The sequence below is a fragment of the Peromyscus maniculatus genome, chromosome 22 (assembly GCF_049852395.1).
Source record: "Peromyscus maniculatus bairdii isolate BWxNUB_F1_BW_parent chromosome 22, HU_Pman_BW_mat_3.1, whole genome shotgun sequence".
Taxonomy (NCBI): domain Eukaryota; kingdom Metazoa; phylum Chordata; class Mammalia; order Rodentia; family Cricetidae; genus Peromyscus; species Peromyscus maniculatus.
This window is the reverse complement of record NC_134873.1, coordinates 12,105,243-12,177,331: the sequence shown is the minus strand read 5'-3', so window position 1 is coordinate 12,177,331 and position 72,089 is coordinate 12,105,243. Positions and strand designations below refer to the sequence as shown.

Sequence of the window (72,089 nt, the reverse complement as noted above, 5' to 3'; positions counted from 1 at the left end):
TTTTAAAAGTCTAATAATGACTACACTTCCCCTTCCCTTTTCTCCCTCCAACCCTTGCCATGTACCAACAATAAGTTCTGGAATTGATGGCATGCTTGACTTATTATTGAAACATATGTTTTATAACTGCATAAATGCATTTTTGTTGTTTTGGTGGGTATAATTTTAGGTTTGATTGCTATGTACTGGATAATCAATTAGAGGGCTCAGATACCACTTCTCTTTCTTTAGTTGCCTATATTTTGCCTAGGAGTGGTAGCCCGATGAAATCTCCTTTCCTGTCTGTTGGTATTGTCATTGCTCTTGTTTTGGCAACCATATTGTTGAGGCATTATAGGTGTAGGTTCTGTTATTTCTAAGAGACATGGTCTCAGCTAAGACAACCTCATAGTCTGGTTCTTAGAAACTTTTCACTCCTTTGAAGATGTTCAGTGAGCAGCAGGTGCATGAGTTGTGTATTAGATGTATTAAGTGGGCCTGAGATCCTGATCATTATGAAAGTTGTGGTTTTCTGGAATTGTTTGCACTAAAGAGTTTACTTAAATAAATGTATGGACTATACTTCTCTGTGAGTATAAAAATGAGTTGTATGCCAAGGGCCATGTCTGGGTCCATGGCCCTGCCACAACCATGGTTTGTGTTTCCTTGACTTCTGTTACCAGTCAAGGCCATGGGGATAGGGCTGCAAAGACTTGTCCCCACCCCTCACTGGATGCTACACTAGGGAGAGCTGGCTCTTCCCCTCTTCCCAGTTACAGGCAGCAAAACTGTCCCTGGGGTCAGGAGAACAGGAGAGCTGCTCCTGTCCCTCGCCAGCTGCAGCACTTGGGAGAGTAGGTCCTGCATTATGCCTGGGCAGCATAGTTGAGCTAATCCTGTTTGAATGGGTGCAAGTGAGCCAGCCCTGAGGGTGTGAGAATGGGAGAGTTGGCCTCACCCTTCATCTGCCATGCGGTAGCCTGGGTAGAGAAATGAAACCCCATTGCCCCTTGCCATGTGATGCAAGTGGAAATACTGACCCAGTAGTCAGGAGAGCAAGCCGTTCCCCTCACCAGCAGCATCACTCAGAATACCTCACCTGGGCAACATAGTAGAGCTGAGCTTGTTAGCATGGGCATGCCTGCTTCAAGGGTATGAGAGTGGGAAAAATAGGCCCTCATCTGCCAGATGGTGATGTGGGCGAGGGAAAGATGTGACCTGTGAGAGCTGGCCCCGGGGTCATGGGAAAGCTTGACTTGTGCTGTATCAGCTGCAAGACTGATCACCTGTGAGAGCAGGCGCCACAACTCCCCAGGGCAACACAGTAGAGTTGGCTGTGGTGGTGTGCATGCAAGTGAGCTGGTCCCTGAGGGCATGAAAGCAGACCTGTCCCTGCCCCTTGCTGCCTGCTGCACTGGATGAGTAGCCAGGGCAATGCTGGAGAGCTCACCCTGGAAAGGATGAGGGAGAGGTGGTGGGCTGACCAATCCAGCCAGCTACCACCCAGGCCCAGGCCCAGGGCTATGGATGAATTGGCCAACTGCAACACCCACCCATCTATGAACCATTCAACATATGAAGGGACCAGTCCCACAGCTCCAAAGCTGTAGGATCACCATGCAACAGGGCAATAGGATAGCCGAGAAGAGTCCTAGTGAGGGCCCAGCACCAGTAGTGTAGGAAAAGCAAGAGGCATCAAGTCAGACCAATGCCTCATTGCAATAAACACTTGCAAGCAAAGATGTATGGACTAAAGGGTACACGACGTGACTCACTGGGCCACACTGCAGCTTCCACAATGAGATTTTTTCTTTTCTTTTAAATTGTATTTTATTTTATCTCGGGGGGTGGGGGGGAGGTTGCAAGGGCAGAGGGTGGATATGAAGGGATGGGGAGATCAATGTAATCAGGATGCATGATGAGAAATCCACAGTCAATAAAAATTTAAATTAAAAAAAATGAGTTCTGTGACTCAGGAATGATGTTGACTTAGTAAAAAGGCAGATGTAGGTTCCCCAAATTCCATGACATATTCTGGTTGGTTGATCAGGTTACAGCCATAATTTCTTACAGTAGCTGATTACCCATAAGATATGGATGCCACTACTGCACCTTTACTGATATCTTGCCATGATGATCACTGTTTTGGTTCACAGGGTTCTTAGTCATTTTCCTATTGCTGTGAAGAGACTTGGTGATTGCCACAGACCACCCAGAGGGAGACCACCACTGCGGGAGAACCAGGGAGAAGGCTCGAGGAGAAGTCAGGAATCGGCGAGGAAAATGACAGACAGACACACAATATGTTGATGTGCTGCTGCAGATTTACTTCTGCAAAATCAGTGCTTATATTCTTTTACAATCAAGGAACTTGGCAGGGGGTTACATCAGACTTTTAACTTTTACAATTACTCAGAATCAGCAAGAAACAATAACAAAGTACATCAGTATCTATTTCTGTGTAGTTCAAGAGACAATAACAAAGTACATCAGTATCTATTTCTGTGTATCACTTCCGCAGCTTGGAGTTCATTGTGGTTGTTGCTTAAGGGCATGATCTCAGAATTTTGTGAAATCTGTCTCGCGCCAAAGACCACATGTGTGGGAACCAGATTTTTACCAGCCAAGGTTTAACTCACCCTCTATATACTTTTGTATAATTTCATCTATTTCTTCCTCACTCCTATATATCCACTTATCCTTCCAGTTGTCATATACCCTTCTATACCAATACCTTAGGGCTGGCTTCATATTTTCTATGATCTGCTGTCTTTCATCCTTACTATAAAGGCACCAAGGCTTTCTAGTCCTGGCTAGCCTTTCCATAAAAGGCAAATCACTCCAAAGTTGTTTCTTTCCTTCATGATTCACTCATCTATTCCCAACTTCATCATAGCTTCCTGTATATGGGAGCGGCTCTAGGTAATTTCCACTCTCAGGGGTCCACCTAGGGGCTGTCCACCAACGCCCCCCAACACAGATAAGACATACAGAGAAAAAGCATGATTAGTGCCAACAAGGATCGTCACCAAGGCCATCTTGTCCTCCAGGGCCTCCTGGAATCCTCAGGCTGCATGACGACTGCTGATTGTGGGGGAACGGCTTGAGGCCTCGCTCCAGGAAGCTCTAACCTCAACCCTTCAGCTGCCGGGCCCCAACGCAGCGGCATGCTTTGCTACAGCTACACAGGTGTAACAGCTGTGGGCGTAGCAGGTGATCAAAGCAGTTTATGAAAGAAAACATGTAATGGCACTTTCAGAAGTTGAGAGTCCATGACTATCAAGGCAGGAAACATAACAGTAGGCAAACAAGCATAGTCCTGGGCAGTAACTAAGAGCTTCCATCATGATAGGAAAGTTCAACGCAAAATAGGACTAATTTAAAACAGTAAGTGCATGGAAATGCTGGAAACTTGCATTGCCAAGGCAGGAAAACTCTAGCTCCATGGAAACCTCAAAGTCATCCCAGTGCCACACCCTCTCCAACCAGGCCATATCATCTTATCCTTCTCAGCAGTTTCACCAACTGGTAAGTCAGACCCAAAGATAAATGTCATTTATCATCTCTCCTCTGCAATTCCTACCTCCATGTCTTCAGATGTGAAAATATAACCTAGAGTAATCAGAAAAGCCACATCTTACCTTCCTAATAAAGGCATAATGAAATGTAAAACTCCTGTGTAGGAATGGGACAATAATAAAAATGCTCAGAATTTGTGCTTCTTTCAAGCTGTTTATTTCTAAAATATTCTGGACTAACTTCCACAAAGTATTTCTGATATAAGATTTAACTACATAAAAAAGTTACAAAAATTTTATATCATTTAAAATGAAACAAAGCCATTTCATAATTTTACAATAATAATTTCTTTTGTTTGAATTTGGTTTTTGTTAAAGCTCCAAGTTGGTTGTCAGAGCTTCTTTTCTATAGCTGTGACCAATCAAATGTTAATGTGATTTTAAAAGGAAATATTACATTGGCCTTGCAGTTACAGAGGGTTAGTGTCCACAATGGCATAGCAAAGGCATGGTGGCAGGAACAGCTGTGAGCTCACATCTTAATCCATAGTCAGGAGGCAGGGAGAAAACCCTGGGAGTTTCAGTTTCTTTTGAAACTTCAAAACTTTCCTAGAGTAAAAGATATTCTGCAACACACCATACCTCCTAATCATGCTCAAAGAGTTCCATGAATTGAGAACAAAGTATCAAAATTTATGAGCCTACAGGGGCCATTCTCACTCGGACCACTACTACACTTGTATTCAAAGCCTAGGGGTGTGTGTGTGTGTGTATACATACATACATACATATATATATATGTATATATATATATATATATATATCCTCATATTATTACATACACTGCAAGTGGCTTTCCTCCTATATATGCTAAAATACTGAGTTAAAATTGGTTTTAAAGGGTCTCACAATCTGTTTCTTTCCACATTTAAAACACTGTATTTGTTAGCGTCTCCATTCCTTTGAACATTTTATTTTACTCATTTCTCTCTCTCTCTCTCTCCATTTGGAAATGTGCATACAATTGTCAAAACACAGCTTTCACATGGTTACACATGTACAGTTTCACTCCAGGGTGAATTCTTTATGAATGAATGTTGCAGCAAATGGAACTGATGAAAGCTTTTGTAAGGTGATTACATGCACAAGGCTTCTCCCCAGTGTAAGTTGCTCCATGTATGCTACAGAAACTGGAAGCATTAAAGGCTTCTCATAATGGTAACATTAAGAATGTTCCTCCCCACTGTGAGGTCTTTTGTGCTTGATAAAATGAGAGCAAAGAAACAGTTTCCCATGTTTTATAAGTGGTTTTTCTCCAGTGTGAATATTTTCATGACTCCTATGGCACGTGGAATTTGTGAAGGCTTTGCCCCAATGTATTATATACTTTCTAGTGTGACAGCTTTCATGATTCTTATGACAAGTGCAGCTGAAGGTTTTTCCACAATGCTTGCATGCATAAGGCTTCTCTCCAGTATGAATTCTTTCATGAATGTAAGATCATCAAGAGTTTCCCCACACATAAAGGCTTTCTCTCCAGTCTTCTTTCAGAAGCATTACACCAACTGAAATTGACAAAGGTATTTCCACAATGCTTACATGCTTAAGGCTTCTCTCTAGTATGACCCCTTTCATGAATATTACGATAACTGGAGCGGGTAAAGAATTTTCCACAATGCTTGCATGCATAAGGCTTCTCTCCAGTGTGAATTATTTTGTGAGTATTAAGTGAACTCAAAAGGGTAAAGGTCTTACCACAATGCTTACATGCATATGGCTTCTCTCCAGTGTGAGATCTTTCATGAATTTTACACGTAGTGGAAGTGACAAAGGTTTTCCCACAATGCTTACATGTATGAAGCTTCTCTCCACTGTGAATTCTTTCATGAATGTTACGGTAAGTAGACCTGGTGAAGGTTTTCCCACATTGTTTGCAGGCATGAGGCTTTTCTCTAGTGTGAGATCTTTCATGAATGTTACGATTATAAGAACTAGGGAAGGCTTTTCCACAATGCTTACACATATAAGGCATCTCTCCAGTGTGAGTTCTTTCATGAGTGTTACGGTAAGTGGACCTGGTGAAGGTTTTCCCACAATGCTTGCATGCATAAAGCTTCTTTCTAGTGTGAGTTCTTTCATGAACGTTACGGCAAGTGGAATTAGTGAAAGTTTTCCCACATTGCTTACAGGCATAAGGCTTCTCTCCAGTGTGAGATCTTTCGTGAATGTTACAATAATAAGAACTAGGGAAGGCTTTTCCACAATGCTTACATGTATAAGGCTTCTCTCCAGTGTGAGTTCTTTCATGAGTGTTACGGTGAGTGGACCTGGTGAAGGTTTTCCCACAAAACTTACATGCATAAAGCTTCTTTCTAGTGTGAGTTCTTTCATGAGTAACACAGAGCTTTGAACTGGTGAAAGCCTTTCTACAATGCTTACATGTAAAATGAGGCTTCTTTAAATTGTGACTTCTTTCATGAGTCTTACGCCACCTTGAACTGGTAAAGGTTTTTCCACAAAGCTCACATGCATACGGTTTTTCTCCTGTGTGAATTCTCTCATGGCTGGTAAGATGATGAGAGAGAAGGAACATTTTCCCACATGTTTTACAAACAAAGGATTTCTCCCCAGTGTGGATTCTTTCATGACAGTTACGAGAACTAGATCCAAAGAAGGTTTTTCCACAATACTTACATGCATAAGGCTTCTCTCCAGTGTGACCCTTTTCATGAACATTTCGCCAACTAGAACTGGTGAAGGCTTTTCCACAATGCTTACATATATAAGCCTTCCCAGCAGTGTGAACTCTTTCATGAGCATTACGAGAACTCAAAATGGCAAAGGGTTTATCACAATATTTACATGCGTAAGGTTTTTCTCCAGTGTGAATTCTTTCGTGAATTTTAAAATAAGTGGGACTGGTGAAGCTTTTTCCACAATGCTTACAGGTATAAAGCTTCTCTCCGGTGTGAATACTTTCATGAATGTTACGACCATAGGAGCGGGTAAAGCCTTTTCCACAATACTTACATGCATAAAGCTTCTCTCCTCTGTGACTTACTTTATGTTTCTCAAAACATGAAGCATATTTAAATGTTTTCCCACAGAGCTTACAAATGTAATTTTTGTCTCCAATATGACTTTTTTGGTGGTTGATGAGGTCACTGGAGTCAATGAAAGCTTCTTTGCAATGCTTACACGCAAATGGTTTCACTCCTGTATGGATCCCTTTATCTTTCTGGCCATATTTGTATCTCTTTAAGACTCCCACATGGAACTTATCTTTGGTCTGAGTTCTCTCCTGAGGCTTATCAGAAGTGAGACTCCTACAGGCTTCATTACATTGTTGATTTTTATGGGATTTCTCTGTAGAAGTTTCAAGTACCTGAAGTGACTCAGAATGAATGATATCTTTCCAATGTTTCTCATGTCTGAAAGCCTTTGCCACAGCTTCCATATATTCAGGCTGTTTCACTCTAGTTTGGTTTCTTGGACACACATGTGAGGATGAATGAACAATGATGTTTCTTACATTTGCTTGGCTTTCACAAATTCTTATTGCAGAAGGCATGTCTTTATTTTCTGAAATTGGTTCCTGGATTTCATCACACTGACTATCACACTCATATCCACAGTCTTTCTCAACCACCTGAGTTCTGCAAACAAAAGAGAGAAGACCATTACTGTAAACGAGGGAAATATTGAAGGCCAGATCCTCTGATTCACTACAACTATACTATTCCACAGACAAGAACAAAATGCCTCCAATGTTAAAGACAGTATATAGACCGCATGTAAAGACCCTCTACGGGGTAAATAAGTATAGTGTTGACTTGACTTCTGTAAGAATTACAAAGGAAGCTGGGGGGAGGGAGCACACCTTTAATCCCAGCACTTAGGAGGCAGAGGCAGGTGGATCTCTGTGAGTTCGAGGCCAGCCTGGTCTACAAAGCCAGTTCCAGGACAAACTCCAAAAGCTACAGAGAGAAACTCTGTCTTAAAAAAAAAAAAAAAAAAAAAAAAAAGAATTACAAAGGAACTAAAGGCTCAGAGGTTAAGAACAATACTTGCTCTTCCAGCTCACTGCAGTTTGTTCACCAGCTGACATGTAGAGGGCCGACAAATTCTTGATACTCTTGATCTGAAGGATCTGTTGTCATTTTCTGACCTCCACAGATCTTTTTTTGTATAGGTCATATACACAAGCACACATACATACACATAAAATAATCAATGGACATAAAAGGAGGGAACATTCAGGCAAAGGTCCTGGCATTGTGAAGCAATCATAATAATGACTTAGAGTTGTTTAACACTATGGCATTTTGGCATTCTATATACTCTACCTGTGTTGGTTAGTTTGTTATTAAACTAGACCCAAGCCAGGGTCATCTAAGAATAGGGAACCTCAATTGAGAAAATGGCTTCATTAGATGGGCCTATAATCAAGTCTATGGGAGCATTTGTTCATTCTTGATTAATGAGAGAGGGCTTACACCATGTTGTGTGGTGTGTCCCTAGGAAGGAAGACTTGAGCTATGTAGGAAAGATACCTTAATAATCCGCGAGGAGCAAGCTAGTGAGCAGCATTTCTCCATGGTCTCCAATTCAGTTCTGGCTTACAGATTCCTACCTACTTTAAATTCCTGTCCTGTTTTCCCTTGCTGCTGTAATGTGGAAGTGCAAACCAAAATAAGCCCCATTAACCCCAAAGATGACATTAGTCATTGTGTTTATTACAAGAACAAAAAGCACTCTAAAATACAAGTTGAGTCCCAGGTTCACGGGGTATTTTTCTGACAGAGCTGAGCTCACCACTGTACAAAGGACTATGAGAATGTCTGGAACACTGGGCTGGAAAAAAATCAATGAATGTTGTTCAGAGGTTAATGAGCATTTGCAGGAGCTTAGAGGATAGGGATGCTAAGAACAATGTAAAAGATGGAAGTCTGGCTATTATAGATTCAGAGATGATAGAGGGCACATCAAATACTCTAATGGGGCAGTTTTTATGTTTTAAATTAAGAATCTGTGCTTCCCTATCACCTGGGCTTGAAGAATGACTGGGTATTAACAAGAAAACAGCATCATTTAAGAAAAACCTTCGGGGATTTCAGTCAGCACCCAGACTTGGAGTGCACAGGGTGCCAAGCTGCACATGAAGACGGTTGCAGCACACAGACATGTAGTCCAGATCTCAAGCTGGCTGAGGTTATAACAGTTTATGAGAAATTTCCAGGCAGTACTGGTTTTTGCATCCTGGGACCTGCTGGATTGAAAGGGTTTTGGAAAGAAACTGAGGTCTAACACTAACAAAGGCCAGGAGAGGCCATTACTGAAGGTACTGATTTGTACAAAGTGGAAGCACCAGGATAGAAGAGCTTTGGGAGAAGCTGATGTATGGCACCATGTCATAGGGTTGGAGTCCCTGAAGAGAGGCCAGGAGGCCATTGGTGAAGGTTCAATGTGGGGAGCTCCTGGTGTATTAGAAAGGCCAGTAGCATGGGAAGATCGCCAAGGACTGAGCAGCTGTGCAACGAAGTCAGTCTGACACCACAGGACAAGTGCATGGCAGAACCACAAGGGTGGATCATGCAAAACACTCAGGACATCAGGAGGTTGTGAACCAATTCCAAATATGGGATATGGATCTGGGGGATGACTGACACTGTAGAATTTTGGTTTTGCATTGATCTGACTAGAAGTAAGCCCCGGTTCTTCTTACTTTGAAAACAGAAGCACACACTTACTAATAATTTTTCAGGAGCTCACAGTAGAGACCTTTTGAGATTTTAAAGAGATCCAGGTATTTTAAAGTGACTAGCCAGTTAAACTGTTAGAGTCTTTTTAATGCTGGGAGACTTCAAATGTCATATTCTACTTTATACTGTGATATCAAGAGTATTTAGGGACAAACATTCCATGAAAGAATAGAGATTTTTGGTCATGTATTTGCGTGTCACATGATCAATTGTGCTGGTTCGCATTTCACAACTTGACACAAGACACAAAGCACTTCTGAGAAGAGGGAACTTCAACTGGAAAACAGCTCTATCAGACTGACTTTTAGGCAAGTATGTGGGGATACTTTCTTAATGAACTATTGATAAGGAGTGGCCCAGCCCACTGTGGGTGGTGTCCCCCTAGAGATGTGGGCCAGGGCTGAATCAGGCAGGTAGCTGAGAAAGGGATGAGGAGCACACCAGTAAACAGCATTTCTCCATCACCTCTGCTTCAGTTCCTGCCTCTAGGTTCCTGCCAGGCTTAAGTTCCTGCTCTGGCTTCCCTTTATGATGGGACTGTGACAAGGAAGAGTAAATAAAATGAGCTCCACCCCAGAGTTGGTTTTGGTCACAGCAAAAGAAAGCAAACAAAACACAGCACGTACGTTCCAAGTCTCAAAAGAATATATAGAAAGGTAGTAAACACTTTTGGATATGAAGGGAAGTTTTTGCTTCATAAACCACTGGAAAAGCTCTTTCAGAACTTGATATGGCATCACATGTCGGTGATATTTATAGATTGCACAGATGAGATACTCAAATATTAAATGATACAATTCAATGCTCCATTATAGGAATCTGTGTGAAATCAATTTGCATTTAGATATATTTGGATCATTATGTAGGATCTCAGTTGTCCTACCACTCCCAATTGTTTGATGAAAATTGTTTTCTATTGAACATAAATTACCCCAGATTTCTGCAGAGGTCTTTGTAGTCCTCTTCAATATTTTCTTCTAGTGTTTTCTCTAGAAATAAACCCAAAGAATTCATTATGACATATTCAAGATTTTTAAAAAATTATCCCTATCTAGCTCTTATGAGAAGGGCATGCACACTAAAGTCACTACATGTTCCACTCAGGAATTCAAATCACACCACTACACACAAAAGCAGGAAATAGTTGTTCTCTGACTGAATATGCAACAGGAGCATGCTTGTTTTTACCTATGAAGGTCAGGTTCAAAAATGTTTCCTTCATCACATCTTTGTAGAGCTTCTTTTGACTGGAATCCAACAAAGCCCACTCGCCTGAGGTGAACTTCACAGCCACATCCTCAAAGGTCACTGGCTCCTAAAACAGTGCACATAATGGATTGGTTACTTTTAACACCCAGGCAGAAGGAAACTTAATCATCTAAGGTGGATGTTTCTGAAGATACCTCGATGTGATTATGTAGATAAAGGTTAATCCAAGAATATTGTGGTAAGCTCCTTTGAGTTCTTATTAGAAGAAAGGAAGATGCAGTCAGTTACTACTCCACTGCTGTGAAGAGATACCAGGATAAAGCAACTATTAGAAAAGAAAACATTAAATCGGGCTTGCCTACACTTTTAGAGGATTGGTCAATGAGAATCATGGCAGGAAGCACACATGCATAAAGCTGGAACAGTAAATGAATGTTTTATTCCTGATCCAAAGGCACCAGGCAAAAAGATGTACATGGTATCTGCCATGGCCATTTAAAACCTCAAATACCACCCCCATTGAAGCACCTCCTACCATAAGTCCACAACTCCTAATATTTTTCAAACAGTTAACTGTGGACCAAGCTTTCAAACATACGATCCTTGGGGGTCAGTCACATTCAAAATAATGCACACACCTACCTGAGAGGCAGCATTTTATAAACTATGGAGGCATTACATCAGTGGAAGGAGGGAGCTGAGACACAGACAACTATACGTCACTCAATTCCCGATTGTGTGGGATCTGACCAGCCACTTCAAAGTGTTACATTTTATGGACTGTACCCTTCAATTGTGAAATAAAATAAATTCTTTCTGCTTTATGTCACTTTTCTCAGTGACATTTATGACAGGCAGATGAAAAGCCTAATATAAGAAATAGAGAAGAAAAAGTGGGGACATTGGTATAAGTAGATCTGACCAGGGTCTCTGTTCCATTTAGAATTTGTTTTGGGAGGAATTGGCAAGAGATTTTTCTTTAGAAAGGACCAAAGCTAGAGCACACTGAAAGCTGAGCTTAAAGAATCATTCTGATGAGGCTTCAAAGACAAAAATGCTGAAAGAAATGCTCACAGAGGAGGTGTGAAACAGGAACCATCAGTGGGAACAAGGACTTTGTAAGGAACTAGAGTTAAGGCTATTCCTGTGCTATTAGAGTAGAGACTATAACTTCATTTTGCCTTACATCAGAGAACTTGAAATGAATGTGAATGCAGAGATTATAGAATACTGTGGTAGAGGAAATGAATGTGAGCAAACCAAAATTTTAAACAGGGGAGCAGTAGGAATCGATAACAAGTTTAGTACTATGCATTGGGACAATAGTGAAGCAGGTATCATTGGGAAAATGAAAAAACTGGGACTCTGTTTGACTTGGGCTTTGCACACAGTCCTCTCTGAACAATGCACCTAGCAACCACTGAGTATCCCTCTTTGAACATTTGAACAAACTTTTTTTTTTTTTTTTGGTTTTTCGAGACAGGGTTTCTCTGTGTAACTTTGCCCCTTTCCTGGACCTTGCTTTGGAGACCAGGCTAGCCTCGAACTCACAGAGATCCACCTGCCTCTGCCTCCCAAGTGCTGGGATTAAAGGTGTGTGCCACCACTGCCCGGCTGAACAAACATCTTTAGTGGGCTGGATCTATAGCTGCTTTAAAAATATGCCTTAGTAACTCCTTATTGCATTCAAACAGCTTTTGGAAAACTTATGGACCACATGGCAAATAAGCTGACCTGCAATGGAGTAGCTCTAGGTGCATGTGCAATAAGGCAAACTGTTCTCAAAAGAATGTTAAAGAACAAGCTTTCTTTTTTTCTTTATTGAAATTTTTGACTCTAAATAATTGGACCTGCACATTTTAAAAATCAGATCACTATGGGAAGTGGCATGTGTGGTTAGTAAGGCTGACCAAGTGTAATCCTGTCGGTCAAAACACCCAACCTTCTGTGCATGCTGTGTCTCTTAGCAACCAAGTCCCCTTTCCTTCAAAGCCCCCCAAGATAAATTACACCCTTCCTTACCCTTATTTACAGGGCCTGCTGACACCTTTCATTGCATATTTCTCTCCTGAAGTATGCCATCATTTTGACAAGTTATCTTTCTCTAAACAGGTATACCCTGTCCAGACTCAAACAACCAATTAAGTACTGGGCAAACCGGCAGAGGGAAGTAAACACATTTTTCTCTCTCATAACTAAAAATTGTCCTCAATATTTTCTACCCCACTTTCATTGTGACAGTTATGGCTGCAATGAATAACCAAACTAATCAGATCCTGTCAGCTATCATCAACCCAAGGCCTCCATGCCCTACCATACAGCTCGGCTGAGAAGGGACCCTCACCTCCTTGCTGTTTACCAGAACTGGATAAGAAATCAATAGAAAAGACAAGGGAAGGGGACTAATAGGTGATTCTGCCAATTCACAAACAATGTAGGATTCCTTGATTTCAATTTAGGACAATTTCTCTGCCCTAAATCTACAGTCACTTGTAATTTATGGGAGGGGCTTTCTTTTGTCTTTGTCTCATTTGCTTTCTTTTTCCCCCTGTGTTATTCAGAACAACATCATTTGGAAACTACTGATTTCTTACTGACAAATACTACACCAGTTACACAAATAATAACTGTTAACTATGGACATTGGTGTTTTCTAGAAGGTCAATGGACAAAGACACAAGGGAAAGAAGAGTGCTCTTACTGAAAAGGAGCTCAACTTCACAAAATATTCTACAATACTGGTATCACATTCTAAAATCCCCAGAACACTTTATATCATGTCAGTAAAAACACTAGGTAGAAAGCGATTGAGCCCTCAAGAAGGCCACCCCTAGCTAAGAAGGTAGTGACAACTGATGACTTTGGTGGTACCAAAAGTCATTTATCTTCAGGAATATGGCCACTAATATGTTGTCCATGCACCTCTGGACGGCCACACAATTTTGGACAGCACCAACTGAATGAAGTAGCTTATAAAAAACAAAAATAAAATGAAAACAAAACAAACCATAAAAAACACATGAAATTAAGAGTCACGTGTGCAGAGGGTATAAGGGATAGGCACTAATAAAATACCTCACTTACATGCACAAAATTCCCAATAACAAACATTTATTTGAAAGGGCTGTTAGTCTTTTAATAACAAAACAATGTAAGAGATGTCTGTAGGGCTAGGGCACAGGCAAGCAGGTAAAAAGCTTGCCATGCAAGTCTGAAGACCTCAAACCCTACGGAGGATGTGTGGGAAAGTACTTACTGTTAGTGGAAGTTTAAACTGCTGCAGTTAACAAGGAAATCAATGTGGGCTTGCATCAGAAGTAAAAACATCTCTTCAAATACAATGACAAGAGGCCCTATACTACCACAGATACATACACAGTCATGTTCATTGCTCCTCCGGTACAAACAGGTAGAAAAAGAATCATCAGGGAGATCTATCAGCTGAAGTCTGGAAAATGGAATTGTGGCACATAAACACACTGGAATTTGACACTGAAATGAAATTTTCAAGAAAATGGATGTAACTATAAGTGTATAAATATACTGAGCCACACGTCCTAAGTACACAAAGTCAAATGCTGTCTTTACATATGTATTCTCTCTTTGACTTCTTACCCATCTGTTCCAAAACTGGACTAAGTGTCCATAAAGACCATGGAGAAGAAAGGCTCCATGAGATCTGTGGGTAGGTGGAATGTTACAAGTATAGCAGAAAACATTATGTATGTGTCTTAGGGTTCCAACTGCTGTGAAGAGACACCATCATCACGGAAACTCTTTCCTAACTCAAACTCCCAAAGTTCAAATTCCTCCAAACAAAAGCATGATCAGGTCTATCACAATACTACAATTCCTAGTACCAACTTCCTTTTTTAAAAAAATTATTTATTATGTATAGTGTTCTGCCTGCATGTATGCCAGCCAGATCACACTATAGATGGTTGTGAGCCACCATGTGGTTGTTGAGAATTGAACTCAGGACCTCTGGAAGAGCAGCCAGTGCTCTTAGCCTCTGAGCCATCTCTCCAGGCCCCCAACTTCTGTCTTAATTAGGGTTTCTATTATTGTGAAGAGACACCATTGCCACAGCAACTCTTAAAAGGAAACATTTAATTTTGGCTAGCTTACGGTTTCAGATGGAATATAGAAGAGATCAAGTTTCAAGACTAGATACATATATATGCACTTCTAACAAGCCACCATGGTGAGAATCAGCAACAATCTGTCAACATACAGCTCTTGCAACTGGTGTCTTGTGATGAAACACATCTGAAAATCATCAGGACTTTGGGTGAATTGAAAACCTATTGTGCTTAAAATCACCTGTTTGTCCACAGCACACACTGATGATTGTCTGTGTGTATAATGACCCAGTTTCTACACTTTATGCAAAATTGAAACTTTCCCACCCTTGTGACAGGAAAGTTCTGTGAATATCAACACACATATTGAGAACCAGGTCTTGAAGAGCCACAGAAGTCACAGGGCTAATGGGTTCCACTCCCTTGTCTGGGATTATTTTTAAGTTCTCAGTAGTGTACACCAAAAACAAAACAAAACAAAAACCATAAAATAGTATATGATTGTGTACTGTCTTCAGCTCAATGTCCAGTTGATTTATATTTATAAATTCTTACAGAAACATATCAATACTGTCATTACCCCTCCAACAGGGTTTTGAATTTGTCCCAAATAGACCTCAAACATGTGCATTTTCTAATGCATCCTAATAGAATAATAATAAAGGCACATCAGCATATCATCCAGCCTTCACCAGTTCTTAGTGAAATGTAAAGGTGTAGTAATGCTAACTTCATTATATGCAGAACTCAGGTGCATGAAAGAAACTATGCATAGATACTGAAAAAGTAGTATGCATACACAGTGGAATATTGTTACATGGTTATTTTTTTTTAAAGATTTATTTATTTATCATAGTACAGTGTTCTGTCTGCATATACACCAGCACACCAGAAGAGGGCACCAGATCTCATTACAGATAGTTGTGAGCCACCATGTGGTTGCTAGGAATTGAACTCAGGACCTCTGGAAGAGCAGCCAGTGTTCTTAACCTCTGAGCTATCTCTCCAGGCCTTGTTACATGGTTATTAAGACTGAAATAATTACATTTGAGGGCAATTAGAGGGGTTTTGGAAATACCATGAGTAAGTCAACCTGACACAGGAAGAAAAATGCTTATGTTGTCTCATGTATGCAGATCCTAGCTACCACATTTTAATGTGTGTACTCAACAATGTGTGCAGGGAAAGACCAGAAAGATGGTGGCTATTAGAGGGACGAAGAGTGGATATTAGAACATATTATATATAAACATAGGTAGAGAAGGTAACTGGGTAAAAAGGTATAAAGCACAGAGGGCAGTTGTAAGATTTGAAAGATAGGGTGTGTGTGTGTGCAGTAATGAAATCACTATGTCTTTAAAATGCATACAGAAACCTAGTTTGAACCCTTAGTTAAAATTTAGATGTTTCAGTAGATATATTCTCCATGGATAAATACTGCTGCTCCAAGTGCCATTGATTACTAATGAGAATGGAGTGTCAAATTTGGGATACCCTCCTAGCATTTTTTGGCCAGGGAGGAAACAAGGTCTCTCTCAAAGTGCAGGCTATTGCCAACACTCATGGTTGCCCATCACAATTACACGATAATAAGCTATCACTGAAGACAACATATACTTTGAACACAGTACATTGAGAAATCAAGCTGCAGCTAAGCTAGAATTTTTCTCCCTAACAACTAACCTCAAAGTAGAAGAATTTGCTATGCTATCTGCTAGGAAAGAAGTCCTCGGTTACTACCAGGTATAAATCCAGTGAGCTACTATAACAAAAGGCAAAATTATATATTCTGAAATAGTAGAATGAATGTTATAAAAATAAGTCATCTCTTTCTCATTGGTTTTGTGACCTCCTCCACAGAGAAAACACATGCCAGGTTATTAAACTACTCATTTTTACTTTGTGTGACTGTGCATATTAATTATCTAGGATATAAGATAGGTTTACAGAAAATTCAATCACAGAAAGTACAAATCAAGAGACATCAATTACAAACTCTTAATGATTTTCAAAAATTGCTGGGAAATATTAACTGGCTACAGTCCACAACTGGATTACCAACTAAGAACTAAGTAATTTTTATAAAACCTTACAATGTGATAAGGAATTAAACAGTCTAGAAAAATTATCAGCTGAGGCGGAGAGAAAATTGGCTCTGGTAGAAAAGAAATTACAGGATGCATATGTGGAACACTTGGATCCAAAGCCTGATTGTATCCCAGTCATTCTATCATCTACTCATGCTCCTACAGGAAACTGTTTGTTTGTTTTGGGGGGAAGGTTTTGGGTTTTTTTTAGGGGGAGGTTTCAAGACAGGGTTTCTCTGTGTAACAACCCTGGCTGTCCTGGAACTCACTCTGTAGCCCAGGCTGGCCTCCAACTCACAGAGATCTGCCTGCCTCTGCCTACCGAGTGCTGGGATTAAGGGCATGTACCACCATGCCCAGCAAATTCCCACAGGAATTCTTATGCAGAAAGAAGATAATATCATAGGATAGATATTTTTACCACACAGAGTAAAAAATTAAAGAGTGATGTAGAAAAGGTTTCTGAATTGATTCTGAAAGGAAAAATAAGACTTTGTCAATTAGCAGGACTAGACCCAGCAGAAACTGTGACACCTTTTACTAATACTGAAATTGCTTCATTATGGGGAGAAAATGAACACTGGCAAAGAGCTTGTGTAATTTTTTGGGAGAAATTAGTAACAAATATCCAAAAAGCAAGAGACCAGTTTATAAAAAAACTGATTGGATTCTCCCTCATATCATAAAAAGGACATCAATTTCTGGAGCCCCTGCATAAATAAGGAAACGTAGGTTATAAGTGTGAAAAAAGTAAGTAAAATGGCTCAAAGCCCATATAATTCAGTTCAAAAATCAGAATTATATGTTATTCTCGTGGTATTATTAGATTTGCCAGAACCTCTTAATGTAATTATTGACTCTCAATAGGCAGAAAAAGTTGTTTTACATAGTGAAACCACTATACTTATTCCAGATGACACAGAATTAACTTTGTTATTTATTCAATTACAAGTAATCAGAAATAGAAATCATCCATTATATATAGCACATACCAGATCCCATATGGGTCTACCAGGCCCTCTAGCACATGGTAATGATGAAATTGATCAATTACTAATAGGAAAGGTGCTACAAGCCTCAGAATTTCATAAGAAGCACCACGTTAATATAAAAAAAAAAAAAAGCCAAGAAAATTATAAGGAAATGTCCTACTTGTTCCTTGTATAACTAAACTCCATTATCTGCAGGAAGTAACCCAAAGGGTACTCAAAGAAATGAAATTTAGTAAATAGATGTGTTCCATTTTGCATAATTTGGAAAATTAAAGTATGTGCACCATACCATAGATACATATTCAGGTTCTCAATGGGTAGTTCAGAAAAGGCTGATTCTGTAATTACACATTTATTAGAAGTTATGGCCATTATGTGGACACCTGTATAAATTAAGACTGACAATGCTCCAGCATATGTCTCTAGTAAAATGAAAGTTTTTGCATATATAACATAAACCATATTACAGGTATACCACACAATCCAATACAACAAGTAGTTATAAAAAGATCTAATCATACTTGAAAAGATATACCTAATAAACAGAAAAAGGTAATAAAGGCCCCCAGAGATAGATGACATGGTGATTTACTAACTTTAAACTTTTTAAATGCTAATGAAAAGGAATGACAGCCGTGGAGAGACATTGCCTAGTAGAAAAAATTGCTGAATTAAATCCCCCTGTATATTTTTAAGATCTGTTGACCTCAGAGTGGAAACCAGAATGAGTGTTACATTGGGGAAGAGATTTTGCTTTTGTCTCCACAGAAGAACAAAGGCTGTGGATACCATCAAGAGTCATAAAGATTATATTCAAACAGGAGAGACTTCTTGAACCATGTGTCTTAATTCCATGATAGAATTTAAACTATAGATTGCCATGTGGCCCATGCCATCTTAGACATCAGCTTCTGAGTTTTCTTCTTAAATAAGGACATTTTTGTTGTTTGATATTAAACACAGTTAAGAGGTTTAATGTTATAAGGAAATTCAAAGGGATACTACAGTTGAAGCTTGTTTTCTAAATCTCTAAGAGCTGGAGTGATTTGGATCTAAGATAAAATATTTGAGCAGGTAGTAGTAGCCCACCCCTTTAATCCCAGCAGAGACAGGTGGATCTCTGTAAGTTGTTTTCTAAATTCTAGTTACAATGAACAAGGTGGTGGTGGTGCATGCCTTTAATCCCACCACCCAGGGACAAAATTCAGATACAGCTCCTAATTGGCATGTTTTCATACTAGAAAAATCACATGCCATATTTACAAATTATTATTAAAAAAAAAAAACTCTACTGGGTTACTAGAAAAACAGGCAAAATTCAAAATAACTGTCCTTTGTGATCTAAAAATAAATACACTTAAACCTTGAATTTATATATGTAAGGATAAAGAGAAATATAGGTATGTTTATTGACACATACAAAGGTATATTTAGTTTCAAAATTTCAAAAACAATTTTTGAATTTAAAGATAACACATTTTCTGTTGCCAAAAAGGCATTTAACAAAAATATAACCTGCCAAAGAAAGGAACTCCTCAAAATTAGGGTTGGGCAGGGTTTTGTTTTTGTCTGTCCAGGAGAATAAAAGCATCCTACTAAGGAATCCGGAGACCACTGGACGAGTGAGACATCTGAAAAATAAAGACAGATCATCGAGAGAAAATTTCCAAAGAAAAAGAGTAAATTGGCAAAGTGATACCCCCACCTCCAGCTCTCTTCTATGGCCAGGTTCTGCGCAAACACAGGACACCTTTGAGGTCTCCAAGAAGATGATGGGGCCCTGCAGTGATAAATCCACCTGGACTGTGGTAATGACACTAAGCCCAGAAACATCACACAAATATCAGCTTCAGACGACAAACTGTGCAAGGCATTCAGATCACTGAATGAAATGAAACTGACAGGAACATTTTACAGAACTCTGAACTTAGAACTACTTAATCCCAAAGCTGCCAAATACAACCAAGCTGGACTTGTGGAAAAGCTTGGCAAAAACAGCTTCGTTGCTGTGAACAGTTTTTCTGTGTTAGAGTTAAATGTTGCAGAAATATTTGACCATACTGTGAACCCCAAGATCGCATTGTTTACTGGAGGAAACTGCTTTTCGCTGTGCTGTGGATCAGCCCTTGCACATACCTTTAATTCAAGAGCTTTCTGTTGCAATATTGTAAACAAGATTAAATAAAATCAATCAGATCGAGAGGTAGAGCAAGTAACCAGTTGCTGAAAATAACCACAGAGTATAGTAGGAGGGGAAGCCGGGAAGTTGGAGAAAGACAGGAATAAGAAGTAGAAGGGAGGGACATTGGGATGGAGGAGTTTTATTTTCAGACAGAGGAAGGTCATCCGGCTGCTTTCTCTGCATCTCTGAGCTAGCAAGTTTTTACACCAGTATTGGCTCCCAAGTCTTTATTGCATGCATGGAAAAGCATACACATACACACACACACACACAGCTAAATATCTTTGAAAAAAAAAGTCTACATAAATGTCACTCAGAAAATGCCTTTTCACATAAGTGTAATTACCAAGAGATAATAATAGCAGCAAAAAAGCAAAACAAAACAGGAAGTTGTATGTGGCAGCTCATACTGGCAAGGATGTGGAATAAGGGAAACACTCATCCACTGCTGGAGGGGTGAAAACTTGCTGTGGATATTGCTCTATATAAATAAAACACTGATGGCCAGTGACCAGGCAGGAAGTAGGTTGCTAGGCAGGAAGTAGGTGGGACAAGGAGAGAGGAGAATTCTGGGAAGCGGAAGGCTGAGGGGGGAGACATTGTAGCCATCGCCAGGAGAAGCAACATGTAAAGACGCCGGTAAGCCACCAGCCACATGGCAAGGTATAGATTTATAAAAATGGGTTAATTTAAGATAAAAGAACAGTTAGCAAGAAGCCTGCCATGGCCATACAGTTTATAAGTGATATAAGTGCCTGAGTGATTATTTTATAAGTGGATTGTGGAACTGTGGGGCTTGGAGAACCTGGAGAGAAGCCCTCCAGCAACAAGCCACTATAGAAATCAATGTGGCATTTCCATAGAAAGCTGGGACTTGATCTACCTCAAGATCCAACTATACTACTCTTGGGTATAAACCCAAAGGACACTCAATCCTACTACAAGGACCCTTGCTCAACCTATTCATTGTTGCTCTATTCATAATAGCCAGAAACTGGAAACAGCCTAGATGTCTTTCAACAGAAAAATAAAGAAAAAAAATGTGGTATAGTTACACAATGAGATATTACTCATCTATTAAAAAAAAAAAAAGACATCATGAAATTTGCAGGCAAATGGACGGAACTAGGGAGAAAAATCATCCTGAGTGAGATAAGAACCAGAAAGTTCTTATGGTATGAATTAATTTATATGTGGTAATTGGCAGATAAGTAAATGATAACGAAGCTAAAAGTCATAGAGCCAGAAAGGTTAGGTAATGGGGGGGGGGAAGATCGTAGGGGGACCTTAGAATAGGGGAAATAGAATAGATTTTACAGGTGGACTGGGAACGGAACAAGAGGATCAGGTGAGGAAGATGAGCATGGTGAGGACTAAAGAGGAATATTCAGGAAGAGAGAGCAGGAAAAGAGGGGCACTTGTGGGATGATACGGAAACCCAGTTCAGTGGAAACTTCCTAAAACATCTCCTAATAATGAGGGACAAGGGGTCTCAACTGGCCATCTCTTGTCACCAAAGGAGGCTTCCATTAGGGGAACTAGGTTGCATTCAATTGACAACCCCCCTAAACAACACAGGCTATTGCTAAGACAATGGGTTGCTATCCCCAATCTGACAGTGGAGCCCCATTGCTGAGAACAATACCCATACAACTCACTGAACATGGAAAAGTGGAGCTGGTGCCTACATGGAGCCTGAACCCCTACATTCTAGTGTCCTAGGCACGGGAGGCACTCTGCAGGCTACCAAAAGAGAAACGTAAACACCCACTCACAAACCCCTTGACCTACAATCTGTCCTGACTACAAAATATGCTAGGGCAATGGTGGCACAAAGCTTGTGGGAGTGAGCAACCAATGTCTGATTAGACTTACGGCCCACTTCACAAGACAGAACCCACACCAGACACTGCTCGGGTAATCAATAACCAGTGACCAGACAGCCCAGAAGCCTAGGGTAAAAAGCAAATACTACTGGTCAAAAGAAAAGTATCCATAAAATGACTGCTAATGATCTGCTAAACTCATAGATCAGTGACTTACTCAGTCATCACCAGAGAAGCTTCCTCTTACAGGAGATGGGAAGAGATGCAGAGACCCACAGCAAGATATTACCTGGAAAGTCTAATTGGGAGATCGCCATCAAATCCCTCCCCTCAGTGCTCAGAGAACCTCAAGGGAGAGGAGGTGGAAAGAGTGTAAGACCCAGAGGGGATGGAAGACACCAGGAGAACAAGACCCTCTGAATCAACTGAGCAAGTTTTATATGAATTCAGAGACGGAAGCAACAAGCATAGGGCCCTGCATGGATCTGGACCAGGTCCTCTGGTTATATATTACAGCTTTTGATTTAGTACTTTCCTGGGACTCCTGAGTGTGTGAACTAGTGGGTCTCTGATTGTTGTGCCTGCTCTTGGGGCTCTTTTTCTTTTGTGAGACTGCCTTGTACCGCCTTGATGTAATGTTTTTTGCTTTATCTTATCATGTTTTATTTTGTCATGTTTGGTTGCTATCTCATTGAAACCTGCTCTTTTCCTTTTTTTTTTTAATTTTATTTTACTTTATTTTACAATACAATTCAGTTCTACATATCAGCCACGGATTCCCTTGTTCTCCCCCCTCCCGCCCCCTCCCCTTACCCCCAGGCCAGCCCCCATTCCCACCTCCTCCAGGGCAAAGCCTCCCCCAAGGACTGAGATCAACCTGGTAGACTCAGTCCAGGCAGGTCCAGTCCCCTCCTCCCAGGCTGAGCCAAACGTCCCTGCATAAGTCCCAGGTTTCAAACAGCCAGCTCATGCAATGAGCACAGGACCCGGTCCCACTGCCTGGATGCCTCCCAAACAGATCAAGCCAATCGACTGTCTTACCCATTCAGAGGGTCTGATCCATTTGGGGGCCCCTCAGCCATTGGTTAATAGTTCATGTGTTTCCATTCATTTGGCTATTTGTCCCTGTGCTTTATCCAACCTTAGTTTCAACAATTCTCGCTCATATAAACCCTCCTCTTTCTCGATAACTGGACTCCCAGAGCTCCACCCGGGGCCTAGCCATGGATCTCTGCATCCAGTTCCCTTGGTCATTGGACGGGAAACCTGCTCTTTTCTAATGAGAGGCAGAAAGGGAGTGGAGAAGGGGGAAGGAACTGGAAAGACGGGGGGGGGGGGGGGGGGGGGGGGAACAGGATATAATAATCAGGATATGTTGTATATGAATTTTTTAAAAAATGAGGCTAGAGGATGGCCCAGTGGTTAAGAGCACTGGCTGCTCTTCCAGAGGTCCTGAGTTCAATTCCCAGTAACCACATGGTGACTCACAACCATCTATAGTAGGATCTGATGCCCTCTTGCATAAAGTAATACATGCAGATAAAGCACTCCTACATTTTTAAAAAAGAAATCTTTTTTTTTTTTTTTAAAGATTTATTTATTTATTATGTATACAGCATGTATGACTGCAGGCCAGAAGAGGGCACCAGATCTCATTATAGATGGTTGTGAGCCACCATGTGGTTGCTGGGAATTGAACTCAGGACCTCTGGAAGAGCAGTCAGTGCTCTTAACCTCTGAGCCATCTCTCCAGCCCAAAGAAATCTTTTTTTAAAAAGAATAATAAAAAAAAATAACTACAAACAAAATGTTAAGCAAATTGAAATTTCTCTTTCTTCGGACTGGTAATTTTGGCCAACTGCAGTTAGAACAAGAAAAAATTCTCACAAATTATCATTTTGTAAAAGTAAGCAAAACAAGGGGGCTAGAGAGATGGCTCAGTAGTTAAGAGCATTCGTTGCTCTTGCAGAGGACCTGGGTTCAGTTCCCAGAACCCACAAAGTGGTTCACAGCCAACTGCAACTCCAGTTCCACGGGATCCAAAGGCACCACCAAGCAAGCACATGATACACAGAAACAAATGGAGGCAAAACACACACGAAATAAAATGAGTAAATCTAAAACAAACAAACAACAACAACAACAACAAAAAACACTAAAGCAAACACAAACCAACAAGAAAACAAAATGCAAAAACCATACTGGATGAGGTGTTAAGGGGTAGAGACACAGCTCTGTGGGAAACTTCTCGAACAACAGGAGACATGGGGGAACGATTCTGAGACAGACCACCAGATGAGGGAGGGGACAGAAATTAAATCCGAGGTGATAATGGAAAACAAAACTAAACTAAACTAAATCAGCGCCAGCAGAAGTGCAAGAGGAAAAGAGAAACTGCACGGAACACCCAAATCCCTTCACAGCCGTCTGGACTGACCATCTCCAACCCGCCAGCGAGGTTAGGTCTGTGTTCATGGTAAGGACTAACTCTAGGGGGCTGGGGATTGCGGGGAAGCCACTTTACTAGGACATAAGTGTGGCGGACTCCGGACTCAAGGCTGCCTGTGGGGTGCACGCTTTAAGTGCACGTGGGCATAGGCATTGCTCTGCGAGACTCCGCCTTCCACTGTACTGCATAGCAACGGGAAACTTCAGGAGCTGGCGCCGCGTAACTCCAAAGGAGCTAGCGTCCCAAACCCTCTCCAAGAGCCCAAGGCACACTCACCATTCCTGGCTTCTGATGTGTTTGGGTTTCCACCCAATGATGCCTGCAGTCAGCAGAACACAAAGTCTCCCAAAGCAGGTCCTCACAAGGATCCAGCCATACTAAGCAAAGCGTGAAAAAGACTTCCCCCACCCTTCCCCAGCTCGCTGCGACTATCCGTGCTCCCGATTGGACAGTTCATTCCTTTTAGTACTATGGTCCCTGATTGGCGAACTGTACTCACTCAGCGCTAAGTATCAAAACATTTTAGGAAAGTTCAGGTGCAACCCCTGACTGCCCACACTCTAGAAGGCGAACTTCTGTGAAAGCCATTCAGGGCTACATGGTGAGACCCTGACCCAAAACGAAACAAAGATGCCCGGCATGGTGGCAGGCATTTTTAATCGTGACCAGTAAGTAGAAGCTAGCCTGGTCCAGAGAACTAGCTCCAGGACAGATAATAGTACCCAAAGAAACCCTGTCTCGAAAACCAAAACAAACAAGGAAGCAAAATAAACAACAACAAAATTTTTTTTTAAAGAAGTCTAACATATCCATACTCTCTGTTCCGTTTTGGCATTTCACTGCATTGTAAGAAAACATGCTCTGGGATTTGGAATGCGCTCACTCACTTCCTCACATACACAGATAATGCACTAATATCTATACATTCCAATATCTTGCCTCAAAGGAGAAAACGGAACTTCAGGATAGAAGCAGACCCTAAGCAGGTTCAAGCACAGAAACCACATGTAGGGTTTGATAGGAAACCTCAAAGATTAGGGATGAGGCAAAAGCCTGACTTTCTCACACTTCGTGTTTCAGTATATCCATTTTCTGCCAATATAATGAAAACACACCAACAAGGGCATGCAATTACTCGATGGATAAAATAGACGTACATGGCAGGAGTACTCAACTAAGGATTCAGAGTTATAAAAAGAAATCCTTGAACTTCAGAATAGGTTTTCTTTGCCCAAGGTCATGAATAAAGCCTCCATTCACTAGAGGAAACACTCCCAAGCATCAGGATGACACAGATTACTAACAAAAAGCCCTGCAATGGTCATTCTCTAGTGATGATGCAGACACTCGGAATGATTTATCCTTGGGACCTGATCATGCCAGCTATTGCTTCCATGGCCATGAAATAATTCTTTTAACATTAAGATATCCTCCAGAATTACAATGTCACTGACACCCACATTAGATTTACCTATTTTATTTCACCATTGTGGGAGTTTTTCCTACATGTGCAGCAGTGCGCTTTCTGTGTGCTTGGTACCCTGGAATATCAGAAGATGCTATTTTATTCCCTGGAACTGAAGTCCCAGACTATTCTGAGCCACCATGTGGGGGCTGTGAATCAACTGTGGTCCTCTGGAAGAGAAGTGTGTGCTCCTAACAGCAGAGTCATCTCTCCATCCCCTATTTGCATTAAGATTTAAAAAATAAGTAAACAGTAAAATTCACAAGTGTTTTCTCCAGGGGTCTACCAAATTGTGTCTCTAAAACATGACCATCACAGATGTTCTTCATATGAGAGGGAGGACTGTTGTGACTAATCTTAGTCATGCTTTGAGTGACTGTCCTCCTAGGTAAGCAACCTCCATTTGGGGGATTTCCAAAGGTGATCACAGCTGGGCTGATTAACCATTTAAACCCCACCTGGAGAGTGGAGGAAAGCACAAGCTTCTCACCTGCGGATCCAGCTGAAAGGAGTGTGGGGAAGGGACAGCTTATGCCGAGGCAGGGAAGAATGAAGGGAACGGGGAGACTCTCTGCAGCTACAGGGAAGCCCTCATCCCTGCGGGGTAAGGCTTTCCAGGACCAATGTCAGTTCTGGAATTAATTACACCAATGTGTGTGGCATGTGTGCTTAGGATGTAAATTCCTCTTGGCAGGTTGTTCCTCTGGTAAGCACTAAGTGACCCTCTTCAGACTAGTTTTGTCTTGAAGTTTGTCTTCTGATATTATACTAGATATGTCCTTGTGTTAGTAAGGGTTTCTATGGCTGTGATAAAACACCAGGACCACAGTCAACTTGGAGAATAAAGATTATCTTCACTTCCAATCCCACATCACAGTCAAAGGAAGTTAGGGTAGGAAGCAAAGGCACGAAACCGGGCACAGAAAATGAAACAGAAGACATGGAAAATATTAATTAGTGGCTTGTTCCTCATAGGTAGCTCAGCCTACTACCATATACCATGGAGGACCATCTGCCCTGGGGTGGCAGTGTCCCTAATGAACTGGGCCTACTTACATCAATCATTAATTAAAAAAAAAAAATGACCACAGGTTAGAGTAGTACATGACTTTAACTCCATATTGGAGTTGGGAGTTCTGCATCTAAACAGTTTCAAGACTGCTGGCTGAGATGGATCAGTTGCACAAAATACCTGAGTCAGAACTTGATCATAATTCTAAATTTTCTTAGGGTCCTCATAAGATTACCAGAGCCACAAATCAACAGGAAGTAGCCTATAAAACTACACCTAAATTCTCAAAATATTGTTTATGACTGTTTGTTTTCATTCAAGCTTGGTTGATTATAAGTTGTTAATGGTCACAGTCAATCTCTTTCTAAGAAGAAAAAGGGATATGATATAGAAATGATGGGGGAAAGGGTAGATTATTCTGATGAATTATTGAATCTACTTTAATCCAAAAAACAGCTGATAATCTCAAAATATTTTACATTGGTATGGATTTTAGTTTAATGATACAAATTTAAAGTCAATTTTGTTATACTGTATGTATATTTCTACTTTTGTTTAAGGTATTATGTTTATGCATCTCATTTTAAAATGTATAATTAAAAATACAGACTAATACATAGTCACCTATAATAGTCACATTTATAATCTGATTACTTATACTTTCTAGGTATGCAAAAATATATTTCAAATAGATAGGTAATCTTCAAATACTTCAAAGACCGATAGAATAAGCATTTAGAATGTTTTGTTAACCTAAGGGTTTTCATGATAATAAGACACATCTGCTCCTGGCAGCATCAATTTACTTCAGAGATGATGCACATTGAAGAAACTCCTTATGGAGTTTTCTTTCAGTGTGGAAAGGCTAGACATTTAGGAAAGAAACTGCTCTTGCCTGGACTGCTTGACAGTATCCTGTATAAACTGGATATGCAGGATCCACAGAAAAGTGACCACTAAACTTTGCCAAAACCAGGTGGGATGGTCAGAAACAACTGCCAGACATTTTACAGGACATGAAGAAAAGTGACTGATGAACTTTGCCAATATAGGCAGGACAGTCCTTCAAATCTTCTGCTTCAGAAAAAGTCTGCAAGTACTCTAGGTCTATAGGCTAAAGATGGATGCCACAATGTTACAGAAGAACTTTAGATGACTGGCCAGGTAGCTAGATGTCTCTGTCATTTCTAGAGTTTTGGAAGTTGCTTCCAATGCACTTCCTGTTTACTCAGGTAATATTATATCCTTCTGGGGTCTTTGGTGGAGTTGAAGACTAGATAGTTATAATTATAGTTTTCCTTAAAAGATAAAAAATAAATTAGATATGAAACTTTAGACTCACTGATATAGATAATTGAATGTTTTCTCTAATTTTGTCAAATACAAATAGACTAAATATTGTAACTGTAATTCTTGCTTGATAACTGTTTTGTTATATGTAATTTTTACTATGTTAAAGTTAAAACCTTCCTTTTCGATTAGACAGAAAGGGGGAAATCCTGTGAGATGTCCTTCTGTATGCTGTGAATATGTGTTGCTCTCATTGGTTGATAATAAAGATGTTTGGCTAATGGTGAGGCATGATAAAGTTAAGTGGTACAATCAAACTGAGGCTAGAAATAAAGAAGGGCAGTGTCGGGGCAGACACAGCCAACAAGCCACTCGGGAAGCAAGATGTGTAGAAAATAAAATAACAAGCCACGAACCACATGGCAAAGCCTAGATGAAAAATATAGGTTAATGTTGTATGGTATTTAGTTTGTATTCTGACAAATAAAGCTTGTCTGGAGATCAGAAGGCAGAGCTAGTCACTAGCTTACGGTAGAGGTCAGGCAGTGGTGGCACACACCTTTAATCCCATCACTTGGGAGGAGGAAGCAGGAAGATCAGTGGTTCAAAGCCACCCTGGGCTACACAAGATTGAACCAGTCTTAAAGAGAAACAGTGTCAGGTCGTGGTGGCTCAAGCCTTTAATCCCAGGACGAGGGAAGTGGAAACAAAAATATGAGGCAGGTAGAAACAGGGTCTCAGCCCCCATTCTGTCTGAGGATTCATAGAGACAGGATGCCCTATTCAGTCTGGGATTTCATGGAGGTACAAAGTCTAGTGGGTGCTGCTCTGCTTCTCTAATCTTTCACCCTCTGTTTCTGATTCTGGGTGTTTATTGTTAAAGCTAATGAGGATCATGATTCATTAATTTAATGGTTAGTAATAAGCCCGAGCTACTGACCAAGTTTTTATACTTAATATAAGCCTTTGAGTGATTATTTGGAAGCAGCTATGAAATAGGGTGGGACAGAGAAAGAAACTCCATTTACACTCTATCTCTGACTGTGTGTGATTTGACCATTCCATTTTGAGGACTGTACCCTTCAATTGTGAGACTGAAAAAAACTCTTTCCACCTTAAGTCACTTTTCTCATATTAATGATAGCCAGATAAAAAACCTAATATAAGAATTAGGTATGAAAAAGTGAAAACATTGGTGTAAGTAAACCTAAACAGGTTCTCCTTGGGCATTTTTAACTTGTTTTGGAAGGACTGTGCAAGCATTCGCAAGAAATTTTTCTTTGACATGAAAATTTGCCTGAGACCAGCTCTAGTAGGGTTCATGTTCCACAGAAGAGGTTTGGAGTTGTTTGGGGTGAGGGGTGTGGTGGAGGAGACCGACATGATCTGAGGGTGAATCAGGATGGCTGCCCATTTATTGAAAAAAGAATACACGTTTAATAGTCTATTGTAGCACAAAGAATTAAGTGGAAGAAAGAAGGCATATGAGCTCGGGTGTGGCTTGAGATCAGGGGTTGAGAAAGCTAACACTGACCTTGACAAATTAATAGGCACCAGTCATTATTAATGGTAGGGCCACAAGTTCCTCTTGCTAGAGATAATGACTCCCTTTTTAGTAAGCAGGAATTTATTCAAGCTCCTGAGGGCATGGGAACTTTTGTCTAAATGCCTGGCCTTGGAAAAAGGATTTTCTAGGAGGATCAGATACTCCATTACAGAATATTTATGGCTTAGTTTATCTATATAGCTAAACCTTAAAGTGAGCAAAGATGAAGCTAGACAAAGATTACTGTGAACCTGAGAAGACCTTAGGAATCTACAAATGTTGATTATCAAATATATCATATCAAGCATATGTTATTTAAATTTTCTAGCAGCTTGGTGTTAACTTGTATAGTAGTAGGTGGAGTTATCAGGCTATATGATTTCATGGTAGAGGGGATTTTTTTTTCAAAGAATTATTTGGTTTAAAGAAAGCACCACTGTACACAATTTCATCCTTCACCAAAGCCTGCACAAAATTTCTCAAAGGGAAAAGCATAATAGTGAGAATCATTAAAAATGAAAGTAAAGGGGTGCTGGAAAATTGTGATCCGCAAAGTCAAAATGCTAGAACATTGTCAAGCAGCAATTGTCATGTCAAAATAAACACACTGAACACAAAGCTGAAAGACTCGTTCTAGTATGCATCACAAACAAAAATGCTGAAAGAGATGCCTACAGAGGAGGCATAGATCAGAAAGGTCCCATGGGGGAACAAGGACTCTTTCAGGAACTAGAGTAAGGGCCATTCCTGTGCAGTTAGACTCAAGAATACAACTTCACTCTGACCTATATCAGAAAACTTGAACTTGAATGTAAAGATTGTGGAGTACTTTGGTAGAGGAAAAGAATGTCAGCAAGCTAAATTTCTAAAGAAAGGAAACAGTTGGAATTAGTAACAAGTTAGTACTATGCACTGTGACAATAGTGAAGCAGGTAACATGGAGGAAACTCAACAACCTGGGAGTGGCTGGAAGGTTTCCTGTGTCTTGCAGCCAAATAAACACACAGAGGCTTATATTAATTGCAAACTGCTTGGTCTGTGCCTCAGACTTATTATTAACTAGCTTTTTCATCTGAAATTAACCCATTTCTAATAAGCTATGCATTGCCACATGTCTTGTGGCTTCACCTGTGTTCCATTACATCTTGTTACCCTGGCAGCTCTAAGCATCTATCTGGACTCTGCCTTTTTTCTCCCTGTATCTCTCTTGGATTTCCTGCCTGGCCATAACCTTTCTTACCATAGGCCAAAGCAGCTTCTTTATTAACGAATGGTAGCAACATATATTCACAGCACACAGAAAGATCATCCCATAGCACCTGGGACTCTTATTGACTTGGGCTCTGCACACAGCACTCTCTGAACAATAAATCTACCAATCTGTGGGTAGCCTTCTTTGAATAATCATTATTAGTGGGCTGTATCTATATATGCTTTAAAAATAGCAATAAGCAGTTCCTTTCTTAATGCCTTCATAACTCCTTCTTGTATTTAAATACCTGCTGGAAAACAGTGGACACAAGCTGATTCACAATGAAGAAGTATGAGGTACAAGTACGATAAGGCAAAGTGTTTTCAAAATAAATGTTCTAGGATAATTTTTATTTATTTGTCTGTTGTTACAATTTCATCATTTAAGTAATTGGGCCTGCACATTTTAAAAATCAGTACAAAGGAGAATATCATATGTAGTTAGCTAGGTGTAACCAGAAGGTTTCTCCAGTCCTGCCTGGTCCCACGGTTCCCCAGCCACTTATAAAATAATCAGTCAGAGGCTTAATATTATTTACAGACTGTATGGCCTATGGCAGGCTTCTTGCTAGCTAGCTCTTTCATCTTAAATTAACCCATTTCTAATCATCTATATTTTGCCACATGGCTGTGGCATTACAATTCTGCTGGTACTTTGCTTCTCCTTTGGTGGCAGCTGGCCTCTCTCTTCCCTCCTTTCTTTTTCCTGTGTCTCTTTTGTATTTCCTGCCTGGATATGACCTGACTCGCCATAGGCCAGAGGAGCTTCTTTATTAACCAATCACAGCAACACATATTCACAGCATACAGAAAGACATCCCACAGCAGCTAGGATTACAAAACGTAATCCTCTCAGTAAAAACATTGATTTCTGTGTATGTTATATACTTTTAAAAATATTTTATTTAAAATATTTTTTCACTTATTTTACATACTAACCACAGTTTCCCCTCTCTCCTTTCTCCTGGTCCACCCCACTTCCCATCTATCTCATCCCCTTCTACCCCTCCTCCACCTCCATTCAGAAAGGGGCAGGCCCCCCATGGGCTTGAACAAAGTATGGCACATCAAGTTGAGAAGGACCAAGCTCCTTCCCTTGTGTCAAAGCTGGGCAAAGTAATCCAGCATGAAGAACAGGTTCCCAAAACCCAGCTAAGCACCAGGGACAGATCCTGATCTCACTGCTAGGAGCTTTACAAAGAGATCAAGCTACACAACTGTCACACACATTCAGAGGGCCTGGATCAGTTCATTGGAAGCTCCCTAATTGTTGATCCAGAGTCCATGAGCTGCCATGAACTCAGGTCAACTCTCTCTGTGGGTTCCCCTGTTATGACGCCCCTGGCTCATACAATCCCTTTTTCCTTTTTTCAGCAAGACTCCCAGAGCTCAGCCCAGTGCTTGGCTGTGGATCTCTGCATCTGCTTCCATCAGGTACTGGATAAAGTATCTCTGATGACAATTAGGGCAGTCACCAATCTGATTCCAGAAGAAGGCCAGTTCAGGTACCCTCTCCACTATTGCTAGGAATCTTACCTGGGGTTATCACTGTAAAAACAAACAAACAAAAAAACCCAAGAAACTAGACATCAAAATACCAAACAATCGAATTAAAAAATGGGGTACACATCTAAACAGAGAATTCTTAACAGAAGAATCTCAAATGGCCACAAGACATTTAAGGAATTGCTCAACATCCTTAGTCATCAGGGAAAATCAAATAAAAACGACTCTGAGATACTATCTTATACCTGTCAAAATGGCTAAGATAAAAAACACTGAAGACAGCTTATGTTGGAGAGGATGTGGAGTAAGGGGAACACTCCTCCACTGCTGGTAGGAGTGTAAACTTACACAGCCACTTAGAAAATCAATATGGCAGTTTCTCAGAAAATTGGGAATTAATCTTCCTCAAGACCCAGCTATACCAATCTTGAGCATATACCCAAAGGATGTGCAATCATACCACAAAGACATTTGCTCAACTATGTTCATAGCCCCATTACTCGTAATAGCCAGAACCTGGAAACAACCTAGATGACCCTCAACTGAAGAATGGATAGGGAAAATGTGGTACATTTACACAATGGAGTATTACTCAGCTATAAAAAAACAATGACCTCATGAAATTTGCAGACAAATAGATGGAACTAGAAAAAAATCATTCAGAATAACCCAGTCCCAGAAAGACAAGCACAGTATGTATTCACTCATAAATAGATATTAGGAGTAAAGTATAGGATAACCAACCTCCAATCCACAGCCCCAGAGAGTTTAGATAACAAGGAGGGCCCAAAGAGGGATGCATGGATTTCCCTGGGAAGGGGAAATAGAAGAGATCTCCTGGGTAAACTGGGGGTGGGGAGGGGGGGAATGGAGGGATGGGAACTTGAGGGAGCAGGTTAGGTAGGCTAAGTGTGGGAGGTAGGTTGTGAGGGACATGGAGGAGGAGAGTAACTAAAGAGATGTCTTGATGGGGGGGCCCATGTTGGGGTTATGGAGAAACCTGTTGCCAGGGAAACCTCAGGAACCAACAAGGATATTATGTACTTTGACAACCAAATTCTCTTTCTTTCAAAGCCCCCACCAGATAACAGATACCCTTGCATACCCTTAGTCGTGTAGTCTGCTGACATCTTTCGCTGCATTATTTCTGACTTGTACTAAGCCTTTGCTTTTAATAAAGTAACTCTCTAAATGGGAATTGAAAGCGGGCCCCCCTGCATAGTGGGGGCACCCTCCCAGACCCCAGATTATGCATAAATCATACACAAACATTTGTTTTAACAGAAAGATCCTTTATTAAGTGAGGAAGAAAAGTTAAAGTAGCTGCTTTCTGACTCAGGCAGAACAAAAAACAGCAAATGACCTTGCAGGTGTAATTTTTAAGAAGAGAAAAAAGGGAGGTCTGTGTTAGAATGGGCTAGGATATGGTGGTATGTTCTGATTGGGCATGTTAATTAGGTGAACCAAAGGGGTCTTTTGATTTTGGAACTTCAGTACTTTGATAGCTGGACCTTGGTAGTCAGCCTCAGGAGGAGGAAGTGGCCAAATAAGGGAACAGACCTTGGTGGCTAGCTTTAGTAATGTAATCTAGTGGGTTTTAGGAAGGCAGAGGGAATGGGGAAGAAGGGCAAGGCCTCCCAGAACCATGTTTGCCATTATTGGGCCAGCTCGAGTCCCTTCAGGAATACCCCACCCAGACCCAACCACCAATTAAGTACTTTAGGTAGGTAAGGGAAGTAAATAAATTTTCCTCTCTCACTACTAAAAATTTCCATTACTACTTTCTACCCCCTCTCCATGGTCACACGTATGGCCTCAATCTAATCAGTTTTGTAAAAAAAAAAAAAAAAAAAAAAATCATCAACCTGAGGCCTCCATGTCCTACAAGTTGGCTAATAATGAACTGCCTCTGTCAGGATGTTCACCAGGATTGGATACATCAATATAAATATGAGAAAAGTGGATTAATATGTGACTCTGCCAAATCACAAACAATGCAGGACTCCTCAGTGTCAATTTAGGACAATTCCTCTGGACCAAGTCTCCAGCCTCTTGGAACTGATGGAGAATGTTCCGTTTTGTCTTTGTCTCCTCTACTTTCTTTTTCTTCCTGTGTCACTTGGAACATCAGCTGGAAACAACTGCAATCTTACTGAGTTAATACTACACAATAACAATCGTCTATGATAAATATGAATATTGTGTTTTTGTAGAAGTTCACTGGACAAAGACACAGGTAAAGAAGAGGACTCTCATTGAGATGAACTCAATTTCACAAAAAAGTATTCTACAATGCACGTACCAAATTCTAAAATTCCCGAAACACTTGCGATCACATCAGTTAAAAAATCAAGCAGAATGAGATTGGTCTTCATGAAGGCCACCCCTAGGTAAGAAGGTACTGGCAACTGATGGCTTTGAAAGGAAAGAGAGTCATTTTTCTTCGGGAATGTGGCCACCAGTAGGTTTCCCATGCCCTGTGGATAGCCACACACATTTGGACAGCAGTAACTGAACTCAGTGTGTAATCAAAAACAAAAACAAAACACAAGTAAATTAAGAGATGGCTGCTGGGGGTGTAAGGAATAAAGCTGATTAAAATACATCACTTATATGCAGAAAATCCCCCCAAAACAAACATATTTAAAAGGTTTTGTTTAGATTTTTATTAATAAAACAAAACAGATGTCTGTAGGGCTAGGGTATGGGTATGCATGACAAAGGTTGCCATGCAAGTCTGAGGACCTCAAACCCAGTCAAGGATGAGGAAAAGTGAATACTTAGTGTTGGTGGGAGTTTAAACTGCTACAATTAACAAGCAAATCACTGTGAGTTTGCCTCAAAATTAAAATACAGAATTATTTTGTATTTATATACAAAATATAAATTTTGAATTACCATTTCAACAAACTATACATGTCTCCACATATAATGAAGAGTCCAAACATCTACCACAGATACATGCACACACACATGGCCATTGTTGATCTACTTCCAATAACTAAGAAAAGAATCAGCCTGGAGGTCCATCAGCTGATGCTACATAATAGAAGTGGGCACCGGCATTGCTGGGTCATACTCTATATTCTAGCACCAGGGGAAACTTCAGGTGCTAGTGCCGCATAAGTAGTTAGTGTCCCAAACTGCCATCAAAGATTCTAGAAGCCCAAGACCCATTCACCATTTCATACTTCTGATGTGTATACACATGAATGTGTACTTTTTCATACACAATGAAAGTATTTATATTTATGAATTTAAATTTTACATTATAAATGTAAAAATGAACATAAAGTTAATAAGTATTTAACCCTCAAAGTTGGTCTTCTTATCTTATATGCAATTATTTTGCCTATAATTAGCTAGAATTATCTAGTATACTGCTAATACTCATTTCAATTTGAGCAAGAATTTACACTAAAATACAGAGGGAACTGTGAAATGTACCCACCTTTTTTTAACCATTTAATACTTTCAGTAACATGACAGGATTAATATTAACATTCAATAAGCAACAGCATTTCTGTGCTCCAGTAAAGACTAGGGGGAAAGAGAAAATCAGTGACAAAATCCCATTCATAGTCACATGAAAAGAATTATTTAGAAATAACCCAAGCAAGAGAGTAAAAACAGCAACAATGACAACCTCAAATGGTAAAGAATTTGAATACTCTTGAACGCATTGGCACCGGAGACCACATCCTAAATATAACACCAACAGCACAGACACTGAGCACAACAATTAATAAATGAGACCTCTTCAAACTGAGAAGCTTTTGCAGGGCAAAAGACACGGTCAATAAGACAAAAAGGCACCCTACAGAATGGGAAAAGATCTTCACCAACCCCACATCAGACAAAGGACTGATCTCCACAGTATATAAAGAACTCAAGAAACTAGGCATCAAAATACTGAACAATCCAGTTAAAAAATGGGCTAAAGAGCTAAACAGAGAATTTACAAAACAAGAATCACAAATGGCTGAAAGACATTTAAAGAAATGCTCAACATCCTTAATCATCAGAGAAATGCAAATCAAAACGACTCTGAGATACCACCTTACACCTGTCAGAATGGCTTCAATCAAAAACACCAATGACAGTCAATGTTGGAGAGGATGTGGAGGAAAGGGAACACTCCTCCACTGTTGGTGGGAGTGCAAACTTGTACAACCACTGTGGAAATCAGTATGGCGGTTTCTCAGAAAATTGGGAATTGAACTACCTCAAGACCCAGCCATACCACTCTTGGGCATATACCCAAGGAATGCTCAATCATACCACAAAGATACATGCTCAACTATGTTTATAGCAGCACTATTTGTAATAGCCAGAACTTGGAAACAACCAAGATGCCCATTAACTGAAGAATGGATTAAGAAAATGTGGTATATATACACAATGGAGTACTACTCAGCAGAGAAAAACAATGACAGCATGAAATTTGCAGGCAAATAGATGGAACTAGAAATCATCCTGAGTGAGGTAACCCAAACCCAGAAGGACAAACATGGTATGTACTCACTCATAAGTGGATTCTAGATATAAAGCAAAGAACAATCAGACTGCAACCCACAGAACCATGGGGGGGGGGAACCCTAGGATGACTGTGACTTATAAGTTTTGATTTTACTCAATTACTGAGCAAGCCTCAATGAAACATTTCACTATTAAGATAAGAATTTATACTGTATCAAGCTGATAATAGAAAAATAAATAAAAAAGAATTTGAATACTCATGTCTATGAATGTCCAGGAATAATATCGTACAAACATCATTCTATTTGATAGAGTATCATGGTTGTAAACACAGCATTCCTGGGAGACCACAGCCTGCCTTGCTCAACCATCCCAGGAGAGGAATGTCTGCTGAGAAAGCCTGTCTCCCGTGGGCAAATAACTTCAGGAAGGAGAGACTACACACCAACACAGCCCAGGAAGCTGCATCAACTTCCTCTGTCTCAAGGCCCTCCCAGGGACCTTTAAAGGGTCCCAGGCAGCTTGATCCCAGTACACAGCTTCAGGAAAGTCAGTGTCGTTGGGGTCTGTGCTAATGACCAGTGTCCTCTGCTTGGTCAGACTCTGGTCTCTTTCCAGCCTTTTGTCTCCTCACTCCTCACTGTGAAATCTAAAACTATTGGAAACACTATTTTTTTTCTCCAAAGACGTTCCTCTGGGGAAAAGGATTAAGTACTCATGAAGTACTCCCTCATGCAATTTCTTCTACTTGGAGAAGCAACAAAACTATTCAACCACAAGCCCAAGATCCCCTTCACAGGGCACACAGAAGTCAAGGCTGACAAAGCTTTTCAAAAACTCCAATTTTGGCCTAAGGAAAGGTCACTTAAAAAAAATCCAATTGAAAGTTCTTTTCCCCTGTGACTGGCAATTTTGACTTACTATTACAGAGAGAACAATCCAGTCCTTTCCCATTATCATTTTTAAAAGGGACAGAGCACACACACACACACACACACACACACACACACACACACACACACACACACACTTGGGAGATTGGGAGTTGGGAATGGAGGGATGAGGCCTAATGACAAAACCATTGTTTATCTTCTGTCAGGCCTGGCTTGTGGTTCAATACTAAGAAAAATATAAACTCACAAACATGATGTCAGGAAGAATCAAAAGCAGCACAGAGATAGCCATGAGGGAGAGCAATGAGAGAGCACACCGCTCATGTCCCTCACACCAGACAGGGTGCGGTGTCACCAACCTGGCAGCACAGCAAGCAGTAGGGGGGCACAGGTCCCAGAAGCCTTTTCACCCCAAGAAGAGAGTGGCCTGGAAACGAAGTAGATTCCCTGGAACAAAACAGGGCCAGAGGCCTGGCTGCCTGCTTTGCACACAATTCCATTGCTTCAGGAAAGACAAAGCCAGTGTAGGAGACCAGGGCACACTGCACAGTGCCAGGGGACCATCAAGGCAGTGGCTCACAGCCTCAGCAATGGCACAAATGCACAACCCACAATTCCAGGAGTCCAGGGCACACTCACACTTTCCTGTTGCTGATGGACCACAACATCGGGATATTCCCCAGAATAATACTGCCACTCATATGCCTATTAAGATTTGTTTATTTCATTTCCTGAGTGTGGTAATATTTTATTTGTGCACCCCATATCTGGGGATCAGAGGAAAAATCCAGCTACTATATTAAACAGAGATCAGGTAGTGGTAACCCACACCTTTAATCCTAGCATTCGGGAGGCAGAGATTCATCCGCATCTCTGTGAGTTCAAGACCACACTAGGAACAGAGCCAAGCATGGTGGCACATGCCTATGATCCCAACCAAGGCTAGTCAACCATATAAGTCTGGAGGTCTATACAGACAGAAAGGAAGTGATAGAGCTGGGCAGAGGGAGAAAGTAAGGTGGCAGGGCACAGAAAGGTATATAGGTGTGAGTATACAGGAAGTAGCTCGCTCTGGCGGCTGAGGAGTTGGTTAAGGTGAGGTTGGATGTGGCTTGTTCTGTTCCTCTGATCTTTCAGTAATCACCCCAACATCTGGTTCCGGGTTTTTTGTTAATAAGATTATGTAGCAATTCGTGTTACATCTGAGTATGGATGGTTTTCTTGCATTTACATCAGTGCACCTCATGTGCACTTTGTGCCCTAGAAAGCCAAATGATGGTACTGTACACCCTGGAACTGGAGTCACAGACGGTTGTGAGCCACCATGCACATGCTGTGGTCCTCTGAAAGAGAAGTCTGTGCTCTTAAATACTGAGCCATCTTTCCAACCCTTATTCACATTGTCCATTTAAGAGTAAAATAAAAGAGTAAAATCCACAAATATCTTATTCAGGAGTCTACCAAATTTGGCCTCTAAATATGACCATTGAAAATGTTCTTCATATGAGAGGGACTGTTTTGACTAATCACAATCATTTTGTAAGTGACTGTCCTCCTATCTAAGTAACACAAGTCTTCAGATGTTCCAAAGTGCCCCTGTGAAAAAGATTATCTCAACTGGGCTTGTTGACCATTTAAACCCCACATGGAGGGATGGAAGAAGGCATGAAATTCTCAACCATTATGGGTCAGGCCAGAGAGAAAACTCTGCTGAGACTACCTGTTTCCCAAGGGAGTCTGACTTCCTTGGGCTAATGATTTCAGAAAGGAGAGCCTGCATACCAGGGCTGAGTACAACAAGGCGCTGCAACTTCCTGATCCCAGGACCCTCTTAGAAAGGTGCCAGGCAGCTTTCCTGCACTGCACGGCTTCCCTGCACAGCAAAAGCAGGTACAGCTTGCTGTATGTGTTGTCTGTTGAGGTCACACTCTGGTCTTTCAGCCTTTTGTCTCCTACCCTAAAATCTAACACTAATGAAAATACTATTTTGCCTCTAAAGAAGTTCATCCTGTAAAATGATTAATTACTGATTAAGTACTCCTTCATTCAAGCTCTTCAACTTGGAGAAACAAGCTAGTGTAAAACAAACAAGAAGCAATCCATTCCCAAGCCCACGATCCCCTTCACAGGGTTCTCAAAGGGCAAGCTTGGAAGGGCTTTTCAAATATCCCAATTTTTGCCAAAGAACTGATTAGTGAAAAAAGAAATCTAATTTAAAATTCTCTTCCTCTGTGAATGGGAATTTTGACCCAGTCCTCTCCCATCATCATTTTTAAAAGGACAGAACACACACACACACACACACACACACACACACACACACACACACACACACACACACACACACTGAAGAGTTTTTGCTTGGCAATGTAGCCTAATACCAAAGCCTGTGTTGGCCATATGCCGGGCATAGCTTCGGGTTCAGTACTAAGCAAAACAAAAAAAACCACAAAGGTGACGACAGGAAAACTCTAAAGCAGCACAGACAAAGCTCTAAAGGAGAGAGCACACCACTGTCTGGACACAGTGTCACCAACATGGCAGCTCTCAAAGCTCCGAAAAGGCACAGGTTCCAGGTGCTGTTTCATCACAGCAGGAAGCTAGCCTGAGACAAAGCAGTTTCCCTGGGAGAGAACAGGCCTTGTGTACAGCTGCCTGCTTTGCCCACAGTTCCGGTTCCTTGACAAGGAGGAGGCCAGTGCAGCGCTCTCTGGCGCACGCCTGTCCGCACAGTGCCAGGGGAACATCAAAGCCACAGAGCCACAGCCCCTGCTCTGTCACAAGCAACAACTCAGGACTCCAAGAGCGGTGGACACAGTCTTTCCTGTTTCTGATGGGTCAAGGTGTCCTCCCTATAGGCCTAAAGTCCATAGACGTGAACATGGAAGGAGCCGACACCACACACCTCAGCATCTACACTGGGTTTAATCAAACCCAGTGGCAATGGTGAGGCTTATCCATGCACCTCAGCGGACATTTGATGAAGGGAAGTAACAGCAACACTGATTAATGAAAGAGACATAGGCCTGGATATTCCTGATTGGAGATCCCGAGGCCAAAACCAATAGAGTTGGGGTAGAAGGAATCCTGAGTTCTCTCCAGACACAGCAATGTGAAGGAGGGCCTTCCATGCAAACACAATAGTTTAACCTTACACTTAAACCTATCCATTTCCTTATTTGGTTGTGTGTTTTGTTCTTTGATTCAGAGCCTCTTTGTTATGGAGCAGTGACTGGCCTGAAACACCCAATATAGACTAGGCTAGCCTGGAGCTCCCATCACCTGCCTCTGCCTCCAGAGTTCTGGGATAAAAGGTTTCGTCTACCATGTCCTACTCAATGTGACCATTTTATAAAAAGAAAACTGAAATACCAAGAAGAGAATACAATTCCTGGATGCATAGAAAAATGAACTGACATGGCAGCAATTTTCAACAAGTTTTGAAAAGGCTTAAAATCAGACAAAGAAGTGTCTTAAAGCCAAAACAGGAGTAATGTCTACATTCAAAAGCGGAAACACATTCACAAACCTCAATATCACACGGACACAATGTTGTAGCCAGAGTCCCCCAAAGACCACCAAGAGACCAAATCTGATGCAAAAGCAAAGAGTGTTTTTTATTTCGAGTTAACCCGGGCCTCTCCATCTGTGTGATGCAGCAGCAGAGCAGGAGAGACCCCGAGTAGCAAGGGGGCTGGGTATTTATAGGCAGTAAAGCTAGCGGGGGTCTCGGGGTCTACAGACTACATAGGAACAGACTCAGGATTGGTTTATGTGAGTGTCAGTCATGTTAGTAACTTTTAATTGGCTAGGGTAAGTTGGGAGTTACAGTTATCCATTTTTGGGCAGGCCTGGACAAGTCCCAGGCTTTGTCCTTGAGCTGCCATGGGGGCTGGCTGGGCTAGCATGTACTGACTGTGGGGACTGGCTCAGTAGCCCAAGTTCAGTGCATCCTATTTCCCTGTCCCTGCTGGCACAGACATCAGTGATTGTCTTTTTGCTCATGGCCCTCCCAGAAACTGCTTGCTCAAGTCTCAGGAAACTGAAATTGAGGCCTGATCTCTGAGAGAAGACAGGGCAGCCTGTAATGGAGTCTGCTTGGTCCTTTCACACGGAAGTCCTTCTGTAGTGATGATGTAGGAACATTGAAGAATTTAACTCTGGAGCTCGCCATGCCTTCTATTTATTGCTTCTTTTGCAAATAAAGTTATTTTAGCACCTTATATTCAAAGATGGACAATATTATCTACATTTAAATTAAGGTATTCGTATGGGTGAGGTGATCTGCGTGTGCAGAGCAAGCATGCCTTCTAGGTTCTTGTGTATCTTTACAATGACTTGCACAGGAACACAAACAGGAGGTTTGGAATAGCCTGAACTGTATGCCCTATTGCTACTGTGGCTTGACAACTAGGTGAGGACAAAATGAGGGAGGGCGGGTAGAAGTGTTCAAGTGACAGCTTTTATGGGCCATTAACTTAGTAGCCATCTCCAAGATCTAAAACTGGGATTTTCTAAAGGTGATCTTTAGGATAAATGAAGCTTAGGTAGATTAAAGCTGCTAGTCTCTCAGCTGCCACTGTCTTTTATATATAAATCCCTACAACCTCCTGCAATTTCTAATTTTTCTGTCTCAATTTTCCTGTGAGTACTGTGGCTCCCACAAATTTATGCAGGTGCAGAAGGATGATAATCAATCATCTTGAATAACTATTTCCTTACTGATCACTGAAATATTTAGATATTCATCAACCAGCCAAAAAATAAAAGCATCAGCAAAAACTGAAAAAGAAAACTTCAATTCTGTACTTGAAGAATACTGAGAAGTACAAACCATAGAATATCCATAAATGAAGTTGATGGTGAGACTGTGTCAAGGTTAAAAGTACTTGCCGCTCCTCCAAAGTACTGCAGTTTGCACCCTAGTACTGTGCTCACTCAGCTCCCAACTGCTTCTAACTCCAGCTCCAGGGGATCCTGCACCCTCTTCTGACCTCAGGCACTTACATGCATGGGCACACATACACAAAAACACAACAGACATACAGAAACTATACAACTTTGGGGAACAAAGTCTACACAAATGACATCCAGAAAATGGCTACTCCCATGAATCTAATTACCAAGAAGGCTTTTCCACCATACCTATATAATATAAATAAAACTACTGCTCAGTGTGACACCTCTTATGAACGTTAAAACAACTAGAGTGGGAGAAGGCTTTTCCACAATGCTTACATGCATAAGTTGTCTCTCAGTGTGAATCCTTTCATGAGTGATATACCAACTGAAATTGGCAAAGGTTTCTTCACAATGTTTACATGTTTAAGGCTTCTCTCCAGTGTGAATTCTTTCATGAATGTTACGATAACTGGCTTGGCTGAAGGCTTTTCCACAGTGCTTACATGCATAAGGCTTCTCTCCAGTGTGAATTCTTTCATGAATGGTACGAGAACTGACTTGGGTGAAGGCTTTTCCACAGTGCTTACATGTGTAAGGCTTCTGTGCGGTGTGAATTCTTTCATGGATGTTACAAGCATTGGAATTGGTAAATGCTTTACCACAATGCTTACATGCATAAGGTTTCTCTCCAGTGTGAATTCTTTCATGAATGTTACAATAACTGGCTTGGGTGAAGGCTTTTCCGCAATGCTTACATATGAAAGGCTTCTCTCCAGTGTGAGTTCTTTCATGAGTGATAAGAGAACCCAAAATGGCAAAGGTTTTGTCACAGTGCTTACATGCATAAGGTTTCTCTCCAGTGTGACCCCTTTCATGAATGTTACGATAACTGGAATGGCTGAAGGCTTTTCCACAATGCTTACATGCATAAGGCTTCTCTCCAGTGTGATTTCTTTCATGAGTGCTACATGAATTCAAAATGGCAAAGGTTTTGCCACAGTGCTTACAAGCATAAGGTTTCTCTCCACTGTGAATTCTTTCATGAATTCTACAGGAAGTTAGACTGGTGAATGTTTTTCCACAATGCTTACATGCATAAGGCTTCTCTCCAGTGTGAATTCTTTCATGAGTGCTACATGAACTCAAAATGGCAAAGGTTTTGCCACAGTGCTTACATGCATAAGGTTTCTCTCCACTGTGACTCTTTTCATGAATGTTACGATAACTGGATCGGGTAAAGGCTTTTCCACAATGCTTACATGTATACAGCTTTTCTTCTCTGTGAGTTACTTTATGTTTCTCAAAACATGAAGCATATTTAAATGTTTTCCCACACTGCTTACAAATGTACCTTTTCTCTCCAATATGACCTTTTTCAGGGTTGATAGCATTACTGGAATCAATAAAGGCTTCTTCACTGTGCTTATGAACAAATGATTTCACTTCCGTGTGGATTCCATCATCTTTTGGGCTATCTGTATATCTCCTTAATAAGTTTTGATTGAATTTATCTCCATGTTGTATTCTTTTGTGAGGATTATCAGAAGGAAGACTCCTAAAGGCTTCCTTACATTGCTGATTCTTGTAAGGTTTCTCTCTAGGAAAAGTTTCTAGTAACTGAAGAGATTCAGAATTACTGATATTTTTCCAATGTTTCTGATGTATAAAAGCTTCCTTATATTGAGGTTGTTTCCCTCTAGATTGGACTCTGAGATACACACGTGAGAATGAATGATCTATGATATTTCTTACATGCCATAGGCTTTCATATCCTCTTATTATATGAGGCATGAATTCATTAATCATATTCTTTGGAATTGGTTGACAGGTGTCATCACACTGAGTATCACATTCATATCCACAGTCTTTCTCAACCACCCGAGTTCTGCAAAAAATGAAAAGAGCATTACTGTAAACAAGTGAAATAATGGAGGCTGGGTCATGTGGTCCACTACAACTTTACTATTAGAGAGGCAAAAGCAGAAAGGCTCCAATGGTGAGGACAATATTACAACATGTAAAACCACTGTCACGTGTAAAGAAGCAGAGTGTTGACTATGCTTCATTAAGAACTATGAAGGTGGAAGGATGGCGGTGGTCTTTAAACCCAGCACTGGGAGACAGAGGCAGGCAGACCTCTGTGAGTTCAAGGCCAGCCTAGTCTACAGAGCTAGTACCCGGACAGCTAGGGCTACAGAGAGAAACCCTGTCTCAAAATAAATAAACAAGCAAGCAAACAAACAAACAAACAAAAATTATGAAGGAGCTTTATCATAGTCTTGGAGATTCTTGCTCTTCCAGCAAACCAGAGTTTGAGGGCCACATTCATGTGTAAGGCACACAAGTTCCTATTACTCTTGATCTGAAGGATCTGCTGCCCTCCCCTGATCTTTTTGGCACAAGTGGTGTACAAAGCAAACATATGCGTACACATAAATAATTGATGAACATAAAAGGCATGATCATTCAGGGACAGGTTTTGGCATTAAGAGACAATCATAACAATCACATTGTTGCATTTTGACATTCTAAATACTCAGCCTCTGTTGGTTAATTTGTTTTCAACTAGACCAACCTAGCATCATCTGATAATAAGGAACCTCAATTGAAAAAAAGTGGCTTGAAAACAGGGCTGTAAACTAGTTTGTGGGAGCATTCTCCCATTCCTGATCCACGATATGGGGCTTAGCCCATGGTGGGAGGTGTGCATTTTATAAAAAAGGTACCTTAGTAATCCACGAGAAACAAGCTAGTAAGTAGCCTTCCTCCATGGTCTCCCTGGGTTCCTGCCTTTTTTGAGTGCCTCCCTTGCCTTCCCCTTGCTGGACTATAACATGGAAGTGTAAGCCAAAATAAACTCCATTGCCCCCAAAGATGGCTTTGGTCATGGTGTTTATCAGGAGCAGAGAGCACTGTCAAACAGAAGCTAGTTACCAGGTTCATGGGGTAGTGTTGTATCGGGTGTTCAGTTCACACAAGTTGTGGAAGAATCAGGATCACTCTTTTCAGCCACAGGGTGGTCAGCCTCTTTTGGACTGACTAATTGTAGCCTTGCAAAGAACTTTTTTTTATTGTTAGACAATTTACACCTTTAGCAAGTCAGTTTCCACATACCAAAACTTCTTATCTGAAGTTCCCCAAAGAGACAAATGCCACAGCAATTCCCAGTCACAGGACATTTCAGTTTTCTGAGTCCTTCCACAGTGAAGTTTTGCAAAAGGCTTTGAACTTTTAGGAAGCTCTCAGATAAAATTTACATACTTTAAACAGAAGGTAATGGACACAAAGTGTAGCAGTCACAAAAGGCAGATAGATCAAAGCCAGGTGCTAACACTCTGGAATCAAACCAGCCGCAGAGCTCTGCAGGAACTCTCATTACAGGGTACTACTGTGACAAAGCTGGCCAAGGTTGTCATGAGGACTATGAAAATGTCTGGAACCTTAGGCTAGAGGACCTTAGTCATTAAGGCTCAGTGGATGTCATAGGACCTCAGAGGACAGGAATGCTGAGAACAATGTAAATGATGGAAGTCTGACTTCTATAGATTTAGGGATGAAGGAAGATATCTCAAAGGTTCTACTGGGATAGTGATATTAAGAACCTGTGATTTCTAATGTTATATCATGCTGTATATTGTGAGATTAAGATGATTTAGGGAGAAACAAACCATGAAAGGTTCTGGATTAATAGTGTGGGGTTTGTGTGTACTGTAGACAAGAAGTCAAGTGTTTTGGTTAGTTTCCATCAACTTGACCCAAGCTAGTTCACACATCTGAGAAGAGGGAATGCCAACAGGGAAAATGGCTTTACCAGACTGACATTTAGGCGGATCTATTGAGACATTTTTCAATTAATGATTAATGTAGAACAGCCCAGCAGCCCACTGTGGGTGGTATCCCCCAAGAGAGATGGGCCAGGGTTGAAGAAGGCAGGAGCTGAGGAAGGGATGAGAAACACTCCAGTAAACAGCATTTCTCCATCACCTCTGCTCAGTTCCTGTCACCAGATTCCTGCCATGCTTGAGTCCCTGCCCTGGCTTCCCTTCATGTTGGGACTATGACAAGGAAGAGTTGTTATCTGTCCCAGCAAAAGAAAGGAAACAAAACACAGCACTTATGTTCAAAGCTGCAGAGAATACATAGAATGGGAAGGTTTTGTGTAATAAACCACAGGGACAGATCTTTCAGAAATTACTGGTCTCTCACATGATAGTGATAATCATGAATCACACAGATGAGATACACAAATACTGAATGATACAATTCCGTGTTCCATTACAGGAATTTGTCCTTAGATTCAATTTGCACCAAGGTATATTTGGGTCATTTTGTAGTTTCTCAGTTGTCTTCTCACTCCCAAACTGTGGGGCCCACAAAGTCTTCCTAGTGAGATCTGAGCTTGCTTTACCCAGCAGGGCCGCATTAAGGAATGGCTTGACCACGTGCGTGGTTACCTGGTGTTTGGAAAGGTCTGCACTTGGCTGTGCTAGGAGGAGGTCTTTTGCCCTGCCCCTTTGCATCCCTATAAAAAGCCCTTTAGAAGAGACAGAAGGGCCAGTAGATATTGATCCAGGCCCTCCCAAAGCTGTCCTGTGTTTCTTTCTATCTGTCTCTTCTCCACACATCTATCTAAAAGTTTCTTACCCCCCTCTTCTCAGGAGTACCCTGGGGAAAAGTGGGAGCTGGCCTCCCACAGATGGCACCAGGACATGGAGCACAGGTTCAAGGACCCCCACAGAACAGGAATTTAACTAGGGACTTGGTGAAAGGAGAGTCGGGGCATCACAGGAGCAGGGGGGCATGCCCGGTAATGAATTAACAGTAAAGGCTATGGTATTCTATTTTCAGGAGTCTATACATGAAACAAAGCAGTGGAAAGAAAAGCCGAAGTGAGAAGTTAGGCTGCATCGAGTATCTTTCTCTGTCTAGGTTTATTTCTCTCTCTGTTTTAATTTCTATCTATTAAAATTAAGCAAAAATATAGGGTTAGATATAGGAATATTAGGCAAGAAAAAACTAGGGTAAGGTCGAAAAGCAACAAGACAAAGGAGCTGTGTTCTTGGGACTCTGAACACAGACTCCTGGGGAAGAACCAGAGTCATGAAAAAATGCTATGAGGAAAACAGGCAGAAAAATATTCCTGTGGAAGCTTTTGGCCCGTGGACAGCTTAGATCTGAGTCCTGAGCTGCAGGGGAAAAATTGTTTCCTGAGGCAGATAAGGGCCACACAAAACCCTTCGCTCCAGTGACACTGGATAAAAATGCTTGCTGATACAATGGTACCATCAAAGTCATTTCCTTCTTGGCCATGAAGCTGAATTTAAGGAACAGAAGTCTTGAGATGAGACGAGGGAGGAACTGAAGGGCTTGAAAAAAATCTCATAATTTCTCTTACTCGAGAAATTGGAAGCTTTTTAGGTCTCATCTTCTTTCTGTAAGGGCAAAATTAGACTTACCTGGAGGGAGTCTATCCGTATGGGAAAGACTAGAAAAAAAAAAAAAAAATCCCCGGGAACATTGCACACCCTCACTCTTAGCACTGTGTCTCCTCTTCTACCAGCACTCGGGAAGCAGCCAGCAGAGGCCAGAGAGCAAGCACCTCCGAATTTAAGTGCGTTGCAGGGGCACCACGGTCCTTGCAGTCACCAGGCAGCGTCTCCAAGGGCGAACCGCGGCAGAGGCGGTGCAGGACCAGGGAAAAGCTGCTGGCATGGAGAAAGCAGTGGAGGTTTTGAAATCCTCCCTGCAACGAAGAGGGCAAAGGCTATGCCCCTAGCAATACCTGCAACGGCAGCACGGGAAATGCTGAGGCAGAACCTGGCTGTGCAAACGATGCAGAAATGGGGACTAAGCCCCTACCCCAGAACAAAAGTGGCTAGCAGAGAGCCTGAGCAGCAACGGCAGCGTCAAGAACTGCATCTCGGGGCAGGACACAAGCGGGGACAGGTAGGAGCTCTAGCCTGGGGGGAAAAAATCTCTCTAAAAAAGGTCTTGTTTCGGCCTGGTGGTGGTGGCACATGCCTTTAATCCCAGAACTCGGGAGGCAGAGTTCGAGGCCATCCTGGTCCACAAAGTGAGTTCCAAGACAGGCTCCAAAGCTACACAGAGAAACCCTGTCTCAAAAAACAAACAAACCAACAAGAGCTCTTTTTTCAAGTAATCTCCTTGTTTTTTCACTGCCCGCTGAGTTGGGGGGGCGGTGGGGGCGGGGAGCCCTCAGGGGCTGATTTTGCTTCTGGCACCAAGCGTCAGTCCTACGGATGGATGCGACCTGCTCTGGGAACAGAGCCGGTGAAAAGTCTGATTAGGGAGGTACATCTGTCAAACAGTAATGCAGGTGGACTAATTCGAGCTTAGGGAAGACAAAACCTCCCATACCAAAAATTAAATATAAATTCCTTCCTATTACATATAAATTACCCCAGATTTCTGCAGAGATCTTTGTAGTCCTCTTCAATATTTTCTTCCAGTCCTTTCTCTAGAAGTAAAACCAAATAATTCATTATGACATATTCAGGATTAAAGCACTCAATTCCCCACGTGTTCCATTCAAGAATTCAAATCACACCACTACACACATAAGCAGGACACAGCTGTTCTCTGACTTAAGCAACAGGAGCATGCTGTATTTTTTCACCTATGCAGATCAGGTTCAAGAAGGTTTCCATCATCACATCTTTGTAGAGCTTCTGTTGACGGGAATCCAACAAAGCCCACTCTCCTGAGGTGAAGTTCACAGCCACATCCTCAAAGGTCACGGACTCCTAAAACAGTGCACATGTTACGATGGTTACTTTTCACTGACAGGCTGACAATATACAGAATCATCTAGGACAGAAGAAGCTTGTAAAGACACTTCCAAGTGATTATGCAGATAAAGGTTAACCCAAAAACATCTCTGTGATGCCATCCTGATTACTTGGTGTAATATAATAACATCCATTGTCTCAGTTACTTTTCTACTGCTGTGAGAGGTATCAGGATCGAGCAACAATTATAAAAAAAAGAATTTAATTGGGGCTTGCTTATACGTTTAGAGGGTTAGTCAATGATTCCAGCATGGAGCTGGAACAGAAGCTGAATGTATTACTCCTGGAAAAGGCAGGTGGCAAAGAGACAAGGTGCCTGGAATGGGATTTTAAAACCTCAAAGATCACCCCACCCCCCACCCTGTGACACACCTCCTACTTCAAGGCCACACCTAATACTTCCCAATGAGTTCCACTACATGTGGACTAAGGTTTCAAACACATATCCAACACTGCACGCACGCTCTGCCCACAGAACACAGTCTAACAGAACATGGTCTAACTGCCATGAAGAGCAGACCCAGCCCTGCCACACACAGGCGGCCAAGCTCTGCTCTACAGAGTAAAAAGTCCAAGGTCTGGCCTTGAAAACCCACCAATTCCCACCCTGAAAATCTCCACTCTGGAAAATCTGCACCTAAGAAATCCTATTTAAACCCTGCCTTTTGCTCAGTTCTCTGCTGTTTCTCACCCAAGCAGAGGCAGCCACCCTACTGGGTCTTGCAATAAATCTGTTCTGTGGTTTGTTGTGAGGGGTGACTTTGTGGTATTCATTGGCTCCTGACTTACCTAGCCAGGTAACCCAAGCACACAAAGTCAAATGCTGTCTCTTTCTCCTGTGTATAGATTCGATCTTTAGCCTCTTAGCTATCTGTTTCATAGCTTGACTGAGTGTCCACAGAGAGCATGAAGAAGGATGGTTCTATGAGATCTGTGGGGAGGTGGGATTGGTACAGGCACAGTAGCAGGCATGTGATGTGCAAGTAGAGTGGCGATACACTAGGATTAAAAAGAAAAAAACAAGCACGGGAAAGGGAAGAGAGGGGGAGTTTTGAGAATCAAGGTTCAGCAAGGTTCAGGATCAGCCTTAGTTATAAAGTGATTGCCAGGCAGGTACACAAGTGTCCCTGTCTAAAAAAAAAAAAGAATGCATGAGGCAGAGGAGGGTGATCTCTGAGGGCATGGTTAGCCTGGGAAACACTGGGAATTCCAAGGTTACACAGGGAAACCTTGTCACCAAAACTAAAAAAAAAAAAAAAAAAAAAAACGAAGAAATGATAATATATTATATATTAAATATAAAATTGCATATTTAAAGTAGAAATCAAAGAAACTATGCACACAAGTGTAATAAATACATAATAAATGTAGGGTGCTCTCAAGTCAATTACAAAGCACTGTCCCACAAGCACAGCAAGGTCTGTGTTGGGACAAGTTCACGGCTAAGACTCACACAAGAGTTTGGGGGGGGGGGCGCGTTGCAAAGAAGCAGCTTCACCAGGACAGAAGAGTGGGGGACACAGGGCTCAAGTCTGCCTGCAGAGTGCACACTTCAAGTGAACTTGGGCATAGGCACTGTTGTGTCAGACTCCAGCTCCACTGGACGGCACAGCACCAGGGAAAATCCAGCCGTTGTCACCACATACCTCCAAAGCAGCCAGTGTCCCAAACCCCATGTTAGGTCTCAGACTCTGGACAAACGGCTGAGGTGTCCATTAACACATTAAAGAGGAAGCTGGCTGCCAGCCCACCTGCTACAGACTCCACCTGACCCGCACACCCCACCCCATTCTAAACTCCCCAACCCAGTGATGGGGCTGCGTTTCTCTTCCCCCAGCTTCTCTGAGTCTATGAGGCCCAGACATTTCGCCTCTTGGCCACTTGGTCCCCTTTCTCCTCCTTCTCTTCTCTTTGTCTCCTGCTCTCCCTACCCTTCCTCTTCTACCATGGCCCAGGTCACTGCGGACCACTCCAGAGGCCCTGGCCGTACTGTTTCTCTCTCATATTTACAATGAACCTTCTCCTCCACCACACACGGGTGTAGTCATGTCCTCTTCTACCATGGCCCAGGTCACTGCGGACCACTCCAGAGGGCCTGGCCATGCTGTCTTCTCTCATATTTACAATGAACCTTCTCCTCCACCACACACGGGTGTAGTCATGTCCTCTCTTATTTTTCATTCACCTGCCACCCGGGATTCCAGGAGCCCAAGGCATACTCACCATTTTGTGTATCTGATGTGTCTAGATGTCCCCCCGAAGACTCCTGCAGTCAGCAGAACACAGTCACCCAAACAGGTGCTCAGGGGAATATTCTTTGCTAAGCAAAACAAAATAAAACAGCATTCAGGGTAGGAGCAGGCTCCAGGTAGATTCAAGCACAGGAACCACACAGGGCTTGATAGAAACCTGAAACATTAGGAATGAGTTAAAAGCCCATGACATTCTCCCACTTCATGTTTCAATGTGTCCATTTTCTGCCAATATACTTAAAACACAACAACAAGGAATACAATTACTCAATGGATGGATAAAATAGACATACATGGCAGGAATACTCCACTTAGGGCTCACAGTTATGAAAAGCAATCCCTGAATTTCAGAAAAGGTTTTCTTTGCATAAGGCCATGAGGAAACCCTCCATCCACTAGAGTAAACATTCCCAAATCTCAGGATCTCACAGTCTGCTAACAAAGAGCCCACAATGGTCACTCTCTAGTGATGACGCAGAGACACTAAATGATTAACCCTGAGACTTCACCATGCCTGCTTCTGCTTTCATGATATTCCCAACAGTAACTGCAAATTAATATTAATTGATTTAACCTCATGTGTATGGATTTTTTTTGCATGTACATCAATGCACCTCATATGTGCTCGGTGCCATAGGAAGCCAGGAGGCATTGCATTCCCTGAAAGTGGAGTCCTGGACTGTTGTGGGTCACCATGTGCATGCTGGGAATCAAATTCCGTACTCTGGAAGAGAAGTATGTGCTCTTAACTGCTGACCCATCTCTCCATCCTTATTCACATTAAGATTTTAACAAAAATAAACAGTAAAATCACCAATACTTTCTTCAAGTCTATCAAATTAGGTCTCGAAACATGACCATCATAGATGCTCCTCATATGAGAGACCGTTTTTGACTAATCTTAGTCATGATGTGACAGAATGTCTTCCCAGATAAGCAACCTCCATCCTGGAGAATTCCATATCACAGCTGGGCTTGTTGACCATTTACAATCCCACATGGAGGGACTGAGGAAGGCACAAGACTCTCACCTGAGGATCCAGCCGTGAGATCTGGAAAGGGGATAAGGTACATGGGGGCAGGGGAGAATGGAGGGGACAAGGGCTGGGGTGGGGCACTCTTTCCGCAGCTACTGGGAAACTCACCCCTGCTGAGTGATGAGCCTCTGCAAAATGTGACTTGCTGCCATTTTCTGGGAACCTGGGAATGGACTGGGCCAGAGTCCATCCACCTGGGCACCATTTAAAGCTTGCTTCAAATTTGGCTCAGAATTTGTAGTAGTGTCTTATTTTTGACCTGGTAGAATTAGCAATACATGGAAACAGCCACGCTCAGAGCGACAAAGTGACATGTGTAGAATTGTGAAAAACAGACATCTCCTGTGGAAATCAATACTTTACAAAATTAAGATCTCTCAGAAGAAAGCCAAGCCTGACACCATCCACTACCTGAAGGGTAAAGAAAGTTAGTATTTTTTCCAAAGACTGCAATCCTGGAAATTTCTGGTTACAAAATTCACATTCCCAATTCCTTCTGTTTTAAACAGCTAAAGCAAAACAAGCAACAGCAACAAAAATACAATGCCAACGCCATGAAGCTCTTTGTCAGCCTTGGTGGCCTTCTGCACATTCACCAAAGTTACAAATACTTTCTAGAACTCCAATTTTGGCCTTGAAAAAGATCACTGTAAACAAATAAATTGTGAAGCAAATTTGAATTTCTGTCTTCAGAATGGTACCTTTGACCAACTGCATGCAGGAGAAAAAAACATTGTTGTCCATTATCCCTTAATAAAAAGAAAGAAAAGGGCGTTGGGGATTTACCTCAGTGGTAGAGCACTTGCCTAGAATGTGCAAGTCCCTGGGTTCAGTCCTCAGCTCTGGGAAAAAAAAAAAAAAAAAGCGGGCTGTGGTGGCACACGCCTTTAATCCCAGCACAGGGGAGCAGAGCCAGGCGGATCTCTGTGAGTTTGAGGCTAGCCTGGTCTCCAAAGCGAGTTCCAGGAAAGGCGCAAAGCTACACAGAGAAACCCTGTCTCCAAAAAAAGAAAAAGAAAGAAAGAAAAGAAAAGAAAAAGAAAATTGGAGGAGGTGTTAAGGGCAGACACTGCTGCTGTGTGGGAACTTCTCTAACACCAGGAGGCACAGGGCTCAATTCAGAGGCCGACCAGATGGGGGAGGGGAAGCGGAAGACAGGAAGGAAATCAAAGGTGATGAGAGGGAACAATCTGAATCAGCACAAACACAAGCACAAGCCGAGAAGGGAAACTGCACAGACCACCCACATCCTCACCCAGCACAGTGTGGACGCAGCATCACCAACCCGCCAGTGCTGCAAAGATCTGGGTAGGTGCGGGTTCATGGCAAGGACTCACCCAAGAGGGCTGGGATCTCGGTGAACCAGGTTCACCAGGACAGAAGACTGGGGGACTGGGGATAAAGGCGCCTGCTGGGCGCACACTTCAGGTGCACCTGGGAGTGCACTGGCTGTTCCAGGCTCCACCTGCCACTGGGCCCTATAGTCCCAGGGGAACCTTCCGGTGGGCGCTGCTTATCTCCAAAGCAACTAATGTCCCAGTGCCGCCACCCAGGCATCCAGGAATCCAAGACACACTCGCCATTCCATGCTTCTCAAGTGTCTAGGTGTCCTCACAAAGTAGCCTGCTGCCCTCAGAACACACACCCATCCAAGCCTGGACTTGACATTGCTCTCCTCTACCACAAAGCCTAAAGAGGCAGCATGCCCAGGAGCCTATGACTATCCACGATCCTCACCGGACAGTTTATAAGTAATAAGGTCTAGGAGTGATGAACTGTTCACACTCTGCCTCCTCTGCCTTAATTAATAAAGCACTTTAGGGAAGTTCTGGTGCAAACCCCTACTACCAGCACACTTGAGGGAAGTGGTCTTCTGAGAATCCAAAGCCATTCAGTACTCCCCACCTGCCATTTCCAAAATGATACTACCTTCAGTTTGCTCTGCACATTCTAATCACAAGGCCAATTCAGCAAAGGAAGCAGGCTGGCTAATTGCCGAGCAACACGTCTCCATCCACCCACACATATCAAATCTCCACTTCTCATGCCCAGACCTGCTGCAAACCACCTTCTGTGGGCTTCCCCTTCCTCTTCTCCAGCGGACCACACAGATATACCCCTTCAAAGTTCTTTCGGCCCGCTCGTTACTTTATCCCAGGCCCCACACAAACAGCATTCATTCCCTGCAGCCTATTTTGCCCAGCAAAGCAGGTAGGCTAAGTGCAGATCTTCACCTCTGCCTCCATTCCTGCAAGTCCATCCCCAATTCTCATGCCCAGCTCGGCAGCAGAATTTCTGCTTTGTCCTGTCCTCACTATCCCCACAATTTCTGAAGAAACTGAGCAGATCCTAGTGGAGCACACTGCTTTGCTCCCTCCTGTGGATGCCCTCAGCCACCTCCCTTCATCCATAATGAAGTTCATCTCCATTCTTAAGTTTCAACTCTCAATACTTCGTGTAATGATAAAGCTACGGGAAAGGGTAACTTTGTTGGGCAGGCCCAGGTGAGTCCTTAAGAAATCACACCTCAAAACAGAACTAAAGCAGGAGGGATGGGGCAGAGCAGAGTGCTATGTCAGAATTGGGACAGGATAGAGACAGACAGACAGACAGACAGACCAGGAGGCAGAGAGAAGGAACAAGATGGAGAGAATGCTCTGGAGTGGCCAGGGACTTTAAGGGGGCATGTTTCACTATGCAACTCTACACAACCTATAGCAACATGAGAGTGGAAATGTGCCACCCCTGTCAGTGAGGGTGACTGCTCAAGCTGCTGCCACTGCTGCCACCTCAGCTGCCACAGCCACCACAGGTTGGCAGGGGTGCCAAATTACAACACTTAGAAACACTTTCTACCTGGAACCCACAGTGGCTACACTTAACAAGATCCCAAAGCATGTTATACCATGGAAAACATAAAAACCACTCTGCTAAGAACCAGAGAAGGTAAGAGAAACTAAGGACAACACACCCACACAACAAATATAATACCAGATATCAACACCTAATTTACAATCTTCCCAAACCGTGACGCCTGGACTCCAAAGTAAAAACACAACCAATAACAGTCAGGACAGGATATCCCCACTACCGCAGAGCCTGCCCCCCACAGCAGGCCCTGAGTCGGGCAACATAGCTGAAGCACAAGTAAAAACACTTAACATTGATAAAACATGCACAGTCCTGATGAACATGATAAAGTCCCTAAAGGAGAAATGAACGAAGGCCTTAAAGAAATCTATAAAACCAAACAATCAGTGGAAGAAAATGATTAAAACATTCAAGACATGAAAGTCGAAATAGATTCAATAAAAAAAATGGAACAAAATAAAACCTGGAAATCAAAAATTTAGGCACTGAAACCTTACCTAGAGGCAAGCCTCATCAAGAGAATATAAGATCTGAAAGAGAGAATCTTGGCCATTGAAGACATGATAGAAGAAATGGATGCCTAGGTCAAAGGAATGTTGACTCTAAAACACTCCTGGCACAAAACGTCATTGAAATCTGGGACAGTATGAAAAGACCAATCTAAGAATAATGAGAATGAATGGAGGAGGAAAAGAATCCCAGGTCAAAAGCACAGAAATATTTTCAAGACACTCAGAGAAGAAATAGATGCCTTGAAAATAGATGCCCATCAAGGTATAAGATGCATACAAAACACCAAATAAACTGGACCACAAAAGAAAATCTCCTTAGCACATAATAGTCAAAAATGCTAAAAGTACAGAACAAAGTAAGATTTTTTTTTTTTTTTTTTTTTTGGTTTTTGAAACAGGGTTTCTCTGTGTAGTTTTGCGCCTTTTCTGGAACTCACTTGGTAGCCCAGGCTGGCCTCGAACTCACAGAGATCCGCCTGGCTCTGCCTCCCGAGTGCTGGGATTAAAGGCGTGCGCCACCACCACCCGGCTCAAAGTAAGAATTTTAACAACTCCAAAGGAAAATGACCAAATAACATATAAGAGCAAAACCATTAGAGTAACACCTGACTTCTCAATGGACACTCTAACAGCAAAAGGAATTGGACAGATATTCTACAGACTCCAAGAGACCAAAAATACCATCCCAGACTAGTATACCCAGCAAAATTTTGAATCATGTTAGATAGAGAAAATAAGACATTCCATGATAAAATCAAATTTAAGCAATATCAGTCTAAAACTCCTGCCCTACAATGGTGCTCAAATTAGAACTGTAACCTGAACAAGTTAACTACACCCAAGAAAAAACAAGGAATAAATAATCCCAAAGCAACAAATCAAGGGAGGGGAATGCGCGCACGCATGCCAAAACAACAACAAAAACAAATAAAAAATAATCAACAAACACTGCTAGCTGGTAACACCCAATATCAATAGTCTTAATTCTCCAATAAAAACACAGACTAGGGCTGGAGAGATGGCTCAGTGGTTAAGGGCACTCACTGTTCTTTCAAAGGTCCTGGGTTCAATTCCCAGCAACCACATGGTGGCTCTAAACCACCTGTAAAGAGATCTGGTGCCTTCTTCTGGCCTGCAGGCATACATGCAGGCAGAACAAATAAATAAATCTTAAAAACAACAACACACACACACAAAAAGACTAATAGAATGGATGTGAAAACAGGGTCTATTTATCTGCTGTTTCCAGGAAACACACCTTAACATCAATATATATCACTTCTGGGTAAACTTGTGGAACAACTTATTCCAAACAAATAGACCCAATGTCTGACAAAATAGACATCAAACTAAAACTAATCTAAAGAGACAAGGAAGGACACTACATACCCAAAGAATAAATTCACCAAGATGACATTTCAATTCTTAATATTTACACGCCAAAACAGAAGGGCATCCAAGTTTGTAAAAGAAAAACTACTACAGCTTATATGACATGTTGACCCTCACACAATAATAGTGGGAGACTTCACTACTCCACTCTCATCAATATACAGCTCATCCGGATAAAGCTAAGCAAAGAGATGCTGGGGCTAACTAATGGTATAAAATACATAAACTTAACAAATATTTACAGAACATTTCCCCCAAATACAAAAGAATATACCTTCTACTCAATACCTCATGGAACTTTCTTCAAAATGACCACATACTTGGGCACAAAGCAAGTCTGCAAAGATACAAGGAAATTGAAATAACACCCTGCATTCTATACAAGCATCATAAATTGAAACTGAATGTCAACAACAACAAAAACGACAAAAAGCTTAACCTCACAGAATGTGAACAACTAACTACATAATAAATAATTATATAAATGAAATGATATGATTTACATTAATAAAACAATAGGTCAAGACAGAAATCCAGAAACAAAAGATTTTGTAGAACTGTATGAATGTGTCCCAAACTTATGGGACACAATGAAGGCAATTCTAACACAAATGCCTACATAAAAAAATTGGAGAAATCTCAAAAGAGTAACTTGGCAGCACACCTGAAACACACACACAAAAAAAACTCACACCCCAAGTGAGTAGACGACAATACATAATCAAACTCAGGGCTGAAATCAATAAAATACAACCCAAAAACAAACACAAAGAATCAGTGAAAAAAAGAGTTCATTCTTTGAGGGGGAAAAATGAGACTGACAGACCTTTGTCCAAATTAACTAAAAAGCAGAGAAAAGAACCAAATTAACACAATTAGAAATGAAAAGGGATGCAAGAAAACCCTTTGACAAAATTCAACAACTATTCATGATAAAAATCCAGGAGAGACTGGGGATTCAAGAGACAGGCTCAGCAAAAACAGGCAGTTTATAGCAAACTCAAGGCCAAGAAAAACTTGAATGGAAAGAAATACCAATCAGTTCCACAAAAATCAGGAAGAAGAAAAGGTTGTCCACTCTCTCTAGACATGTAGTCCATTTTTTAATTCAGTTGTTTGAGTTCCTATTACTTAGTAGTTTTATTTTTAATTTTTTATATATTCCAGACACAAATCTTTTGACATTTCCTTTGCTGTCAGAGCTTTTCAGTTTCATGAAATCCCATTCATCTTACTGTAAGTCTTCCTTCCTTCACTACTGAAGTCCTTTTTAGAAAATCCTTCCCCATGCTTTCAATTTCAAGCACACCAACAGATCTAGCAGTTTCTGAGTATAACGCTGCATAGTGAGGACACTCAACAATTTGCTGCATAGTGAGGACACTCAACAATTTGGAGGTGACTTTTGTGCAAGGTGAGAGGTAAGATTCTAGTCTCACTAGCCTGCACTTTGAAATACATAAAAATTCTCTCTCTCCCCGGTCAAAATGGCTTTCAAGAGGAATACAAAGGATTACAAACAGTGGCATGGATGTGCGTCACAGGGAACCTTTGTCCACTGTTCGTGGGAATGTAAAGTAGTGTAGCCTTTCTGGAAATTAGCCTGTGGCCTGCTCCAAAAACTAGAAATGGGCCTGAAGAGATGGCTAACAGTTTATTGCACAGGCTAGTCTTCCAGAGGACCCAGGTTCTATTCCCAGCACTTAATGGTATCTCACAACTACCTACGACTGCAGTTCTAGGATATCCAACACCCACTTCTGGCCTCCAGAAATTCTACACACAAGCAACACACCGACATATATTGTTTTTAACTAAATCTCAACCTTACGATTTTACCAATAAAGACTCAGGACCCAGATACTGGGGTGAAAACCTGATAGCTCAGAGAAACAGAGAAAGCATGCAGACGCTTCCTCCTCATCACCATCCAGCAAAGGAGGAGCTATTCTCCTATGCTGTCTCACACAAAATTTCTCCAACCAGCTGTCCCTCTCTTTTCCTTCCTATGCATCTCTCTATCCATCTGCCTGATTCCTCCTAACTATCTATAGTTTATTTCTTTCTGTCAACTCATTATTTGCTCTCCCTCTTGACCTATGGTTGGATTTAATTTTTTCCTTTTTACAATAAGCAGGAAGCTCTTGATTAAAGGTGTGTACTACGGCTGAGCCACATTACAACTAGAAACAGGGTTTTCCAATAAATAACACGATCTCAGGGTTTACATTGTGATCAAATACCTTGCAACAGACATACATGAAGATAAAACAACACAATAAAAACAAATTTAAAAAAACCCTCAGAATAGATTTACCATATGACATAGGTATAAAACTGATAGGCATATATGCAGAGAACTCTATCACACTATAGAGATACTTGCATATCCATGTTCATTGCAGCTCGATTGACAATACCTATGAAATAGAATCAACCTAGTCACCTATCAACACATGGATGGATAATGAAAATCTAGTATATATGTACAATGTTATATTAATTACTTTGCTGTAAAAATATGAAATCATGATATTTTCAGGAAAAGGGTGGCACTAAAAAAAAAAAAAAAAAAAAAAAAAATTCTACTGAGTGGGATCACCCTTGGCCAAAAAGAGAAACACTAAATGGCCTTATCTCATATGAGGTTCCTAGTTTCAAATCTTCTGTTTATGTGTACATGAAAAAGATAAGGAGCTAGACACACACTATGGATTGGGAGGAGGTCTGAGGGGGTGAATACAGGTAAAATGAAAGTAGAGAGGGGAATACTAGAGACAGAGGTTTCAAATAGGAAATGGAGAGACAGAGATGGGCAAGGGAGAGGCCAGAAGAAGTCTTAGACAAGATGAAGTGTGCACGAAGAAGTTACCTGGGAACTTATGACATTGCACGACAAGATAAACACATATGCATATCGTCAGTGGGGACAGTAGTCCACGTGTGACCAGGGATGAGGGCAGAGTGTAGAGGAAAGGAGGATAGGAAGTGGGTTAAAGGAAGCTAAACATATATTTTAAAAGCCTTATGAAACACCTGTAGCTTGTAAGCTATTTAAAAATACTTTTCTGGGGGGAGTAATAGAGCATCACTATGAAGCCCTGGATGTCCTGGAACTTTCCTCAGAGACCAGGTCTTGTACTCTGTATATAGACCAGTCTAGCCACAAACTCACAAAGCTCTGAACAAGCAGATATTCAGAGCAGATATTGAGACCATTATTGAAGGGATGCAAAATATTAGGTGTTGCTGATCATAATGGCTCCTTATGGTTGAAATCCCAGCACTTGTACAACTGATGAGTAAAGAAATGAGGAACTGTTAGTGAAGAAGAGTTAGTGAAGAAGCTGCTCCCAGAAGCCCTGAGTGACTAAATAAAATGTCAGTGTCAGGCACAGACACTTGGTCAGAAAGGGTCCCAAGGCACACAGAACAATATAAGCTATTGCTACTGCTGTTGGTTGCCCACAGAAATTAGATAACACACTACTGCTAAAGACATCAGACACTTTGCTTACAAAACACAGGAAAGTCAATCATAAACTGACTTGTCCCAGGTGCACATCTTTCTTAGTGCTGAAAGGTATGATGAAATCAGGTGGGGAAGAAAAGGCATCAGTGGTCTATCCTGTGCTGGATCTTGGATGCTACAATACTGACGTGCCTACTGGAAAGACTAATTATGGAACTAATCAACTTCTGTCATGGGATTGCAGGCTTGCTCCGCAAGAGAGAAATCATGCCTGGTACTTTCGCAGGGTCAAAACTCATGGCAAGGGAAGTCATAGGTCCTCAGGGAGAACCTACGAATGTTCTGTTCCTAAGTGCTCCTGTTGACACACTGCCTTCTAAATATTTGTGTTTCTATCTATGGGTTTCTAGTGTCACCAACCTGGATCAGACACGCTTATTTTAGCAGTGGTAGTTTATACAGAGAAGATTACTATTTAAATTATGAAAATAAGCAACTGTGACTACTGAACCGTAGATGGGACATTTTTATCAAACCCATGACCCTCAAAGCTCAGGAAACATCGCAACAGGCGGCTGAGATGGAGTGTAAGAGCTGGAGGGCGGGGAGTCCTGCGGAAGGCCGTGCTCTGTGCATGGCATGGATTCACGACGGCTGTGGTTTCACTCATAAGACCTGCATGTGATCCTGGTAGTGAAAAATTCCAGCAATGGACTGAGGTGTGCTTTGAGGCCTCAGCCCTTACTGAGATCCTAGTTTTAGCTGATGCCTCTAAGGGAAGTAATCACTTTTCTTTAGGAATGTAGCCATTTGTAGGGTATCCTCACTGCTGTGTAGGACCCCATGCACACTGTAAATGAGGGCTTCATTAATCAGACCCAGTGGGGTAGAAGTAAATTATTTTAAAGAATAGGAACTGTGTTAATACTTGGGTTTATCTACCACTAGCTTAATCTATGTTATTCTGGAAACAGTTCCTCATTTCTTTACTCATCAGTCCTACAGGTGCTGGGATTTCAACCATGAGCCATTATGATCAGCAACACCTAAGATTTTGCATCCCTTCAATAATGGACTCATGACTGTTATACACCATCTCTAATATGGAGTTCCTTTTCCTGTAGAGGAAATAAAGTTAGGTCTCATATTCTAATGTCCAGTCACTGTCCTCTAACCAGTGTACACAAACACAAATACACACACACACACACACATGCATGCATGCAGAAGTAACTGATATTTAAATAGAAAATTATAATGACAGTTTGGATACTACTTTGGGTAACACTTTTGTTGTATAAACCAAGTTTTGCTTAATTTTCTTTCCTTAAGAGTTATTTTAATTACAGTAATTTTAATTCCAGGAGAGGAATGGAATGTCTGCTGAGACAGCCTGTCTCCCCTGGGCAAATAACTTCAGGAAGAAGAGACTACACAGCAGCACACAGCCCAGGAAGCTGCATCAACTTCCTCAGTCCCAAGCCCCTTCCAGCACTCTGAAAAGGGCCCCAGGCAGCTTGCGCCCACTGCACAGCAGGAAAAATCACTGTATTTTGTTGTCTGTGCTAATAACCAGTGTTGTCTGTTGAGGTCATATTCTCGACTGTTTCCAGTCTTTTGTCTCCTCATTCTGCACCCCAAAGTATAACACTATTGAAAATACTAGTGTTTTTAATCTGTAAAGAATTTCATCTGGAAAAAAAACAAACCTATTAAGTACTGAGTAAGTACTCCCCTCATGCAATTTCCTCTACTTAGGGAAGCAACCTAGAGTAAACCAAGCGAACAAGAACGCATTCTGAAGTCCATGGTCCCCTTCACAGGGATCACAAAGGACAGTGCTGACATGGCTTTCAAACCCCCCAACTTAACACCAGAAATGATCAGGGCAAGAATATACATACACCTGAAAGTTCTCTTCCTCTGTGACTGGGAATTTGACCCACTCTTCCAGGGAGAGCAACCCAGTCCTCTCATCACGATTTAAAAAAAGAAAAACCAAACACACACACAGAAACACCGCACAAATAATGAGGAGTTGGGAGATGGGGGATATAGCCTAATGACAAAGCCTTTGTTTTGGTTTTTTTTTTTTTTTGAGGGGGGCGGAGTTGAGACAGGGTTTCTCTGTGTAGCTTCGAAGCCTGTCCTGGAACTCATTCTGTAGACCAGGCTGGCCTCGAACTCACAGAGATCCACCCACCTCTGCCTCCGAGTGCTGGGATTAAAGGCGTGCTCCACCACCGCCCGGCTGACAAGGCCTTTGTTTAACTTCGGTCAGTACTGACTTGGGGTTCATTCCCAGTACTAAGTATAAAATCACAAAGATGATGACAGGAAAAATCTAAAGCAGCACAGACATACTTGTAAGGGACACCAGACAGGAATCCACCCAGGTCCCTTCACACCACAAACTAATCTCAGTGCCACCAACCTGGCAGCTCTGCAAGTTCTGAGGAGGCACAGATTCCAGGTGCCTTTTCACCACAGCAAGAGAGTGGCCTGAGCCACAGTCGTTTCCCTGGACAGCACAGGGCGGGAGGCCTTGTGCACAGCCACCTGCTTTGCGCACAATCCCAGAGCTTTGGGAAGGACGAAGCCAGGGCAGGACACCGGGGCACACTGCACACGTCACAGCAGTAGCTCCATGGCCTTAACACTGTCATGTTGTTCAGATCTTAGATGGTCTTTTAATTAAAAAAAAAGAAAGAAAAAGAAAAGAAAACCCAGAGCTGGATATCAGGGTAAAAGCTGAAAGATCAGAGAAGCAGAACAGCCAGCCACTAGTTCTTACATCTACAAAATCCTCAGCCTAAAGAGAGAGGGTTCCTGTTTCCTCACTCCTTATATACCTCTCTCTGCCCTGCCATATTACTTCCTGGGATTAAAGGCCTGTGTGCTTCCCCAGCAAAGGCATGAGATCTCAAGTGCTGGGACTGAAGGTGTGTGCCACCACAGCCTGGCTCTGTTTCTCTCTTATACTGGATCGATCTCTTGTAGCCCAGTGTGGCCTTGAACTCACAGAGATCCAGACGGATCTTTGACTCCCAAGTGATAGGATTAAAGATGTGTGCCACCACTGCCTGACTTCTATGTCTAATCTAGTGGCTGGCTCTGTCCTCTGATCCTCAGGCAAGTTTGTTAGGGTACACAATATGTCACCACACTGTCACAAATGCACAAACCACAATTCCAGAAGTACAGAGTATACTCACCATTTCCTGCTTCTGATGGATGGATCAAGGTGTCCTTCCTATGGACCTAAAATCAGCAGAACAGAATGTCATCCAGGACCAACAACACTTGCCTCAGCATGTACACACAATTCAAACTTGGTGGCACGAATATCCATGTACTCAGTGGATATTTGATGAAGGAAAGTAACAGCATCCCTGACTGAGGAAGAGACAGAAAGCCTGGATATTCCTGACTGGAGATCCTGAGGCCAAAACCAAGACATTTGGGGTAGAAGGAATCCCTAGGTCTGTCCAGACACAGACAAGAAGGGGGCCTGCTGTGCAAACACAAGAGTTTGGAATGATGGAAAGACACTGGAGGCTTTTTCACACCTTATGCTTCAACCCATCTATTTTCTAAAGTTTTTTAATTAAAATATTATTTAGCAGTTCTCTAATACTTGCCTAACCTTGACAGTGAATTATCTGAAATAAACTTGACTTCAATTTTTTAATTAAAAATATGACATTTTTAGTGGATCGATGAGCAATTATTTTGGTGAAACATATATTTGGAACATATTTTAAGTCTACTAATTACTTAAGGAAGTCTGAAATCGCAGGTCTAAGTTATTTTCTCAATCTTTACTTTTTAGGAATGGAAGAACCTAAATTGTCATCTCCAAGATGAGGGCATTGTTCATGATAATGAAATTGTACCCTTGTATAGAAGATGCTGTGTCCTGAGAGCAACAGGGACATTTTAGACTTCTTATAGACTTAGAGCTGAGATGATGATTAACCCAAAAACATACTGAGTAATATTTTATCTAACTTATAAAAAGAAGCTTTAATTACACTATGAACTAAAACGAATTTAGGCCAATCTGGATATTTATATTAATACCACTTAACGATAAGCCAAAAAGTACGGTGGAACCAATAAGAAAACAGAAGCACACGTAAACAATACATAGTTGCATAAGTAAAATGAAGATCATTTTAAAAACAAAGATACTATATCAGTTTTCTATTTTAAATTATGCTGTTGATTAGATCTTTGATCATATTTTACTAGCATTAGAAATCCTGAATCTAAAGGCTACCCTTTTGAAAATATGATTGTATCTAAGTAGAAATCCTTGGATGTAAAAGACACGAAGCCTAACCTGACGACTGGGAAGTCTTTGAGCAGGCTGAACAGATACTTTTCTCTTTTAGTTTAACTGGACAAGAACAGAACTTGGGAAAATCTGTCATTAAAGAGGAGAGCATGGACAGAAGGGCCATCAGTCTTACTCTTTAATGGTACAGGTTAAAATTTATCTTGGAAATATTAATTATTGTTAGTTTAATACTTAAGAGCATAGACAATTTTATTCAGTTGGAAGCACCTGATTTCTTATTGACTTCATCCTACATCTGTTACACAATAATAATTGTCTATATTAAACCTGAACATTGTAGTTTCATAGAAAATCAATGGACAAAGACACAAGGTATAAAGAGTGCTCTTACTGAGATTAACTCAATTTCACCAAAAATATTCTACAATTCATGATCAAATTCTAAAATTCCCAAAACACTTTAGATGATGTCAGTCTAAAAATTTGGGCAGAATGGGATTGGTCTTCAAGAAGGCCACCCCTTGTTAAGAAGGTATTGGCAACCGATGGCTTTGAGGGGAATGGAAAGTTATTTTTCCTCAAGAATGTGGCCACTAGTATGTTGCCCATGCCCTGTGGATGGCCACACATTTGGACAGCACTAACTGAACTCAGTGGGTTATAAGAAAGAAAGAAAAAGGAAAAAGAGGAAGAAAGAAGGGGGGCAGAAAAAAGAAAGAAAAACAAAACAACAAAACCAAAAGACAGGAAGTTAAGAACTGGGTGTGCTGGGGGTGTAAGGGCTATATACGATTAATACACATCACTCGAATGTAAGAAATTCCCTAGCAAAAATAAGTTTAAAAGTTTTGTTGGGTTTTTTATTAACAAAACAATGTCCATAGAGCTAGGACACAGGTAAGCAGTTGAAAATCTTGCCCTGCAAGCCTGAAGAGCCTAAACCCTATTGAGGATGTGTAGAAAAATGAATACTTACTCACCGTTGGTGAGTTTAAACTGCTGGGATTAATAAGCAAATCAATGTGTGTTTCCCTCAAAAGTAAAAAATATTATTTCATCAAGGTATAAATTTCTCTGAATATAATGAAAACACTTTATACACTACAATAGATACATGCACACACATGGTCATTGCTGCTCTAGTCCAATAGCTAGAAAAAGAATTAGCCTGGATCTCCATCAGCTGATGTCCACATGATGGAGATGCAGCACATAGACACAATGATTTCCACTCAGCAATGAAGAAATCTGAAATTAAATTTCCAGCAAATGGTGTAAGTGTAAATGTAATTACATTGAGTCAGGTAACCAAAGCCCACAAAGTCAGGCATAGTGTTGCAAGACTTTAATCCAGAATGCATGAGGCAGAGGACGGTGACCTCTGAGTTCAAGGTTAGCCTGGTCAACACAAGGAGATCAGGGGCTACAGAGTGAAACTCTGTTCCAAAAACAAACAAACAAAACAAATAAATAACATATTTAATACAAATTAAAAATTAAATGAAAATCAAAATAACTATACACAGAAGCATAATAAATATATTATAAATATAGTCCACACTCAAGTCAACATTCAAATAAAGAACATTTTCTCCACCAGGTAGAAAGCACACTCGTCTTTCTCTCAGATGAACATTCTGAAACTTCACAAATGGTCAGAAATTACACTACCTACATAAACCAACTATCCAGAGGCCAAAAGAAAGAGGTGGAATATTAATATTTTCCCAGAGACTGAAACACTGTAAATTACTTGCTACAGAAGTGATACTCCCAATCCCTTCTATTTAAAGCAGCCTACAGCCAAACAAGAAGCAGCAACAGAAATATAACGCCAATGCCATGAAGCTCTTTGCCAGCTTTTTGTTGTTGTTGTTGGGTTTTTGTTTTATTTTGTTTTGTTTGTTTGTTTGGCCTTTTCTGCAAAGTTGGGGAAACTTTTCAAAATTCCAATACTGGACTCAAAAAAGATCACTGCAAACAAAAAATGAAGCAAATTGAAATATCCTTCTTCAGACTAGTAATTCTGGCCAGCTGCAGTCAGGAGAGCAATTTAAAATTCTCACACATTATCGTTTTTTTAAGGAAATATGCAAACACCACACAGAATAAGGGTAGACATGCAGCTTTGTGAGAAATTTCTCTAACACCAGGAGGCATGGGAAACAATCTGAGGGAGACCAGATGGGACCGGAAAGAAATCCAAGACGGTAACAGAAAAAGCAAAATCAACGCAAACAGACGTACGAGAGGAGAAGAGAACTGCACAGACCACCCACGTTCCTAGATAGTACAGTCTGGGCTGAGCATCTCCAACCCGCCAGCGCTGTAAGGACTGTGTAGGCGCAGGTTCGCGGAAAGGACTCACCCAAGAGTGCTGGGGAATTGTGTGGAAGCAACTTCACTAGGACAGAACAGTGGGGGACTCGGGGCTCAAGGCTGCCTGTGAGGCGCACACTTCAAGCACAGGTGGGCACAGGCATTGCTGGGCTGGTCTCCACCTTCCATTGGGCTGCACAGCACCAGGGATACTGCAGCAGCCAATGTCCCAAACCCGCCACCCAAGATTCCAGGAGCCCAATGCTCACTCACCATTTCGTGCTTCTGATGTATTTAGTTGTGCTCCCAAAGATGCCTGCACTCGGCAGAACACGGAGTCGCCAAGCCATGTCCTTACAACAACACTTTCTGCTAAGTAAAACTTAAAAAAAAGAAAAGAAAAGAAAAGACAATAGAAGCACACTATGACTATCCGTGCTCCTGATTGGACAGTTCTTTCCTTTTAGTAATATCGTCCCTGATTGGCGAACTCTACTCACGCCTCACCTTCAGCCTAATGTATCTAAGCCTTTTAGGAAAGATCAGGCGAAAGCCTTACTGCCAGCACTCTTGAGGAAGGCAGACTTCTGTGAATTCAGAGGCATTAAGGAGTACATGGTGAGACACTCTACGTATCAAACCAAACAAATATGCCAGACCCGGTGGCAGGCTCCACACCCCCACCCCACCTTCAGACAGGGTTTCTCTGTGTAGCCCTGGCTGTCCTGGAATTAGCTTTGTAGACCAGCACCAGGGGAAACCACAGGAGCTGGCACCACATAGCTCCAAAGCAGCTAGTGTCCCAAACCGGCCACCCAGGATTCCAGGAGCCCAATGCTCACTCACCATTTCGTGCTTCTGAGGTGTCCAGTTGTCCTCCCAAAGATGCTTGCACTGCACAGAACACGAAGTCATCCAAGCCATGTCCTTACAAGAACACTTTCTGCTAAGTAAAACTTAAAAAAAAAAAAAATTGATAATGGAAGTACACTATGACTATCGAAGGTCTACCCTCGAACTCTCAAAGATACTCCTGCCTTTGCCTCCGGCTGCTGGTATTAAAGGCGTGCACCCCCACGCCCTGCTAGTGGCAGGCATTTTTAATCCCTGCAATGCAGAGGCAGCAGCAAGAAGATCACTAAATAGGAGGCTCACTTGGTACAGAGAACTAGTTCCAGAACATACTACCCAACAAAACCTGTCTAAAAAAACAAAACAAACAAATACATATACAAACAAATAAGCAAAACAACAAACATAAATAAAGAAAATACATTAACATTTAATCCTTGCACGCTGACATAAACCTATTCTATTTTGGGATTTCAGGAGTATTTACTCTAGTGAATGGAGGCTTTCTTATGACCTTGGACAAGAAAACCTTTTTGTAAAATCAAGGGTTCCTTTTCCTAACTCTGAATCTTTAGTGGCGTGCTCATGGCATGAATGTCTATTTTATATATCCATTAAGTAATTTTATTCACTTGTTGGTGTGCTTTAATTATATTGACAGAAAATGGATATACTGAAACACAGAGTGTGAGGCAGTCATGGGCGGTTGACTCATCCCTAATCTCTGAGGTTTCCTATGCTGCCTTATATGTGGTTTCCGTGCTTGAATCTACTGGAGCCCTGTTCTTACCCTGAAGTCCTGGTTTTTCCTTTGGAGCAAGAAATTAGAATGTATTGAGCAAATTTAAGTCTCTGACTTTATGGGAAAAACAGGTGGAAATACTGGGTATGTGAAGAAGTGAGTGACTGCACCCTGAATCCCAGAGCATGTTTTTATCATGCAGTGTAAACATTGTGACAAAACCTTTGCCACTTTGAGTTCTCGTGACACTCATGAAAGAATTCACACTGGAGAGAAACCTTATGCTTGTAAGCATTGTGGGAAAACTTACACCAGCTCCAGTTGGCGTAACATTCATGAAAAGTGTCACACTGGAGAGAAGCCTTATGCATGTAAGCACTGTGGGAAAACTTTCTTCAGCTCCAGTTCTTGAAACTCTCATGAAAGAATTCACACTGAAGAGAAACTCTTCATTTGTAAAAGATGTGGGAAAGTGTTTCTTCTCTCTCATTATCTTATCACCCATGAAAGAACTCACACTGGAGAGAAGCCTTATGCATGTAAGCATTGTGGAAAAACCTTCACCAGTTCCAGCTGGCACAACACTCATGTAAGAATACACAAAATAAAGCAGCACTATGCATGTAAGCACTGTGGAAAAACTTTCACCATTCCAAGTCTGCGTAACATTCATGAAAAAATTCACAATGTAAAGAAGAAGCTTTATTATGCCTGTAAGCATTGTGGAAAGGCTTTCAACAGTTCCAAGTGCTGTAAATTCATGAAAGAACTCACACTGGAGAGAGGGTTTATGTATGTAAGCATTGTGGGAAAGCCTTCAGCAATTCTTATTATCGTAACATTCATGAAAGGATTCACACTGGAGAGAAGCCTTACTCATGTAAGCATTGTGGAAAAGCCTTTACCTGTTCCACTTATCATAACAGGCATGAAAGAAAGCATTCACACTGGAGAGAAGCCTTTTGCATGTAAGCATTATGGGAAAACCTTTTCCAATTCTTATTATGATAACATTCATGAAATAATTCACTCTGGAAAGAAGTTGTATGCATGTCAGCATTGTGGAAAAGCCTTCAATAGTGCTTTTTGTCATAACAGACATGAAAGAATTCACTCTGAAAGGAAGCTTTCTGTATGTAAGCATTGTGGAAAAGCCTTCTCCAGTTCTACATACTGTAACATTCATGAAAGAATTCACACTAGTGAGAAACCTTATGCATGTAAGCATTGTGGGAAAACTTTCACCACTTCCAGTTGGCGTGACAATCATAAAAAGCATCACATGAGACAGTAGGCTAATGGATGTAAGAATTGTGGGAAAGCCTTCATAAGTTCAACTTGCTACAAGAGCCATAAAAGGATTCACACTGGAGAGAAACATGTGGGAAACTGTTCCTTTGCTCTCAGTTTATTAAGCATAAGAGATCTCACATTGGAAAGGAACCTCAGCCTTGTGAAAGAGCCTTCACTACCCCAAGTTCATGTGGCATTCAGGAAACAACTCACACTGGAAATAAGCCTCATGCATGTAAGCACTGTGGAAAAGCCCACTGCGGTTCCAGTTGCTGTAATATTCATGAAGGATGGCGAGATGCCATACATCTGTAACCATGTGGAAAAGCCTTTCACAGTCATAGTTCCTACTATACTCATAAAAAAACTTTCACAGTGGTGGAAACTTTGTTTGGAATAAATGTGGGTAATAATCCATAGTGTTTAGAAGCCTTTTCCATGCAGCCAGAGTGTGCCTGCGTTTCTGTGTTTCACATCCCTCCACAAATCCAAAGGATCTCACAGTGAAAAAGAAGTACAGTGGGTAGAACTTGTACCAGGGGAAGTATGTGACACTGCCTTTGGTCAACTTGCCTCCATTGCAGGGTTGAAAGGAGGATGTGGTTAGATCATGAGGTCCATCGATTAGTAATGGTTCTTGTTCAAAACCTGACCATCTCAATTACCTCCCTAGCTCTTACACTGTGAAAATAGAGAAACAATTCCTGAAAGTTATATTCTGACAATCACATGCACACTTCCCAATGTACAAATACACAAAGACATACAAATGAATAATTAAATAAAATGTTCAAAACAATGGAAACAGAAACTAACAAATATATTTTTAGTGTAGAAAGAAACATTATGAAACAGTAAAAGTGTAGTTCTTAACTCGCAATGTAGGATAAAAACCACTTGCAGGATGTGCAATAATACTTGTCTTTTGCCCCCTATGGCATTGACAGTACATTTGAATATGACTATACTAATGGTCTGAGTGATAATGGTCCAATAGTCTCCTAAGTTTGACTATTTGGTTTCCAGTTGATGGAATTGTTTGAGAATAAATAGGAGGTATGGCCTATTGGAGAATATCTGTCATTCTAGGCAAGTTTTAAGCTCACACAAAAGACAGTGACACTCCCAGTGTGTTCTCTCTGCCTCTTTATTGTGGATTTTCATGGGAGTTCTGAGATATTGCTACCACCATGTTTTGCTCCGCCGTCAGAGACTCTTTTTTTTTTTTTTTTTTTTTTTTGGTTTTTCGAGACAGGGTTTCTCTGTGTAGCTTTGCGCCTTTCCTGGAACTCACTTGGTAGCCCAGGCTGGCCTCGAACTCACAGAGATCCACTGTATACAGTGTTCTGCCTGCATATACACGTGCAGGCCAGAAGAGGGCACCAGACCTCATTAAAGATGGTTGTGAGCCACCATGTGGTTGCTGGGAATTGAACTCAGGTCCTCTGGAAGAGCAGCCAGTGCTCTTAACCACTGAGCTATCTCTCCAGCCCCGCCGTCAGAGACTCTTAACACTCTGTAACTGCAAGCCAAATGTAACACTTCCTTTTAAAGGTTACTTTAGTAGTTGTGATTAGTCACAGCTATAGAAATACCACCTGCTTTGGACTTTAAGAAGATCCAAATCCAGTCAAAAGAAATTTTCATTGCACAACTGTGAAAAAGTTAGTGTCATTTTAAATGAGATAAAAATTGTGAAACTTTTTCCATGTACTTGAATCTCATATAAGAAATAAATACTTTCTGGAAGTTATTTCAGAATTTTTAGAAATGAACAGTTTGAAAAAAGTACAGTCAAATTCTGA

The 72,089-nt window shown here is 41.4% G+C and overlaps 2 protein-coding genes across 2 annotated transcripts; both read right to left on the bottom strand.

Moving 5' to 3' along the window:
• Positions 1-2,862: 2,862 nt before the first annotated feature.
• Positions 2,863-24,500, bottom strand: LOC143266789 (uncharacterized). The gene is made up of 5 exons (XM_076559612.1): positions 24,363-24,500; positions 10,448-10,574; positions 10,191-10,248; positions 5,137-7,153; positions 2,863-4,991 (listed from the first exon to the last, which is right to left on the bottom strand). Exons 1-5 carry the CDS (start codon positions 24,363-24,365, stop codon positions 4,722-4,724), a joined length of 2,475 nt encoding a protein of 824 aa, XP_076415727.1. The 5' UTR covers positions 24,366-24,500; the 3' UTR covers positions 2,863-4,721.
• Positions 24,501-41,124: 16,624 nt separating this feature from the next.
• Positions 41,125-67,822, bottom strand: LOC102918515 (uncharacterized). The gene is made up of 6 exons (XM_042267324.2): positions 67,671-67,822; positions 63,991-64,036; positions 51,463-51,559; positions 49,068-49,194; positions 48,851-48,908; positions 41,125-44,315 (listed from the first exon to the last, which is right to left on the bottom strand). The coding sequence occupies exons 3-6, from the start codon at positions 51,463-51,465 to the stop codon at positions 42,854-42,856; spliced, it is 1,650 nt and encodes a 549-aa protein (XP_042123258.2). The 5' UTR covers positions 51,466-51,559; positions 63,991-64,036; positions 67,671-67,822; the 3' UTR covers positions 41,125-42,853.
• Between the last annotated feature and the right edge of the window lie 4,267 nt (positions 67,823-72,089).

Coding starts and splice junctions, on each gene's coding strand:
- LOC143266789 (XM_076559612.1), bottom strand. Junction 10,249..10,447: donor TTTGAACCTGACCTTCATAG/GTAAAAACAAGC, acceptor GTTTATTTCTAG/AGAAAACACTAGAAGAAAAT. Junction 7,154..10,190: donor GACCTCTGCAGAAATCTGGG/GTAATTTATGTT, acceptor TTTTGTTTGCAG/AACTCAGGTGGTTGAGAAAG.
- LOC102918515 (XM_042267324.2), bottom strand. Junction 48,909..49,067: donor CTTGAACCTGATCTGCATAG/GTGAAAAAATAC, acceptor TTTTACTTCTAG/AGAAAGGACTGGAAGAAAAT. Junction 44,316..48,850: donor GATCTCTGCAGAAATCTGGG/GTAATTTATATG, acceptor CATTTTTTGCAG/AACTCGGGTGGTTGAGAAAG.